Genomic DNA, 60,948 nt, shown 5'->3' with positions numbered 1-60,948 from the left:
CCTCGTCCTCATAACTCCTCTCCCGAGATTGTATCAAACTCGCTCTTGTTTTGTGTCGATCGGAGGTACTGTTGGAACTTTACGATTTAAAAACCGCAAGAACTCATTTTCTCGAATAACATTCGTATTGATCGTATAAAACGGAAATAGTTAGCTGAACACCTAGAATTTCCTATGATATACGAGGAATTTGAATGTTCTTTGGAATCGACGTCGTTTAGAAAGCACTCTTTTTATAAAATCGTAAAAACGCCTAATGCGGAAAACGGCACGAAAGGGCCCAGAATGCGGCAAATATCCCACTTACGATTTTATGCGAAATCAAGCCCAGTCTTTATGACGTTTTATCATTTGTTACCCAAATGTAGATAAATGTCTGGTTCGAAGGATAAATGTAAAGTTTCCGAAGATAAACACAAAGATCGAAGAAAAATGGAATATTTCTGCGAAGCGATAAAATCGACCGAGGGCAGAAAAGGAACAAGCAAACCGCCTTAGAAGGAGTATATAAGAGGGTCGAAGTTGAAGGTGCAAAGGAGGACAAATTCTTTTAGACTTAGAACTCTCTGCACTTAGAAACTTTAGGCATTATTTTCGACATGTTTTGTTTCTATGACTGGCATCCGATTACCATTCAAACTCGCAGAGGTAGTTCGATCTCTTGGTTCATACTTTCAATCAAACTTTATTCGGCTTGGTCCTCGAAAGGGGTACGTAGGCAGCCTTTCATAAGGTTCAGTCCGAAATCAATCAAAACCTTTTTCGTATCTTTTTTGTCTTCTATTATCGAGCTGTGACTCAACTAGGTTTAAGGTTTTAGGTTGCTAGAACTAGGTAATTCGCTGACAGCTCTTGCGGCCGAAGCTTTTATAATCTCTTGTAATGATCGCAACGCTCTTACGCGGATTCGAAATAAGATCTACCTTTTCAATAAATTCGCTTTGTTATCTTTTCATGTTTTCCGCATTTATTTAGTCATTTGTCGTTGGCTCTCGCAGAGAATCCGGGACCTCAGAGAAAGTTAGGGTTTCCTGACTTTCCTCTGATTACGAAAATCGACGGTGTGAATTTCCGGTCCCACACCACCTGAACTCTCTTCAAAGGACCTCAAGGTAGCAGACATGTTCTGCCCCGGAACAAAGGAGTGGAACAAAGAACTTATCCAACAAATTCTGCCACACGAAGCTTCTGATATATTGTGCATCAAACCAAGTACAACCAGAGCATCTGACACATACAGCTGGACCTTAACATCGAACGGGGATTATTCAACGAAGTCAGGATATTACACAACCTTAAACAGCACCTACCCTGCAGAGCCGACAACAACAAACCAAGCCCGCTGTAACTGGATAAAAGATATATGGACCTTACCATTACCACCAAAAATCAGAGTGTTTTTCTGGAAAGCCATTAGAGGTGCGCTGCCTCTGGGATCCAACTTTGAAATGAGAGGAATAACTACAAACACAGGATGTGTTTTCTACGAAATGGGGGAATCAGTGGATCACATGTTTCTATCATGGAAACATGCCCTTTTGCGGAAAATGTATGGACAATGTGACCAATCTCAAATTCTCACACCATCTCTTCAAGTCCGATCTTTACATCAGCACTCGAAGCATCACGCAAACTCACGAACCTTCCTCCTACTGGAGTACATCTTGTATCTATGTTCACTTGGATTGTTTGCACAATTTGGTCAACTAAGAACCAAAGAATTTTTGAGAATATGAATTTTGATGAAATGGCAAAAGGCACAGCAGGAGATCCCACAACCAATAGTGCGACAGACAACACCAAAGCAGCAGTCGACTGCAACTATCCTCATCAACACAGATGCAGCGTGGAAGGAGGATACAAAAAATGCAGGATTAGCATGGATCTTCTACGACAACACCGGGAAGCAGCTTCAACAAGGAAGTACTACAGAGGAGTGGGTGAGTTCACCACTTACTGTAGAGGCGCTAGCTATCAGGGAGGCTCTCTTTCAAGCAAAATCGCAAGGCTACAACATCGAACTCAGATATGACGCCCAGGTTCTAATTCAGGTTATCAATGGACGAGATCATCTCAAGGGACTTTTTGGAATTCTATAGGACATCCACAACTTAACTTGTCATCTCTCCACCTTTCTTTTTCCGTATATCTCTCGCAAGGACAATGTTGCAGCTGATAGCCTCGCTAAGAGGACACTGTCGGATTTCTTTATCGCCATGTAAACAATTCTTGATTTAAATGCATTAATCGTTCAAAAAAAGTGAAAATGCCATAAGAAAAGAAAAAAGAGAAATTGATATAAAGTTTTGTGTTTTCAAGTTCAAAGATATTACAGAGAGGTTGGAGAGTTTTAGAGAGAGAAATATTACATTAGGTTAAATATTGTTGGTTCATGAGAATTCTTGGGAAGTCTTCAAGCATAAAATGCATTAGAAGACTTCCCACCAAGTCTTCCGAGAAATCCTCTGGGAAATCTTCGTAGAAGTCTGCTTGTGAAGTCTTCCGAGAAGTCTTTCGAAGCCCGACTCAAATCTGAAAAATATGCATATCCAAAAACTTTCAAAATGGATTCAAAACAGAGAACACATTCAAAAATAAATTTTTTTATGTTTAAATAATAGATAAAATAGTCACATTAAGTTGAATCTATAACTTTTTAGAATCTAACATATCAAAAATAACTTTTTAGAATCTAACACACACAAAAATTCATATCAAACATTTATAGATTTACCTTTAAAGGAGTGGAAGATGAGAACCATGTAATAAAAACCCTACTTAAAGAAATTAAATTGGTGAGAAAGATGTGAGAACCGAAATTCGCACTGTCGATTTCCGTTGATTTAAGAATGATAAAAAAACTCTAAATTTTCCAGAGGTCTCGGATATCTGCTAAACCACACACCAAGCAATCAGAACACGAAAAATAGACTAAGTATGAAATTGATCAAATGAAAAGAGAGCAAAGAAGATCTTATTCCAAATTTCCGTATAAGCGTTTACAACAGGTAAGGCCTCAGGCGTAAGATCTGTCGGCGAGATCCTAGTTCTAACCACCTAAGACCTGAAAACCTAGTTGAGTCGCAGTTCGATAACAAAAACGGAAAATTGCCTAAATTGCTCTAAGTATAAAAATTGCGTCCCTCTATATCTTCGACCTCGACATCCTTATATACTCCTCTAGAGGCAGTTTGCTCTTTCCCTTTCTGCCTTCGGTCGAGTTTATCACTTCGCGAAAATATTCCATTTTTCTTCGATCTTTGTATTTATCTTCGGAAATTTCACATTTATCCTCTGAACTTGACATTTATACTCTCCTGCGTAAGAAAAGATAAACCGTCATAACGATTGGGCTTTGATTTCGTATAAAATCGTAAGTGGGCTCTTAGCCGCGTTCTAGACTCTTTCGGGCCGTTTTTCGACTTAGGCGTTTTTTTGATTTTATAAAAAAGAGCGCTTTCGAAACAACGTCGATTCCAAAGAACATTCATATTCCTCGTATAGCATAGGCAATTTGAGGTGTTCAGCTAACTGTAGCCTTTTTATACGATCAATCCGAATGTTATACGAGAAAATGAGTTCTTGCGGTTTTTAAATCGTAAAGTTCCAATGGTGACTCCGATCGAGATGAAACAAGAGCTGGTTCGATCCAATCCCGAAGGGGGAAGCTACGAGGATCGGACGAAGGCAGGCTGATTGATCCAACTCACCGAACGGGCGAGTTTGACTGCATGTTTGGTTCAACTCGCCCGTTCGGCGAGTTGGACGGCTTGCTCGATCCAACTCGCCCGTTCGGCAAGTTGGACGGCGTCGTCGGTCGAACTCGCCCATTCTGCGAGTTGGACGGCTTGCTCGATCCAACTCGCCAAACGGGCGAGTTGGTTGGTGCATCCGGTCCAACTCACCCCTTCGGCGAGTTAGACGATGGGTGTTTCGCTGTTTGGGATCCGTTGTCTGAGGCCTTAAGTAACATTTCTCAAAGACTTATCGTGTGAATCCTTTTTGGAATTGTTACGAACTTGATTGTAGGTTTTCCCACTTCTCTATTATTTTGAATTTTATCTTTCTTTTACAAAGAAGACATTTCACGGGAAGTTTTTGACTTTTATTTTGTCATAACCGATTTTGACCCCAACAAATGATATGAGACAAAAATTGAGAAATTGATATAAAGTTTGGTGTTTTCAAATTCAAAGATATTTGAGAGAGTTTGGAGAGTTTTAGAGTGAGAAACATTACAATTTTGTTGTAGCCATTTGAGAGGAAGAAAGAGAATGTGTAAAAAAAAATTATATAAGGAGGCAAAAATTCCAATTTTTAAATAATTTTGGTTCAGAAGATTTCCAAAGTCTTCTAGCATAAATATTCGTTAGAAGACTTTCTAAAAGTCTTTCGAGAAGTATTATGAGAAGTCTGGATGATGATGTCGTCTGAGAAGTTTGCTCGTGAAGTCTTCCGAGAAGTTTGCTCGTAAAGTCTTCTGAAGTCCGACTCGGATCTGAAAAGCATGCATATCCAAAAGAGTTCAAATGGTTTTAAAACAGATACAAACTTCAAAATATTTTTGTCCTTCAATAAAAAAAAATCACATTAGGTTGATCTATAACTTCTTAGAATTTAATATATAAAATACACAACAATACATATCCAAATTGTGTAGATATACCTTTAACACAGTGGAAGATAAGAACCAAGTAACGAGAAACCTGCAAAAACAAGATAAATTAGTGAGAAAGACATGAGACACAAAATGAGAAATTGATATAAAGTTTGGTGTTTTCAAGTTTAAAAAGATTAAAGAAAGGTTGGAGAGTTTTAAAGTGAGAAACATTACATTTTTGTTGCAGCCATATGAGAAGAAAAAAAAATGTGTAAACTTTCTTTATGTAAAGACACAAAAAAAATCAATTATGTTAAATATTTTAGACTCGGAAGACTTTTTGGGAAGTATTCTAGTATAAAATGCATTAGAAGACTTCTAAACACTTAATTTTTTATTCGCCTGTGAAGACTTCGCAGGAAATCTTCTAAACCCTAAAATCAAATAACTAAGTAAATAGCAACAGACACTTCATTAAACATATGATAAACTTATAAAGTGTTTAATATATACAAAACTAAAAAACATATATGTCCAACTGAATTTTTTTTTTAAAACTAATATTCTAAAATATAACCCTAAAATATAAACAATTAATACTACGACATATGTTATCAAACTCTAAACTAAAGACATTCATGACTTAGAATATACACTCACTCATCTATGTTGAAAACAATACATCTTTGGCAAATATATATTTACATCATTTAGAAATATTATAATTGCATGATTCAATTCCCCCCCCCCCCCCCCAAATTGTTTTTAATAAAATTTATAAATTATTTTTAATATAGACTACATGGGGAAGACTTCACAAACCACAGAATACTTCACGAGCTTATATTCGTAAAAATGCATACAAGTTTTTTATTTCATCATAAGGAGCTCGTTGTAATTTTACTAGTGTTTTGGGTTACTTTTACATTTGATTGAATATGGGGTATACTTTTGTATTTCAAATCAAGTTGTAGATCATATTGGGCAATTTCCCCATAACTATAAAATTAAATATTTTATAAATTTTAAAATTAAAATAATTACATATACCAAATTACACATATTCAAGAATCTAACAATATTTCAACTTTTTAAAACAATTTTAAAGTAAGATATTTAAAATAAATAAAAATTGTATTTTAATATATATATATATATATATTTTATTTATTTAAATTAGAATATTAAACATTATTTTATATATATTTTAATTTGATAAAATAGAGTAATAATTTTAGTTGTTATTGGTATTATTTGATTATATGATACATCAAACTATAGGTTATGCTTTACAATAACAGTTTCTTGCGGATCATCTCATAAACATATAAATATTTATTAACTATGAGATGAGTTGAATGACAAATACTTAATTTCTATTGTAATAAAATAAGCGTGAAAAAATATAAAACAAATCATATTATAATTTAAAGCTTTAAAATATAAATCAAATTAATATGATGTGGGTTATATAAATGAATTAAATTTTTATTTATAATAATTTATTTAAATTTAAGTTTAGTTATATATATTTAAAAATGTTTTATAAAATTATATATATATATATATATATAAAATTTAAATGTTTAACAAATTAATAATTTTTTGAATAATAGTTATTATGATTAAAATCTAGTATTAGTTATTTTACTTTTATGTCATAAACAAACAGACTCAACTAAAACTCTCTGAACCTAACTGGTAACTCTTAATTCATGTGAACGACAAAAAGCGGTTGTTTCCGAGCATTGCGTATGCGTGCCAGACTGTCCGTCTTTGTATTCTGCATTCGGTGTACATGTATGAACTTTGAGTAATTAAAGTTTTCTTTGACCATGTGAATATCTTCCGAATTTGTTACAACAGCATATCATTCTTTTGGTTCTGACATCATCAACACCAATTGAGAACAATTTGTTGCATACGTTAAGTGAAACTGACGTAGATTCCTCATCCATTACATTATTCAGATGAGGGCTTCTATTTCCGAATGAAGGTGTGATAGACTGCTCGCGTATTTTTTTCCCCCATTAACCTATCAACACCTTCATAAATGTTATACCAACCTTGTCTTGAGTAAGAGTCTCCCTCTTTCCATAAACCACCTGTAAAACACCATCGTCCCAGTATTTGAGGTAATGTTTTCGGCTCCCTAAAATGAGTGACACATGTGTTATTGTTGCATGTGCTTTATTCTAAAGTGTTGCTTCTGTTTCCACCGGTTGAAGGGTATCTCTAGGGTCGATATCAATATTGCTTAAAACTTACTATTTCGTCATTTCCAGATGTACCATAAAACTCTCGCAATATGATGATTATCCTCTGCATATGTGACCCTCTAGTACAAGTAATCCATATTTGTAAAAAACAATTTCGAAGAAAATAAATATGGATTCGAGGGAATCTTTGCAAGAGCCCATGTTTGGATAGCTGGGAGACACTCAAAAATACATGATTTGTTGATTCCTCTTCCGGTCCACATCGTGTACATTGTGTATCTCCTTGTATTCTTCTTGTCCGCTGATTTTTCTTTATTGATAGACAGCCTAAGACTAATTGCCGTAAAAATGCTTAATCTTAGGTGAGCACCGTATTTTCCAAGAAAAGGCCTTTAAAGGAGTGACATTTGGACCATATATACACAAGCAATAACTGTCATGTGTCTAGGTACACTCTCTCCACTTGATAACCAGATTTGACCGTGTATTTCCTATTTTTGGTGAAGTGCCATCCATCTTGATTGGTCATCTGGACTCTACTCAATGGTATGTTTTCCATCATCTTAGCATCAACTGGATCTTTTACAGCTCGATTTGCCTGTGAATTCCACGTCCTTGATTTTTTATTGATGAGAGCATTCACTGTTAGTTTCGGGAATGAATTATGTTGGTTTCTGTTTGCTGGTCTCAGGCTAGTGGTTAGGAGCCAAGGCTCATTCCAAACTGAAATAGATGATCATGATCCAATCCTTATGATTAGTCATTTTCTAACAAGATATATGGCTTAGACTATACTACGCCATCCATATGATGGTGAGTACAATCTGATCGGTTCCAGGGGTAATGCATTCTTTAAATATCGTCCTTTAAAAACACGTGAGAATAAAGATTGAGGTTTCTCGATTAATCACCAGAATTGTTTTCCGAGCATAACTTATTGAAATTTGTAAGATCTTTGAATCCCAGCCTCTGTCATCCTTATGTTGGCACAATTTTTCTCATGATTACAAATGCATGCCTCTTGTATTTTCCCCTGAGCTCCACCAGAATTGAGCCACAACGCTCATCAATTTCTCTGTTGATGACTTTGGTATTCGAAAACAGGACATTACATGGTTCGTTAATGCAGTAACTAGTGATTTTATAATCACCTCCTTACCTCCCTTATTGAAAAATTTGAAGGTCCATCCATTGATTCTATTTTTTAGTCTTTCCTAAATGAAACCAAATACTTGTGTCTTTGAACCACTCAAACTTTCTGGAATTCCCAAATATGATCACATTCCAAAAATATTTTGGATTCCTAGTATATCATGGAGCTCATGCCGAATAGGTTCCTCAATCTTGTGACAAAATTGAATAGATGATTCTTTTATTTTCTGACCCGACACTGTTTCATACTCTTTCAATATCTCCAAAATAGTTTGGCATTCCTCTTTATTTGTCTTGTAGAAAAAAAAACTATTATCTGCAAAGAGAAGATAGAATATCGACGGGTGATATCTTGCATATTTGCATTGTTTTATCCATTCATCCATGAGCATTTTCATCATATAGATTATGATTTAGCCATGTCTAGGTTGCATTTTGCATTCATTGTTCTTATTAGGTGCTGGAGTGTGCCATGGAGTGATTTGAGATGTTTGGGAGCATTGTGATCCAAAAGGGGGTGAAAGATGAAGATGGATGGAGCCTTTAGAGACACAGCAAATTTAGTTAGCTTTCTAATGGAAGTGGTTTCAAGTCATTTGAAGATGTAATGAAGAAGTTATGACCAATTTACTAGAGGCATATCCACCCTGTTCGAGCATCCTGGAGCGACCTCTTAGAGCGACCTACCGAGGTCGCTCCCAGCCAGAGCGACCAGTCCAGAGCGACTACCTCAAGTTACTCCCAGCCAGAGCGACCAGCTCAAGTCACTCGCGTTTTGACGCGGCGAGACACGAAAAAACGCGTCGGGAGCGACCTCTTGGAGCGACTATGCTAGGTCACTCCGCGTGTTTTGCTTGGACGATTTTTATGTTATTTTAGGGGCCTTTTGGTCATTTGTTTTGATGTTTTACACTTTCTAAACCTAAATTAAGTACTCTTGTAAGCCATTGGAGGCAAGATAATCTCTTTTCTAGAGAAGAACTAGTAAAAAACCTCTTTTGATTCAGATTTCATTGCTTTCATCTTGTGTTCTTGTTGATTTCTTATCTATTTCTCTACATGGTTAATCTAAAATCCAATATGGGTTTAAGAGGAATCATGGAGATTAGTGAGTAATCACCTTTTGAATTCATGGGTTAGGGAGATTAAGGGTGATTAGGTTAGTTCTAGGATGTTTTAGTGTAGATCATTCTTTTTCCTTGCTAGTAGAGTATTCATAATGCATCTTCTGAGTTGACCACTCAAAAGTTGATCAATAGGCATTTCGCACCCAAAAGGTGTTTGATGAAATGCCTGAGATAACTCTCCTAGGCTTTTAGTACACTTTGCCAAAGACATTTGTTGTTAAAGGTGCTAAGATAGCTAATAGACTTGTTAGTAATGATTGCTTTCATATTATTCAACCAAAGACATTTGATGTTTGAGATATGTTAGCAAATGAGCATTCATCTAGATATAGAGCTTGCTTAGAATTGTGTCTAGGCTTAAGGTTGATAGTTTGATTGATCATTTGCCATCCTTAGTTCGATACTTGATCACCCAAGGTCTAATCCCTATGCCCATGAGTTCTCTTTTCCCTTAGTCAAGAAAGTATCATTCTGTTATTGCTTTCTAGTTTTAGTCATAGCTTAAAACCCATCTAAATCATTGGTTGCACTTAGATTAAGTGAGTACTTGCATTCTCAGTGCTTTGATATCCCTCAGAACTGGTTCGACAATCTTTTATACTACAACATTTGTCTTAGGAGCCTTGAAAACTCCTAACATCAAATTGGCGCCGTTGCCAAATTCTGAGTAGATTTAAACATTGAGATTTAGTCACTTGCTTGAGACTAAGTCATTTTTATTTTCTTTTGTTACTGATTCTCTTTCTTCATCTCCCTTTAATATACAGGTGTATGAACTTGAGGAGCAGGGGTCCATCAAACCTAGTTCCAAGAGCTGCAGACATCAGAGCTTTAGAGAGAGAGTGTGCTAGAAAGAGAAGAGAAGAAGAGCAACAGGCTCACTTGCAGAGATTGGATACTGATATGGGAGACATACCTCAAAACCAACAGCGAGCAGCTCGACCCATTGGTACTTACGACCGCCCCAACATTCATGGTCATCGATTGGGAATCCGACCACCCGCTGTGGCAGCCAACAACTTTGAGATCAAATCAGGACTCCTCAACGTGATCGAGAACAACAAGTATCATGGCTTGGCTCTAGAGGATCCATTTGATCACTTGGACAGGTTCGACAACTACTGTGGGTTGTCAAAAACCAATGGTGTGTCCGAAGATGCCTTAAAGCTCAAGCTATTCCCTTTCTCTTTGGGGGATAAGGCACGTCAGTGGGAGAAGTCTCTACCCAGTGATTCCATCACCACTTGGGATGACTGCAAGAAAGCATTCTTGGAGAAGTTCTTCTCTACTTCAAGAACTGCTAAGCTGAGAAACGAGATTTCCAGCTTTCAACAGAAGAACTTGGAAGGTTTCAGTGAAGCCTGGGAGAGATTCAAGGGCTACCAAGCTCAATGCCCACACCATGGTTTCTCTAAGGAGAGCTTGCTGAGCACATTCTACCGTGGTGCTCTTCCTAAGTACAGAGCCAGACTGGATACAGCTAGCAATGGGTTCTTCTTGGGGAGAACTGAGGAGGATGCAGAAGAGCTGGTTGACAACATGGTAAAGAGTGATGCAGTCTACAGTGGAGACCACGACGGAGGCAGTAGAACAGATGATAAGCAGACGAGGAAAGAGATCAAAGCTTTGGAAGACAAGATCGAAACTCATTGCTGAAAAAGCCACCCAAGAGCAGCTGAAGTTTATTGGTAACTCCAAGAAGGAAGATCCACTTGCTGTCAATGAGGTTGAGGGTTTGGAAGGTCAAGAGGAGTTGTGTTTCATTAACAACAATGGTAGCTGGTACAAAAAGGAGCCCAACTTTCAGTACAACAACTACCAACAGAAATCCTATCCAAACAACCAACAGAGTGGTTATCCGCCAAGAAACAACCAACAAGGCAGCTATCAGCCTCAGCAAAACCCCTCGTCTGGTTCCTCTGCTCCTCAAGAGAGCAGCACTGATACCTTACTGAAACAAATCTTGGAGTCTCAGACTAGAAGTGAGAAGCATGTTGGTTATGAGTTGAAGAACCTTCATTCCAAGATTGATGGGAGCTACAATGAGCTCAACAACAAATTCTCACACCTTGCTTCTACAGTCAAGAATTTAGAGAATCAGTTTGCTTCCATGAACACTCACCAGAATCGCCAGCAAGGATCTCTACCTGGAAAATCTGACCAAAACTCCAAGGAGGCCAAAGCTATCACCCTTAGGAGTGGTAAGCAGGTACCTCCTAGAACCCTCACCAAGGATGCTGAGAAACTAGGTGAGGAGGTGGTCATCAACTTAGATGATGATGTGGTAATTGTTGATGAGAAGACCAATGATGAGATTTTGGAGAAGATTATGGAAGCTAAAGGTAAAAGAAAGGTTGGAGAAGAGAAGAAAACAATACAAGATGGTGACATAGAAAATTGAGTTAGCTTTCTAATGGAAGTGGTTTCAAGTCATTTGAAGATGTAATGAAGGAGTTATGACCAATTTACTAGAGGCATATCCACCCTGTTCGAGCATCCTGGAGCGACCTCTTAGAGCGACCTACCGAGGTCGCTCCCAGCCAGAGCGACCAGTCCAGAGCGACTACCTCAAGCCACTCCCAGCCAGAGCGACCAGCCAGAGCGACCAGCTCAAGGCACTCGCGTTTTGACGCGGCGAGACACGAAAAAACGCGTCGGGAGCGACCTCCTGGAGCGACTATGCTAGGTCACTCCGCGTGTTTTGCTTGGACGATTTTTATGTTATTTTAGGGGCCTTTTGGTCATTTGTTTTGATGTTTTACACTTTCTAAACCTAAATTAAGTACTTTTGTAAGCCATTGGAGGCAAGATAATCTCTTTTCTAGAGAAGAACTAGTAAAAAACCTCTTTTGATTCAGATTTCATTGCTTTCATCTTGTGTTCTTGTTGATTTCTTATCTATTTCTCTACATGGTTAATCTAAAATCCAATATGGGTTTAAGAGGAATCATGGAGATTAGTGAGTAATCACCTTTTGAATTCATGGGTTAGGGAGATTAAGGGTGATTAGGTTAGTTCTAGGATGTTTTAGTGTAGATCATTCTTTTTCCTTGCTAGTAGAGTATTCATAATGCATCTTCTGAGTTGGCCACTCAAAAGTTGATCAATAGGCATTTCGCACCCAAAAGGTGTTTGATGAAATGCCTGAGATAACTCTCCTAGGCTTTTAGTATACTTTGCCAAAGACATTTGTTGTTAAATGTGCTAAGATAGCTAATAGACTTGTTAGTAATGATTGCTTTCATATTATTCAACCAAAGACATTAGATGTTTGAGATATGTTAGCAAATGAGCATTCATCTAGACATAGAGCTTGCTTAGAATTGTGTCTAGGCTTAAGGTTGATAGTTTGATTGATCATTTGCCATCCTTAGTTCGATACTTGATCACCCAAGGTCTAATCCCTATGCCCATGAGTTCTCTTTTCCCTTAGTCAAGAAAGTATCATTCTGTTATTGCTTTCTAGTTTTAGTCATAGCTTAAAACCCATCTAAATCATTGGTTGCACTTAGATTAAGTGAGTACTTGCATTCTCAGTGCTTTGATATCCCTCAGAACTGGTTCGACAATCTTTTATACTACAACATTTGTCTTAGGAGCCTTGAAAACTCCTAACATCAAATTGGCGCCGTTGCCAAATTCTGAGTAGATTTAAACATTGAGATTTAGTCACTTGCTTGAGACTAAGTCATTTTTATTTTCTTTTGTTACTGATTCTCTTTCTTCACCTCCGTTTAATATACAGGTGTATGAACTTGAGGAGCAGGGGTCCATCAAACCTAGTTCCAAGAGCTGCAGACATCAAAGCTTTAGAGAGAGAGTGTGCTAGAAAGAGAAGAGAAGAAGAGCAACAGGCTCACTTGCAGAGATTGGATACTGATATGGGAGACATACCTCAAAACCAACAGCGAGCAGCTCGACCCATTGGTACTTACGACCGCCCCAACATTCATGGTCATCGATTGGGAATCCGAGCACCCGCTGTGGCAGCTAACAACTTTGAGATCAAATCAGGACTCCTCAACGTGATCGAGAACAACAAGTATCATGGCTTGGCTCTAGAGGATCCATTTGATCACTTGGACAGGTTCGACAGCTACTGTGGGTTGTCAAAACCAATGGTGTGTCCGAAGATGCCTTAAAGCTCAAGTTATTCCCTTTCTCTTTGGGGGATAAGGCACGTCAGTGGGAGAAGTCTCTACCCAGCGATTCCATCACCACTTGGGATGACTGCAAGAAAGCATTCTTGGAGAAGTTCTTCTCTACTTCAAGAACTGCTAAGCTGAGAAACGAGATTTCCAGCTTTCAACAGAAGAACTTGGAAGGTTTCAGTGAAGCCTGGGAGAGATTCAAGGGCTACCAAGCTCAATGCCCACACCATGGTTTCTCTAAGGAGAGCTTGCTGAGAACATTCTACCGTGGTGCTCTTCCTAAGTACAGAGCCAAACTGGATACAGCTAGCAATGGGTTCTTCTTGGGGAGAACTGAGGAGGATGCAGAAGAGTTGGTTGACAACATGGTAAAGAGTGATGCAGTCTACAGTGGAAACCACGACGGAGGCAGTAGAACAGATGATAAGCAGACGAGGAAAGAGATCAAAGCTTTGGAAGACAAGATCGACCTACTCATTGCTGAAAAAGCCACCCAAGAGCAGCTGAAGTTTATTGGTAACTCCAAAAAGGAAGATCCACTTGCTGTCAATGAGGTTGAGGGTTTGGAAGGTCAAGAGGAGTTGTGTTTCATTAACAACAATTGTAGCTGGTACAAAAAGGAGCCTAACTTTCAGTACAACAACTACCAACAGAAATCCTATCCAAACAACCAACAGAGTGGTTATCCGCCAAGAAACAACCAACAAGGCAGCTATCAGCCTCAGCAAAACCCCTCGTCTGGTTCCTCTGCTCCTCAAGAGAGCAGCACTGAGACCTTATTGAAACAAATCTTGGAGTCTCAGACTAGAAGTGAGAAGCATGTTGGTTATGAGTTGAAGAACCTTCATTCCAAGATTGATGGGAGCTACAATGAGCTCAACAACAAATTCTCACACCTTGCTTCTACAGTCAAGAATTTAGAGAATCAGTTTGCTTCCATGAACACTCACCAGAATCGCCAGCAAGGATCTCTACCTGGAAAATCTGACCAAAACTCCAAGGAGGCCAAAGCTATCACCCTTAGGAGTGGTAAGCAGTTACCTCCTAGAACCCTCACCAAGGATGCTGAGAAACTAGGTGAGGAGGTGGCCATCAACTTAGATGATGATGTGGTAATTGTTGATGAGAAGACCAATGATGAGATTTTGGAGAAGATTATGGAAGCTAAAGGTAAAAGAAAGGTTGGAGAAGAGAAGAAAACAATACAAGATGGTGAAGTTGTTACTCCAGCAAGTGAAAGTTCTTTTTTTCCTCCTCCCTATGAACCCAAGCTTCCATTCCCAGGTAGATTCAAGAGGCAGCTGCTAGAGAAGTACAAGGCTCTGTTTGAGAAGCAAATGAGTGAGGCTCAGGTTGCAATGCCCATCATTGATGCTTTCATGTTGATTCCTCAATACAGCAAGTTCCTGAAAGATGTTGTAGCTGCAAAGAAGAAGGAAATGGAAGGCATGATGATTCTTACCCATGAGTGCAGTGCCATCATCCAGAGGCTTGATGTTCCAGAGAAGTTAGAGGATCCAGGATGCTTCACACTACCTTGTGCTCTTGGACCTATGGTATTTGAGAAATGTCTCTGCGATTTGGGAGCTAGTGTCAGCTTGATGCCTTTGTCTGTTGCAAAGAAGCTTGGATTCACTCAGTACAAGAAGTGTAGACTCTCTTTGGTGTTAGCTGATCGTTCAGTGAAGTACCATGTGGGCATCTTAGAGGACCTCCCTGTGAAGATTGGAAGGTATGAGATACCTACATATTTTGTGGTGCTTGAGATGGTGTGAGGAGGCTCAAGACCCATTGATTCTAGGAAGGCCATTCTTAGCTACAGCAGGAGCTATTGTTAATGTGAAGGAAGACACGATTGATCTCCATTTGGGTAAAGAGAACATCTTCCACTTTGACATCAAGGAGAAAATGAGGAAACCAACTGTGTTCGGGCAAGCCTTCTACATTGAAGAGATGGGCACTCCTGCTGATGAGCACCTTGAAGAGTTACCACCTGAGGACGACGAGGAGAGAGCATCTCCCTCTACTCATTCCCCATAGAAGGTAACCCACCACACTCCCTTGTATATATCATTTCATTTTTGCATATTAGTCTTCTTTTCGGTATCTCTTTCTCTACTTGACAACACAGAGACTGTGTAACTCAAGTTTGGGGGAGGTACCAAGTATTTGATCATGTTTGCTTTGATGTTGTTTCATTGAGTCATGCATTGCATACCTATTTGCATATATATAAAAAAAAATCAATCATTTAGTTTGCATTATTTGCATTTCTAGGAGAGTCTAGAGCATATAGGTTGCATTCACTTGCATTGGGAGCAATGATTTTAAATGCTTTGTAAAGAACACTACGTTGCACCTGAGTAGCTTTTGCACCTCTCAAAAAGACTTGTATGTTTCGAGCCTTGAAAACTCTTCCTGAAACTTGTTGATTGCTGAAACTCAGTCTTTGAAGCCAACTACAACCTTATTTGAACTGAACGAACTTAATGCTTCTTGCTCATAGTCTCTTGTGTACTGAGTCATGGCTATACACACTTGAGTTGTCATATCCTTTATGCCAATCTTATTTTGACAAACTCTAGTGGTAGACCACTCCCAAAACCCTTCCCTCCTTTTAAGCTTTCATTGTTTGATGAGTGAGGCCTTTTTCGGAAAGTCTTACATGTGCATAATGTTGAGAGTATCGGGAACGACAATGCTTGATCTTCATTCTTGCTAGATTGGGCACTCTATTGTCTAGTTATAGGTGGGGGTGAGTGTTGTGATTATGATTTGGGAGCAATGAAAAAGGAAAAGAAATGACTCTTTGTGTTTAAGTGAATTGTCTTATTGGGATAAGTAGATAAACCTCTAGCTCAAGTTATGAAAGTTTTAGCCCCCACCTAAAAAAAAAAAAAAAAAAAAAAAAAGAGAAAAGAAAGAAAAAGGGGGCTAGCAAAGTTGTTAGGAGCTAAGAAATGTTTTGAGGTTGTAGAAAATCCCTTGTAGATTTCAAAGAGAAGGAGTTAATGTTCTTAGGATCTTTTGGTGAGAGATGTGAGTTGGGTTTGACATTTGAGAATGATTGTGTAATTGTATGTTTGGGAAAAGGGTAGAACAATGGAGATTGAGCATTGTATGCATGAGTTGATACCTTTCTTAGATATATTATGTGCAATGTCAAGTCTACTTGTTTCGAGAGTAAACCACCTTAAAGATCATATGTTTTGAACCTCTTGAATCACTTAGATAAAAGCCTTCCCTTACCCAACCAAATGATTTGGACCAACTGACCATTTGCAAGAATTCACCTAATGTTTTGTGCTTAATGAATGTGAGAGTTGGTTGATTTGAATATGTGGATGATTGATGATGAGTGTAAGGGCAAAAAGAGTTGAGATAGGCCTAGAGAAGCTAGATTGTAATAAGAGAGTGTGCTAGTTGTGTTTCTTTTGGCTATGAGCTCCCACCTTCAAACCTCTCTCCCTATGAGTTCTAGAAAGTTCACTTGTGGACAAGTAAAAGAACAAGTTTGGGGGAGTTGATATCTTGCATATTTGCATTGTTTTATCCATTCATCCATGAGCATTTTCATCATATAGATTATGATTTAGCCATGTCTAGGTTGCATTTTGCATTCATTGTCCTTATTAGGTGCTGGAGTGTGCCATGGAGTGATTTGAGATGTTTGGGAGCAATGTGATCCAAAAGGGGGTGAAGGATGAACATGGATGGAGCCTTTCGAGAAATCTTCTGTTGCTAAGATTTTGTGGAGACACAGCAAATTGAGTTAGCTTTCTAATGGAAGTGGTTTCAAGTCATTTGAAGATGTATTGAAGGAGTTATGACCAATTTACTAAAGGCATATCCACCCTGTTCGAGCATCCTGGAGCGACCTCTCAGAGCGACCTACCGAGGTCACTCCCAGCCAGAGCGACCAGCTCAAGTCACTCACGTTTTGACGCGGCGAGACACGAAAAAACGCGTCGGGAGCGACCTCCTGGAGCGACTATGCTAGGTCACTCCGCGTGTTTTGCTTGGACGATTTTTATGTTATTTTAGGGGCCTTTTGGTCATTTGTTTTGATGTTTTACACTTTCTAAACCTAAGTTAAGTACTCTTGTAAGCCATTGGAGGCAAGATAATCTCTTTTCTAGAGAAGAACTAGTAAAAAAACCTCTTTTGATTCAGATTTCATTGCTTTCATCTTGTGTTCTTGTTGATTTCTTATCTATTTATCTACATGGTTAATCTAAAATCCAATATGGGTTTAAGAGGAATCATGGAGATTAGTAAGTAATCACCTTTTGAATTCATGGGTTAGGGAGATTAAGGGTGATTAGGTTAGTTCTAGGATGTTTTAGTGTAGATCATTCTTGTTCCTTGCTAGTAGAGTATTCATAATGCATCTTCTGAGTTGGCCACTCAAAAGTTGATCAATAGGCATTTCCCACCCAAAAGGTGTTTGATGAAATGCCTGAGACAACTCTCCTAGGCTTTTCGTATAGTTTGCCAAAGATATTTGTTGTTAATGGTGCTAAGATAGCTAATAGACTTGTTATTAATGATTGCTTTCATATTATTCAACCAAAGACATTTGATGTTTGAGATATGTTAGCAAATGAGCATTCATCTAGACATAGAGCTTGCTTAGAATTGTGTTTAGGCTTAAGGTTGATAGTTTGATTGATCATTTGCCATCCTTAGTTCGATACTTGATCACCCAAGGTCTAATCCCTATGCCCATGAGTTCTCTTTTCCCTTAGTCAAGAAAGTATCATTCTGTTATTGCTTTCTAGTTTTAGTCATAGCTTAAAACCCATCTAAATCATTGGTTGCACTTAGATTAAGTTAGTACTTGCATTCTCAGTGCTTTGATATCCCTCAGAACTGATTCGACAATCTTTTATACTACAACATTTGTCTTAGGAGCCTTGAAAACTCCTAACATCAAATTGGCGCCGTTGCCAAATTCTGAGTAGATTTAAACATTGAGATTTAGTCACTTGCTTGAGACCTTGCCATTTTCATACTTGTCAATTGTTTCTCTTTTCAGCTTTCTTAATGTTTGTTACTAAAGATTTGGTACACGTAAATAGATAAGGAGAAAGAGGATTCATATGTCTTAGTTTTTTATGTGGAATTATATGTTTTTTGGTATATAAATTATATATAAAAGTTTTCTATTGGGAGATGAATATGAGAGATAAATAATGACATAGATCAAAATCCTGTAAAAATATAGAATTAAACGCTTAGGTACTCCTGCCCGAAAAAAAAGAGCCGAGATACTCCTGCCCGAAACTGACCGGATTTTAAATTAAATATATCTTTATTTTAATTCGAAAATTTAGTAAAAGACGAAGAAAGCAAGAGAAACTTAGATAATTACAACTCTACCAAGGACTATCCGAACCCGGACCCATTACCGACCCAAAAAAATCGGATACCCAGTTCCCGAAAATTTTAATTTCTTTTAATTCCCGAATACGTTTCCCCTCTCTGGCCTTATTGGTTGAAAAGACAGTGAAAAGTAAGAATATTACTTAAGTGAACTAGTAAAAATTAATAAAGTTCACCGTCGAATCCGTCTCTCAGAACTCAATTTTGAATTCTGAAAACCCTGCTCACTCAATTGCGAATGAATATTGCGAATCCTCAATCGAGAATGAAAACCCAAATCATGTTGAATCGAGACGATCCGAAGGCAAAAGAAGACGGCTCGAGTAGTGTAGGAGGAGAGGACATGTCTATGGCTATGATTACATTATCCGAAGAAACCATCGAAAAATCTGTCGCCCCGGGAACCGACCAAAGTCCCCGAGATGAAGAATTAAGAGAAGGAAGCCGGAGAAGAAGGAGAAAAAGAGGAGGAAGGCGGAGAGGAAGGAGAAAAAGTGAAGGAAGCCGGAGACGAAGGAGAGAATAAGGCCAAAGAAGGGGATGAGGAAATGGAGCCCCGAAAAAACGACGAAGAAGCTGATGAAAGGGCGATCCAATTGGTACGACATACTGAGTCGCATGCAGAGTCGGTAAGTATTCAAATTGAAAACACTCCCTCTAGAAAGATGATTAGTGAAAGATTAGTAAGTGTGGAAAACTAAGTGGAATTTGAAGTTAGTGAAACCAAGAAAAACTTCAAGTGAGTGCGGGCTGAACTAAGTCCAACTTTGTGAAACTATATGTTGATGGTTGTAAGATGTAGTACGTGATCCGGTTTTCACTTGAGTGCAGTTTGTTGATGACGAAGAAGAAGGAATGCGACCGCTGAAGTTACACTTTCCTTCAAGCCAGTATCAAAAGTCTATAAAGCTTTCAGGAAAATGTTACATTGACAATGCAATAAGAAATATACAAACGATCCTGAAAGAGAAGGAGGTGAAATGGTTCATAGAGCACCCACAATTCCAACATTTCTTCCATATTAAAAACCGAAAGCAGAAGTGGATGGGAATGTGGGTTCTCGTTTTGCGATCAGCTTGTGTTGCGAAGAAGTATGAGTTATGGTTTGTCGTTAATGGCGTCCCAATCCGATACTCTCTCAGAGAATTAGGACTCATTTCTGGACTATATTGCCATATGTATCCCCCCAACCATGAGAGGTTGGGTGGTACAACATTAATGAACAAGTATTTTGAAGGGAAAAGGGTAACATACGCTAACCTGGAGAAGCAGATGTTGGCAATGAAATCAAAGCCATCTGAGGATCGTAAGAAGATGGCTGCTCTGTACTTCTTAGCCAGCATCCTCGTCGGAGGCAGAAAGAGTGGTGAGGGAGCATCACCTGTGGACAGTTTCTTCCTGACTGTTGTTGATGACCTAGATGCGTGTGAAACGTTCCCTTGGGGGCGGTATGCATTCGAACATAACTTGAAAGATGTCTCTACCTTCTTGGAGAAATGTGACGGGGTTGCGCCGACGAGTTGGGTTTTTACAAGCTTTCCTATCCCTTTGGAGGTATTCTTAAGCTCTCTTCTAATTAGTTGTGTTATTGTTTAATTGATGTTAATGTCCTTTTGTTGTGTGTTCGTAGTTGTTGGCCTTTGAGGCAATTCCAAGCTTGAGGAACCATTTCCGAGAAAATGTGAGTGGTGCACGCAGTGGTTGCCCGCGGATGTGCAAGATGCAGTACAAACGCAAAAGTAGAACCAGGGAATTCAGTCTGAATGTTGTGAACGATAAAATTGGTAATAGTACAAAGGTAATTGATGTTTTATGTGTAGTTGAATTTAGGAGAAGGGACTTATGAGACTTATGAAAACTTAGTGAAACTAAGATAATTAATGTTTTTTGTGTTTTTGCCACATGATATTGAGAGTATCTTGGTAGCAACAGCAGCTGAGAAGGAACTTCTGGAAACCATAGGGATGGACAAGGAAAGTTGTTAGGCCGATGACGACGATGATGCAGCAGTTGATCGTTGGACGAAGATAATACGGAAATGGAAGAAACAAGTTTTCTTTGAAGAACAGTTCGGCATTGATTTTGAGGCTCGTACATCTCGTAATGAAGGTCAGGTTCATGCAGAATCTGGTCAGGCTCATGCAGATTCGGTCGAGGCTACTGGAACTACTCGTGAATATAACGTAATTAGTAGATCGTGAATGAGAGAGTAGGGGAAACTTTAGTAATTTTCACGTTCAACTTAGTCTAACTTCGTGAATATAACGTAATTAGTAGATCGTGAATGAGAGAGTAGGGGAAACTTTAGTAAGTTTCACGTTCAACTTAGTCTAACTTCGTGAATATAACGTATCGGGAATGAGAGAGAGTAGGGAAAACTTTAATAAGTTTCACTTTCAACTTAGCAAACATAATCTAAAGCAAACATAATCGAATCTCAAACATAATCTCAAGCAAACAACAACAACAGATAGTAGACAAATGTCATGGACCGGACGCATCTCATGGAGTGGCAGGATTTGGACGAGTAAGATTGTACTTCAGTTCAGCTATCTCTGCAGCCATCGCATCCACAAGCTTTAAAGTTTTACTTTACCGGTTTTTGCGATTATAAATTTTTTTGACTCGAGGTGATCCGGATTTCAGAACATGTTAATAAGTTACGTCGTCTTCGTAGGACATTAATTAGTTATGTCATCGCAATTGTAGCCTAAATCACCAATCACTCCAAATCAACAATAACATTACGAAAGTTTCACCAAGATTTACAAACATATAACGAAACCACTTTATTCAGGTTTCACCAAGTTTTACATTCATATAACGCATCTTTTCACAAAGTTTTCACTGATTTTCCTCACATTCAACTCCTTGAGTGCCTTGGAATCCTTCTGTTCTTTGACTGCCTTGTGATCCTTGAGTCCCCTGTGTTCCTTCAGTCCCTTGTGTTCCTTGAGTCTCTTGTGCTCCTTGAGGCCCTCGAGTCCCTTGTGTTCCTTCTGTTCCTTCTGTTCCTTGAGTGCCTTGTGATCCTTGAGTCCCTTTAGTCCCTTGTGTCTCATGTGTCCCTTGTGTCCCTTGTGTCCCTTGTGTCCCTTTTGATCCTTCAGTTCCTTGAGCTCCCTGTGAGCAGTTGAAATAGCTAGCCAAACCCCTATTCCGGATATACTTATTATGACGGGACCGTCTTTCTCCTGCCGCAGGAAATCTTTTTTCCTGCTTTCTTCCCTTCTTTTTTTTTTGTACTCTGGAGGTAAGGGACACTTAGCCGCGACTTCTGGTGGAACCTTCCAATGAGTCATATGAGGCACTGGATATACAGTCCATCGATACGCCAAAGGCCACAATTCAATGAAGTAATAAGTCGAAATGAAAGCATACATGTCACTCACCTGTACTGGTCTATCATGCTTCAAACACTTAACGATAGCGCCTATTGCATGTCTACATGGGAATTTATCTATATCAAACTTCCTGCAACTGCACGTATGCTTCTGCAAATCCACGATATAAGTCTTCCCGTCTTCTCCAATAACACTGTATTCAAGCTCAAAACTGTTCAGCGAAGTCACTATAAGTTTTGAACCTTTCGGTACTCTGTCATGCATTTTGTTCTCCACATGAGGAACCAATTTTCGAGACGATGGTCCTTCTGCTGCATCCTTCCTATGTCTGTTGAACCACTCAGCCATTTTGTCAATAACTGTATCAAGCATAGGCAATAAATCCATCCTTCGCGCATTTTCAAACAGCGCATTCAAAGACTCCGCACAATTAGAGGTGTCTATGTTGTACCTTGCACCAGGGAAATGACACTTCGCCCACTTTTTTACATCGACACATTTATCAAGATACACAGCACACGATGGATACCTCTCCCTAAATTCTTTATACTGCTTATCAAACTCAGTCTCTGAATAAAGCGTCGCAACTTTTCCGAATTATAGTGCAACCTCGTCCCTGGACTGGGCGATGCTACCTTTCACATTGTGCGATAGATGCCAGATACAAAACTCATGTTTAGATATCGGATACACTTCAGCAACAGCTTTTATCAGACTTGTATTTCTGTCTGAAACAAACACCAATTCCGTCGAATCCGGTATAACAGTTTTCAGCGTCGTGAAAAACCACTTCCAGCTTTCGTTTTTCTCCCCATCAACGACAGCACAGGCAATTGGATAATGGTGAAGGTTTGGATCCTGAGCCGTGGAAATAACTAAACAACCACCTTCAACAGTCTTCAGGAAAGTTGCATCCACAGTGATGACTTTCCTCATGTATTCAAAACCTTCAATGGAGGCTCTCAACGCAACAAATAGGTATTTGAACCGGTTGTGTTTATCCAGTACCAAACTTGTTCTTGTATCTGGGTTCACCTTCTCTGACATATACAAATAAGAAGGCAATATTTTGTATCATGTCTTGGGATCACCACGCATATCCGCAATAGCTTGCTTTTTTCCTCTCAAACATGTCGTATCCGACACTTCCACACCCAATTTCCTTTGCACCAGACCGAGCAGGACTTTCGCAGTTGGTGTCTCATATAGTCCCAGATAATCCTTATGCACAATAGCTGCAACACATCTTGGTGTAACTTTTCTTTTCACTCCAGTACTTGAAATTGCGCGAGAGCATGAATGCATCTTCATGTATGTTCTAATCGAGAACGCTTCAGAATTAGCTGTAGCTCTCACACCCCATTTACAACCTTCAGCTGCTCCCCGACATTTCACCACATATCGACTCCTGTCCGAGTTGGAGATACTGATTCTGAAACAGTTCTTCTGTGATGCTCTATCAATAATATCTTTCACAGCTTCTTTACTCGGAAATTCTTGAAACAACTGAAGACCCAAACCATCTTCCCACTCTTTAACCACTGCAATTTTTTTTGCAACACGTGGGAGCTCAACATATTCCCAACTAGGACGAACACCCATAGAGTTATCCACGTCGCCCTCATTGTCCACTCTGTTGTCCAAACCAACGCCCCCTTCGCCGTCTTCCCCATTAACAACATTAATGCCCCTTTCGTCGGCTTCTCCATTAATAACGTTAATGCCCCCTTCCACGGTTTTTCCATTAACAACATTCTCCACCCGTTCAGACCCCGGTAGATATATTTCTGCTTCTTCAATGCCAGTTACTAGAGTGAGTTCACCCGGATTACCTTCAACCGGATTACCTTCAACCGGATTACCTTCAACTTCGGGTAATCCACTCGGAAGCTCACTATAGTTCCCACCATATGAGCTTTCTTTCTCAACTACTGATTGTTGCTCCATTACTGGAACTATTTCCATTTCTTCGATGACCTCTACATGCAAAATACTTCTTCTTTCGTCTTTATCCACTGATGTCAGATACACATACACATCTTCATCATCCAAAATATATGATTGCCTCTTAGGTTCTACTACCAGTGGAATGTAACTCATATTCAGCCTCTTTAAACACGGATCTATGCTCTTCTTCTTGCATATCCTCTCCTTCAAAAACGAATAAGTGATCTCATCCAATGTCTTAAAGGATATACCATACAAACGACTATCGCTTGGAATCCATTCATAATCATCTCCATATTTCGCACAATGTCCATCATAGTCGAAGTGTATGTTTGTAGAAGAATAACCCATTATCTGTTGTACCAAATAAAAATTATACAATTAAAGTTAATCCTAGTTATACAGTTTTGCTATTAAAGTAATACTAAATTATACTTTTTACACATTTTTGTCAATAGTTAAGTTTCACCTAATTACACTTTTATCGTTCACTCTATTCATTCCGGATTTCAGCTTTGATAATCCAATTCCATAACAAACACACCATACAAATCCAAACATTCCCGTTATCCTCTAATTGACACCCAAATATTCGAAATCTACTGCTAACAAACCCAACCAAAAGAACAGCATTTCTTCCTTCATTCGAGTCCACTATGATGGGGTTCTAAGATACAGACCAAAATAATGCTTTGCCTGAAGTTTATTTAACATGGGTTGGGGATCAATTTCTCATCCACGCGAGCCGCAATCTCCTTTACAATCGAAGGATCGTTCGTACAAGAGTTCCAGGTTTCTTTGCCTACCCGTCAAATTCGAGAAGAGAGAGAGAATTGGGGAGGAGAGAGAACAATTAAAACTAAAAAACAAAATGAACAAAATCCACCTGGACGAGAGAGAGAGATAAATCGCGCTTTTTCTGATTGGTTAAGTAGAGGAGCGTTTTGATTGGCCAAGTAGAGAGGATTTTGATTGGTCAAGTAGAGAGGGGCACTTTCGACTTTAACCATCAAGGTGAAGAGTATCTTAATGGATAAGAGTATGACAGATCACGTAAGAGTATGTCGGATCACTTTTTGGCTCATTAAGAGTACCGGAACACTTTACTCAAAAATATATGTGAGTGGTGATCTAACAAGGGACCGCGTGGAATTGTATCAAACATGTTGCATCACATCATCTCTCTTTTTCATATTTTCTTTTGTTTTTGCTTCCAAACGTTTCTCTGGTTTCCGTACAACTACCTTGTGAATACTTTTCTTTTTTAAGTTTCGCCCCTTTATTACCACGCGCTTTTCTCGGTGGCGCGTGCAAGCTACACACGTCCTTTAATCATAGCCCTCGAACGTTGCTGCTCTTCACAAAATCTCAGCTAATAAGAATAACTTAGTTTTAAGTTTTACTGAAAAAACAAAATAATGAGATTAATTTGATAAGAATGTCAATAAGGAGGGCATAATGTTTGACTATGTATATGTAGATTTATTTTTATATACACGAAATAGCTAGGAAATTTCATATGTCCTATCCAAACAAATTTGAGAAAGTAATTGAAATTAATGATAACATATATGGATTAAAAAATATCTTTAAGACAATATGATATATGGATAATAGGAAGCTAGTGATTGATAGTAATCCAAGCAGCTTGGCACGGATGTTCTTAAAAATTGAACCAGAAACTAAACCGGATAACTATTTGGGCAACAGTTCAATATGGTTTGACCAGGTCAAATCTGATTCGATTATCTAGTTCAATATTTTTAAAATATAAAATTTTGAAATAAAGTTAGTAAATATGATACATAACTAAAATATAAATAAATATTTAATATAAAATATTATACATATAAACTATTTTTTGGTTCTATAGTTAGTTTGTATGTTTTTGATAGTCTTAATGATTTTTATAAAGTTCAATAACTTTGCGATCCAATCCAACTATTTTTACTGATTTATGGACAAATCAATTATTAGGTCCAACCCGGCTACATGACCGGTTTATAGTTGAATCTGGTCCAACTACCTAGTCGGTCCGATTTTAAAAACATTGCTCGGCCTAGAAAAATTAAACCCAAAAAAGAAAAAATAGAATTGCACAAATCAGAAAAGAGCGCATGTGAATTAATAACTTAGTAGAGATTTATATAATTAATTCATGATATCTTCTAGATTTCAAAATTGTTGAGAGAAATTAAAAAAAGGAAATTGCCAAGAACATTCTTTTCTTAACTTTTTTTTTTTGAACAACTTCTTTTCTTAACTAATGCCTCATTTTTTCTGAGTCTCCCAAGTGTTACGCGTGACGCAAACCTTGAGGTGATTTCCTTTCTCTTTCCACTACTTTCACTTGCTTATGTAGCAAGTCTTTTATGGGCATTTCTGTCTTTGTTCACCCAGTCTCGTTCCTCTATAAGTTCCAAAACAACACAAGTCACATAATAAACAAACAAACTAAAACTCCAATCCTAGAAAAACACACACAAACCCTAGAAGCTATATCAGTGGATTCAATTTAGCATAACAATCAACCATGGTTGCAAGAAGTGAGAATCTTGATCAGACAGTGGAAGACACGGAGGCTACCTGTTTGATGCTGTTATCGAGAGTAGGTGAATGCGGCCGAGAAAGAGGAGAGACTCGCGTTTTCAGATGCAAGACTTGTATGAAAGAGTTCTCATCGTTCCAAGCTTTAGGAGGCCATCGGGCAAGCCACAAGAAGCCAGTTAACAACAGCAGTGACGAACAGTCGTCATCACTTTCTTCAGGATCCGTCACTAAGAAGACCAAAAAGCCGTTGTCGCATACTTGTCCGATATGTGGCTTGGAGTTTCCGATGGGACAAGCTCTTGGGGGTCACATGAGGAAGCATAGGAACGAGAAAGAAAGAGGCGCGTTGGTTACACGCTCTTTTTTGCCGGAGGCGAAGTTTACGACTTTGAAGAAATCGAGCAGTGGGAAAAGAGTGGCGTGTTTTGGTATGGGATTGGATCCGATGGAGAGAGTGATCAACTTGAAGTTGGAGTTGGGAAGAACAATCTATTGATCTACTACTGTAGTTCTTGTTAGTTGTATTTTTGGTTATACAGGTTATAGTAGCATCTTGCATAGAGTCTTATATGACTTTATATTCTTATCTTACCGATCGATGTGAACATATATTTTGATTTTACTATCCAATATTTCTTTTCTTATCGGCTCAATTGTTTATCTTTAAAGTCTTAATTTGTGACAGCTTAAAGCTATCCCATTTGGTTTAGTAACTTATGTTTGGTTCAGTTCTTTGGTTTAGGTCTTTGGTTTACTAAACACTATATGTAATATCTTTCTCACTTACGGGAAATCAATCAAACATTAAAACAATCTTCTTAAACCCTAACTCTCTCTACCATCATGTTTATCATCATCCACCATTGAATCTCTGTTCTTCGGGCTGATCCTTCTTCCTTCATGGTCGTCCTCTAGACTTTGATTTACCGGTTCTCGAGCTTGCGGTGAGCTTCTGGATCGGATCTATCGGTTACACTTATACTTACTGTCTCATAATTAAAGACGTTGAGATGTTGAAGGTTTAAGCTATTAGTTAAATTATAGTGTGGTGCAACAAAATATGAGAAGTAATTGAGTAATTTAACAAAGAATCTAGAGTTTAAACTGTTTGGTGGAATCAAAACCATTAAACCATTAAAAAAGTTTTGTTAACGACGTATAATAAAACTGATGTTTACTTGACTAAAGAAGCCAACAAAATTTAAGTAAATGTGAATTTTCTCACCAACATACAATCCTGTGTTTGTCAATGGAGGCTAGCGATCAATCAAAGAATCTACAATTCAAATTATTTGGTGAAATATAAATAACCAAATAAGATGCTGATGTTACTTCAACAATCAAGTGTCATATATTAATAAAATATATAATATTGTGGATAATGCCAGGGCCGGCCCTAGACTAAGCCCAATGAAACATTCGCCTTAGACCCCCAAAATTTTTGAAAATTTTTATATGTAAATAAGTTCTCAATTTATAAAAAAAAATATTTTAAGTTTCCAAATTTTTAAAATTTTTACTAAATGGTCTTGGGCCTCCAAACTCTCAGGATCGGCCCTAAATAACGCTACATGCTTATGTATTGGGAGATGAATGTGAGCCATAACAATATTGTGGATACAAAACTTGTGAAGAGAAATGTGTGTCAGTGCGTGCTAAGAAAGAACCGCGTGGAATTGCAAATCAAATAATGTCGCATCACAGATCACTTTCTTTTTCTTATTTTCTTCTGTTTAGCTTCTAAACGTTTCTCTCTTGCTAGTTTCCTTACAAACACCATTTTCACACTTCTTATTTTTTTCCAATTATGTCCATCATCCAATCTCGATCTTGGTTAATCTCGAATCATAACCTTATCAGTTTCAGTACGATCTCCTAACAGAATCTCTTCCAAACCAAGATTAGTCTTCAAATTCTATAGAATTGCATCGAAAAGAATAATCCACGATCTTAACGTTCTTAAAATGGTAACAAAACTCATCTTTCTGCTAATATAGTTCGTTCTTCAAGAGTCATATCAAATTATTAATTTGCAGAATCCAAAGTCTTCTGAAGGCGAGTGTTTTTAAATTGAACACATGTTTTTCACCATGCCACAAAAACCTTGCGATTCCGTCATTGTTCTTCTTCTTAACCTAATTCATCGCTTCCTTCCCTTTCCATCTATTCTCCTGAATCTGTTTTTGTTGATACTTACAGAGAAAGGATGCTTTCTCCTCCTCTCTGTTGGGATTGTATTAAGTCCATGTTCAACTCTTTATTATCCGATTAGTACGATATTGTTTACTTTGGACCTAATTGGCAAGCCCGCATGGATTTACTTTTGGTTTCCATCCCAAAAGACCTCGTACTATTAGAGTTGGACATCTCTTTATATATTAGACACTCTTTGTCTAATTCTCCAATGTGGGACTTAGTTTGTTATCTCACATTCTCCCCCTCAAACTAAGGATCACATTCATCTCGTGTCCCACAACTGACTTCCAGAATCTTCTGACATGATTTCTGCTACACACCTCTTATTCCTAACTCATAGTATACCATTCATCTCTCGAAGGTATTTCGGTCTTCTTTTAGATTTCTCGTCAACAGCTCTGATACCAATTATTGGGATTGTATTAAGCTCATGTCCAACTCTTTATTATCTGATTAGTACGATATTGTCCACTTTGGACCTAATTGGCAAGCCCGCATGGATTTACTTTTGGTTTCCATCCCAAAAGGCCTCGTACTATTAGAGGTGGACATCTCTTTACATATTAGACACTCTTTGTCTAATTCTCCAATGTGGGACTTAGTTTGTTATCTCACATTCTCAGTAAGAAAAGAGGAGGACAGAGTGAAGCAAAATAGAGATTTTAAGCTACAATGGTTCCTAAGCTCACACCAATGACGTTCAAATAGTCTTTTCTTCTCAGTCTCTTGCTTTTTCCTCTCATTATCTCTTGTGTTCATCGTCTGGCTTATCAGAGGCGGATCTACATGCACATGAGGGGGGGGTCAGCTGACCCCACTAAAATATTAAAAACTAAACTTGTTACACTATTTACGTAAAGAACAAATGGTCTAGTTGTGTTAGTTCTCTAGCATTGACCCCGCCACTCTATATATACAACTCGATTTGAGTTCTGTTGATCCTTACAAATAATAATACAACATATATGGTCCAATAGGTACGAATTTAGGTAAATAAGAAAACGAATAAGATTTGAACTTATAGTGGATAGATAAGTTAAAGCAATGTTTCTTTTTCGATAACTTGGTACCAATAACTTGTTCTTACACTACAAAATTTGAACATTCCTTTTTCTTAACAAACAATTTATTTCCTTTTTCCGAGTCTTCATTTGTGTTTTACGCAAACCGGTAAATTTCTTTTTTCCTTGTATCGCATATTCCCAATACCACCTTTCACTTGCTTAGGCGACAAGTAACTATGGGTATTTTCGTCAATAAACATATCACTCATCTACCCTCGCCCTATAAATAACAAACCATCACAACTCACTTTAGCACACACCAACTAAAACTCCAACAGTAGAGAACACACAAAAACCCTAGAAGTTTTACGATAATTGTCATTCATGGTTGCAAGAAGTGAGAGTTTTGACCGGACGGTGGAAGATACGACAACCAATTGTCTGATGCTGTTGTCGAGAGTTGGGGAATGCGGCGGAGGAGACGTAGAGGGTCGCGTTTTCAGATGCAAGACTTGCATGAAAGAGTTCTCATCGTTCCACGCTCTGGGAGTTCATCGCGTAAGCCACAAGAAGCCAGTTAGCAATAGCAGCGGCGAAGAACAGTTGGGAATCTTCATCAAGAAGAAGACCAAGAAGACGGGGTGGCATCATCGTTGTTCGATATGTGGCCTGGAGTTTGAGATGGGACAGGCTCTTGGGGGTCACATGAGGAAGCACTGGAACAAGGAAGACTCTGGCGGGGCGTTGATTACACACTCTTTTTTCCCGGAGGCGGCGATGACTAGGACTTTGAAGGAAACGAGTAAAGAGAAGGGAGTTGCGTGTTTGGAACCGGGATCAGATTCGATAGAGGGTATCAATTTGAAGTTAGAATTGGGAAGAACGATGTACTGATTTTTCTTTTATCTTTTCATATTATTTTTATAGACTAGCCAACATATACTCTTTTACCTGACCCATCAACGTGAATATATTCTGATTTTACTATCCAAGATTTCTTTTCTTGTAAGCTATCATTTTTTTTTGGTTTCACATGAGATGGTTTGAGATGTGAATGTTGCAGTAGGTTTTGGAGTACAAATATATAAGTTTAGTTGTCATGGTTACTGTGGTGAAACTAAAGTTGAGAAGTTTCATGATCACTGGCTCAAAGAACCTTAACACCAAAAGACAATCGTATCAGATGTTTGTATTTGAAAAAATTCAATGGAAACTACTGCATAATCAAAATAATGTACATTATTAAAACTGTTTGGTAGAATCAAAAGCTCTAATGGTCGTTGTATTGTTGAAAGATAGGTAAACAACTCTTAGAAGTCAATATACTGAATTAAAGAGCAAAAGAAATATAACTATTCAGTCATCGTCGAGAATATAAGCAACATAAAAAGAAGAATACAAGTTTCGATTAAAACCTTCGTACAAATAGGAAAAAGGCATTTTAGAACCAATCAGAAATGTTGGAATAAAACAAGCAGAGCACCCAGCAGGGACATCTTCGTTTTTTTAAAACTTCAATTTTACAACTTTTTTTAACTTCCACAGCATGCAGACTTCTGTGAGGCCTGCCCGGCTCCAGCGGCCTGGCCTGTTTGGCTTATCTTGATCGTCGCAGGCTGCAATTGAACAAAGACAAAAACATGAAACAATATGCGTATTCGGACGTTCGTTTAACACAAGGCAGGGCAGACAGAGATGTAAACAAAACCTCTGCCTTGGAGTCAGTGTCAGAAAGCCTCTGCTTAATGTCCCTCCCTATCGAGAAGAAAACTTCTTCCACGTTTAAGTTTGTCTTAGCACTCTGCAACACAAATATGTAAGCAACGTGACCCCATCTAGTTTACAGGAGCCGTGCTGTCAGACTTACTGTTTCGAAGAACTTAATTCCGTACTCATCAGCAAGAGCCTGGCCCTTTGCTGTAGGTACAGCCTGAGATCGAACCAAGAAACCATTATTGTTATAATTAGGATCAACCACTGGGATAATGGGCGTGTGATCGATCATACCCTCTTGCTTTCATCCATGTCAGCCTTGTTGCCAACCAAGATCTTGTTAACATTATCAGAAGCATGTTGTTCGATATTACGAATCCAGTTTCTAATGTCTGCAAACAAGGCCAGGAATCTAGTGTATAAAAGAAATGATCATCGCCCAAGTGTGGGGGAGGGGGGGAACTCACTGTTGAAGGAAGACTCGTCTGTGACATCATACACTAGCAAAATGCCCATTGCCCCACGGTAATAAGCTGTTAGAAAAGTAAATGAACAGATCATATATAACAAAAGCCATAATCAATCTATATAACTGCAGAGAAGTTGAAAGCAGACAGAATAAAATCAACAGACCAGTGGTGATAGTGCGGAAGCGTTCTTGACCAGCAGTGTCCCAAATCTGGAGCTTGATACGTTTGCCATCAAGCTCAATGGTTCTGATCTTAAAGTCAATGCTACATCAAAAAGGCAAAAAGATGAAGATTAAGGATATATATAGGTGGAACTAAGTTGTCAAAACACAAACCCAATGGTGGTAATGAAGCTAGTGGTGAAGGAGCCATCAGAGAAACGTAGAAGTAGGCAGCTTTTACCCACACCTACAAAACAAAAGAAGCGTGAGATCTCCAATCAATAGAAAAATGAAATTGATTCAGAGATGACATACATACCACTATCTCCAATCAAAAGAAGCTTAATGAGATAATCATAATCGGCTCTGGCCCTAGCAGGTGGAGCAGCCATAGATTCTAAAGGAGACGGAAAAAGGAAATCAGAGATCAAATCATTTGTATCATTCTTTCATCCTAAACGAAAACAAAATCAAGTACCTAAGGAAGAGAAGAAACCGATGTAGTCGAAGAGCAGAGACAGCGACGGTTATCCGGACGTCTAAAATGCGCCACTCCCAATTTAGCTTCCTCTTCCTCTTCCTCGTGCTTCTTCTTCGTCTACTTCGCGTGCACAGGATTCTTCTTCCTGTTGGAGAGGACCTCGAAGCCTCATGGGCCTTTATTTGTCTGTTTAGACTAAAGGGCAATCGTCTTTAATGTCATTTTTTTAGTTTTTGTCGTAAAAAATATTTTTTTTTTAAATATCAAAATAATCTTTTTAATTTTAAAATTTTAAAAATCTAGGTCCAGAGAAATATGAAACCATCCTTTAACTAGTGGACTATGAGAAAACATTGGTAAATCTTAACCAAAACTAATATATATTAGTAAAAGTATATCAAAACTACTTTCCGAGTAATCACTGTTTAATCTCTGTAGATCGCTAGGCCCATGCTCACCACCCGACTTGCGCCTAGCGTATTTTCGAACATAGGCTACAACACTTCTATTGTTTGCTTAATATATTTAAATTATAACTAGATTTTTATCCATATATTATAAGTGAAGAATTATCTTTGTTTACAAATTTTATATAATACAAATTAAAGTTGCATCAATAAGTTACGTATTTTAAAACATTACTAGAGATTGACCCGCACGTCTGTGCGGGTGCTAATTTTTATTTTTTATAAATTGATATTCCCTCTATTTCAAAATACAAGAAGTTTTAGGATGAGACACTATTAAGAAACTTGTTTTTTTTAATCTAAAAACTATCATTAAAATATAAATTGAAATTATTTAACCAATCACAAAACAAACTACAAAATATGATCGATTACACAATTTTTGATAAAGTTAAAAAGTACATTGAAATATATATAAAAACACCATCTATTTTGAAACATCAAAACCTCACTAAAACATCATCTATTTTGACACGGATGAAGTATTAATTTTGTTTTTCATGATTAGTATTATATATTTTATATGTGTCATAATATAATTAATTGTATAAATATTGAATATTTTTAGGTTTCTATACATTATACTCGAATCCAAATCAAATAGGGTAATATGGTTACTTTTGGTTATGTGGTTATTTTTAGGTTACACTAGAGGTATCACCGCGCTACGCGCGGTTTGTTTGTCTATAAAACTTGCATTTATATTTTTCATATTAAACTTAAAATTTTTAATTATATAACTTATTTGTTTTGATATAATATTTAACAAATTAAAAGGATTATTTTTAAAAATATAAGTTTTTTCTTTGAAATATTGTTAATTTATATTTTAATATATATTTTAGATTTTAACATAGTTAAAAATTCTATTAATCTTTTAGTAATCATGTTAAATTTTATTAAAAGTTCAAATACTCTATATTTAATAAATTTTTAATATTTTCTATTATTTTATGTTTCATATATTTCTTTATAAATAATCTGATTTAATTTTTAAACTATTATTTGAAGAATAGGTAAATGACCTTCATTTCATATATATATATATACATATATTCATAAATGTGTAATCATTTTGAATACTTAAATCTGTAAAGTTTGATAACCAATAAAAATTATTCAATAATCTTTAATTTGAAACTATAGTTTTTCAATATTAAAATTTGTTTGGTATTTACTATTTTTTAAATGATAATTTATTAAAAAAATATGAAATCTGGAGATTTCAATGAGAATGATTCCATGTTTAGATACTACGTAAATGTACTTTGGATAGATTATGCGTATTTCAAATATGCAGATGTTATTAGTCATTGTTGTTGTGTAAAAAATAATATATATATATATATATATATATATATATATATATATATATAACATTGCAATATTGTTTGTATGTTTGAGTAGAAACATACTTCCATTACTATTTTACACTCTTAAATTAATTATTAATTATTAAACAGTTTAAAATGAAGTTAAAATAGCGGAAATCAGAATATAAATTTTTCGAGATTTGAAAAACTTTCTCATATTGCATCGATTGGTGATGTTCTAACCTAAATTGATCTTTACAGAAAATTATTTCATAATGCATTGAATGGTGACTAAATTGAACTTTACACAAAATTATTTGGTATAACATTATAAATAAATGATGGAAAATTAATCTAACGGTATATATATGATAGACTGGAAATAACAACTAAAAGAATTACTGTAAATTTCTCAAATTACTCTTTTAAGATTTAATAACTCACAAAGAGGAACATGACTAAAACATGTTTCATTAAAGAAGTAAAAGACTATTCTACCTTTATTTTATAGATTTAAATATAATAATTATTTAAATAAAAATACAATAATAATTTTTATTTTTGAATTCGAAATTTTTTTTTTTCATATTTTTCAATATTTTAACTTGAAATCCCAAATTATTACTGAAACTAAAAACATTTATGTTAAAATTGTGTAGTTTGTTTTAAAGAAAATTCATGTACACACCCCACTAATTTAAACCATAATTCTATATTAGTTAACCATAGAAGTATAAATGTCTATTTATCTTTTAATGAAATCTCTTTTTGTCATTTTGACCTTTGAATGCTATATTTATAACAAAAAAAATTCTAGGTCATCCTAAAAAACTTCTCAGAAAAGTATTTGTAATGAGCTAATCAAAAGATACAAACATATTTTAATTTTTACTTTAATAGTATATGCTGATTTGTTTCAGTGGTACACACTAAAAGCCACAAAGTTTCATTAATTATTTACTTTATTTAGTATATACAAATCTTGTATGTTCTGACAAATGTTTTGACATAACTTTATTTTAATTTATTTTGATATCAATTTTACAAAACATTTAGAGTAGACATCAAAGTAACTCTTAAGATAATTTTTAATTTTATTTTTACTGAATTTAAGTTTTTATTTATAAATATGATTTCTTTATTTTTTAACAAATTAAACACAATGTATTCAATTAGTTAGTTAAACGTTTTATGATGTTTATCTGAAAATATCATATGAAGTACACTCTAAGAGAATGCTAAAATTGGCTTAAATCGTAGAGTTTTTCTTGCGCTACACCCAACTGCTGACTTATATATTTTAATTTGTTACAAATGTGTTATGTATGTTTTTTATTATCTGTTCCTCTTTTCTACAACATTAACTTAATAAATTAAGTGTTTTTGCATGTAAATGTTAATTACTTTATCATTATTGAGATTTGAGAGTATAATATATATATATATATATATTAAAGTGTATTATATTGGCTATAAAAGAAGAATATATAGTGCAACAAACATAGTTAAGGAGATGAAGATATCTTTAGATTCGATATTTTTTAATGATGTTGATTGATTTTTAATGTCCATTTAGTTATCTGGGTTGTCTAGTATTTGTTTGGGCAGTTAATTTTTCTTAGTCATCTTGTTTTGTTATTTTATAGTATGTTCTATTTTAAGTAAAATTAATGAAAACTTGAAATTTTGGTTTTCTTTTAGCCAGCGAAGTGGAGATCGAATGAATGAAGAGCATCGTATACGTCGGCTATGGATAAATAAATTATTGGTTTTTTCTTGATTCTTCGTTTTTCTCTGTTGATTGGTCATTTTCTTAGGGGGGTTGTAGGGTTTCAAGAGAAAATCAACTGAGAAAGCGTGTTGGTGATGCTTGATTCCACTCTCAACCCTCTCCTATTTATAGGGTATGAGGTGTTTTCGGTTTTAAAACGCATGAAGCTTTGATTGTAAAGGAGGGAGACAGAGAGTTTTTTGGAGGTAATGAGTTAGATGTAAACTGAAGATTCATTGTATAGGTTACAGAAACGTTGAACGGAAGGTAAGGAAGAGATGGACATGAAGATATAGGGGAGGTCGAAAGTTCTGAGAATGAGTTTTGGTGTTTTTTTACGGCGAAGAGAGATATGTTGAATCGTCAAATATGGAGACGACTCCAAACCTCATCAACTTGAACATTAAACGCAGAATTTTGATTTGTTTGGGCTACAATGGGCTTGCAGATAAATTGATTTTTTATTGGACTTGTAGCATTACCTAACCAAACCAAATTAAAAACACGTTAACAATTAATGGAGATTCGGCCGAACTTGTATGCACTTAATAATCAATCCCAAACGTAATAATCAAACCCAACTCGTAGGTGGGAGGGCCCAAACCTATCCAATTTCGTGTGCTGACGTGGAGAATAGAACCCACCCCATTGGAGGATTTTCTGGTCCTATGTGGACAGGCTCATAGAGCTTGCTATCTGCCTTTTAGTAGTGTTATGATTTATTTTGAATTCAAAATACTCAAACTGAATCGGTTAATATTGTAACTTTTGGTACAAATATCCGAACCGGCCTCAAAACTGAATTCATCTTGACTTGTGAAGAACCGATTCGAAACCCACATGGAAATTTATAATACCCGAATGAAGCCTAGTTTCAAAACTCAAAAAACCAGATACCTAAAAGAAATAACTCGTAGCTGAATAGGTACCTGCACATCTATATCTAACTGATTGTATAAACAAATAGAGTAATTTCATTTACATATGTCAAATTATTATAGTTAATATGTAAATAAATGCTGTCAAAATATTTTAGTAAATATAATTAATGAAGTAGATAAAAATGTGAGATTATGAATGTAAAAGATAAAATAAATAATTGAAAACAAATAAGTTTTGTTTTGTACTTTTGTAATAAATATGTCAATTTATTTAGTAAAAATAATAAATAAAGTGGTTAAAATTGATTAAAAATAGAATGAAAATTAGTAAAAAATATTTTAAATAGGCAAATATTATTTTGTACTGCTATCCATGTTTCAGAATAATTCTCATTTATACTGCTACCCATGTTTCAAAATAATTTACATTTGTACTTCAATTTTAATAATATAGATAAATATATACATATGAATATATTGATTGGGGTACAAAAATAAATTGTTATGGTTTATATTAAAAGAAAGTTGTATGTTATATTTAGGGCTGGGCAAAAAATCGAATCCGAAGAACCGAACTGAATCCGATCCGAAAAAGTAGTAGTGAACCTGGACCGAAATTGATTAAATATCCAAACGGGTTCAAAATTTTGGCATCCAGAGAGCCGAAACCGAACCTGATCCGAACTGAAGTATTTTGGATATCTGAATGTATCCGAAATAGATTTATATACCTAAATATATTAATTATTTTTAGTTTTAATGTATATTAAAAAACATCTAAAATATATAAGATATTTTTAAGTTGTCTAAAATACTTGGAAATATATACAAATAGTCAAAAGTAAATGTATAAAATAGATAAAATATACTCAAAACACCAAAAATACTTGAAATGTCTATTGATTCTCTATCAAAATATTCAAACCAAACCAATTTATATGTTAAGTTTAGGTATTTTGACATATGATATTCAAATTTATATGTAATATATTATTTTATTTATAGAGTTCGAGAAATTTAAAGTATATAATAAATTTTTAATTTTTAAAAATCATTTAAATGGATTATCCGAACCCGAACTGTAACCGCAAAGATCCGAACCGAACCCAAACCAAAATTTAGAAATATCTGAATGGGACTAAAAAGACAAAAGACCATGTGAGGTTTAATGCGTGGTACTATGGTTGCGCAAATTAGGCAAATAAGTTAATACATATTCATTATTAGTTTCCATATATTCATCAAAAATATTGACCAATAATAAAATTTCGTATTTATTATTGAGACAAAAAATATTGTATTGGTTTTTACACATATTCATCATATAGGAGGTTCTATAATTTTCACATGATATGCATATGTTATATAAAAAGGGGATTGTAAATGTAATTTTTTTTTAAAAAAATGTACTACATAATTCAGCTTACGAGAAAAGAAAGTTGTGTGTCCTGGAATATATATAGATTATATGTATTGTCTTCTGTCTCACCATGCATTTTTAATATACCTAACATGATAGCACTCCTTTTTTGGGTGTGAGTCCATTTTTTTTTTAATTTCAATGTTAACTAACATAATATCTATACTGTGTCATTTCTTTGGTTAATTTTTTTTTTGAAAGAAAAAACATTTATTGGTTCATACATTGATATTTGTATGGTTTTTCATATTAATTTTTATTTCATGGTGAATGTTTTTGAATAAGATATCTCGAACAATATAAACATGCTATAACAGTTTTCCGTTTAAACCATAATTTCGGTCATTTGCGAAACTTGATGAGGGGATCTAACTTGGTCAAGAGGTAAACTAAAAGCTTTCCTTATATGTGTATGTATATGAATACATACATTTTAAAGGTTAGCTTTTGAATGAGGAGGAACATATTGGCTTTAATTGGTAGCAATACCTTTATCACAGAATATACACATAAAAGTATCCTTTTCCTTTCTAAATGAACTCTATTACACTTAAACTGGTAACATATTTTATTTTCCCAACTTACAGGCAAACTAATCATTTATGTTTATGTATAGAAAGCTGTATTACTCAAAAAATCTATCTAATTTAGATTATATATTTTAAACGAATTTACCTATAAAAATATATTTGTTAAACGAATTGGTCTATTATGTTTTATTTTATATAGTTTAAACGAATTAGCCTTTAAAAGCTGTTTGGCCTTCTAGGTAATCATCTCACCCCCATTTTTTTTTTCAACAAAAGAAACTAAACTAAACCGGTTCCGGATGCGAGAGCCATCTTGGTGGAACTGAATCAACATAAACCATAGCAGAAGGCAGGTCTCTAGCACCTCGTGCTAGTTTTTCTGGCATTGTGTTTTGTGCCCTTGGAATGTGTTGAATGAGGAAGTTGGGGAAGTAATCCTTACATCGTAGAAACTCTTCCATGTGAGTAGTGAATGCCGGCCATTCTGTTGGTGTAGACACCATCTTCACCAATTGTGAGCAGTCGGTTGCAAACACCACCTCTGAGATATCATATCTCAGATATGTAGGGTCTTCATGCACTCCATCGCCCATATCAAAGCTTCACATTCTGCATGTAAAGGTGATAGACTCCTGCGAATAGACATTGCACCCATCATAGTATCAGTAGATCCTTTTAGGAAGTTAGATTATGAATTCATTTTTTAGGAATTAAATAATAATTTTACTTTTATTGATTTTATTAAATTTGTCATATAAAAAGGAAGCTTGATTATGTTTTCAAATTTAAGGTAAGCTTTAATAATGTTTTGGAGCGTAAATTATGTGAAATTAAATGGGTAGTATTATCTCTAATTACGGCGATTTGATTTTATGTCATTAACCCGAGTCTTGCGTTTTGTTCTTAATATAAATACGTTGTGTACAACGCATCGAAACATCACACCCTTCTTCTCGAACTTCTATACCAAAAAATTCTCCCGAGCAAACACATGGCTAGCTTTAACTCCATTTCCGATTTGAAGTCTTTGAAGACTATATATTTAATTAGATCTAATATTTGTGGGTATAACTTTAAAATTCCTTATATCAGTAGATTAAAAGTAATAATCTCTTTTGGTCACTCATTCCATACATGGCGCGGATTATCATCTAGTCAAGGAGTATACTGAACATTTGACAGTGACGAACATTTATGTATATCATTGAGACCGACTGTATGAGAGTAATGTAGAACATTGATTTTCTGAAGTAATTATAGCCGAATTTTTAGTTCAAAATCTAATTAGGAAAATTCATTAATTAAATAGAAAAAGACAAAGAATATTTAAATGTAGTTTTATTAATAATTTTAGTGGCATTCCATTGTAAATAAATTAAAAGTTTAAGAAGTATCTTTTATTTGTACTTCTACTTTAATAGTTTAGACTAGATTTTGATCTGCGATTCAAAGAGCGAAATTAACTTTCTTACAAATTTTATTTAAGCAAAAATATAATTACTTTTATAATCTATGTATTTTAAATTTTATATAATTTTATTAGATCTGTGTACATATTTTATTTTAAAAGTTCAGTATTGATTTTTTAAAAATATATACAATTACTATTATAATTATTTAACAAATAATTTTAATCACTTTCATTATACTTGTTTAGGTGTTAAGAAAATTTTGTTTAACATCTCCCTTGCATATGGTTCTTGTTTGGGTAAATTAGTGCATGTACTTTATGGGTAATACGGAAACGTAAAGTAAGTGAATAACAAGTAGAAAAAGAGACAAAAGTAATGTTTTGTTGATCTTAGAGCCAGAACTACAAATTTAATGTATAAACTCTAGTTCTAGTCAATTAGCTCTAATACTTGTGTATGGAATAGTTGAACTCTTGTTCTAGGGTTTGGTCCCCCTTATATATGAAAATATTTTAAGAACAAGATAGATTTGTGAATTTAGACTTTACTGAAACACAAAAGAGATAGTTCAAATGAGCTTTAATATGATGCAAAATAGAAATAAAGAAAGAAGCTTTAGATTGCCTTCAAGATCAAAATGATTCTAAATTGATATTCATAAAAGGAAAGGGAAGCTGCAAAGTTAACTCATTACAAAACATAACACAACCTTTATATATCAAAACTATCTTTCTGAGAACTCTAGTATATATGAGTTTTGGGCCTGGCTTCATAGACTTGGGATTGTGCTCTAAAACTCTCTTGCAAATTTGGCGTCGGTAAATGCAAGATGCCAAGTTTGCACCTCAAATGCAGATGGCTTGGTGGAATAAGTAGTGGAAGCATGATCACATGGAGCTATAGGTGTAATCTTCAGTTCACCATATATAAGGAATCTATGGTCTATACTTGGAGAATATCGCATGGCTTCACTCAGAAGTTTCTCTTGAACTTGGAGAGCTTAGTCGATCTCACTCAAAGGTACATCGTGACATTCTTTCTTACAAAGAGTCTGGATTCTTGTGTGGCCCGTGTAACTCATCAAATTTGTCTGATAACAAAAGGGACCTTCCCACAACAACTTGGATTCTACCCACTATATATCTTTCATCCAATAACCAATTAGAATATGCACTTCTTTTTGGCATTCTGTCAAACTGTGGGTGTGTACTCATCATGTTCTTTGAACCCAACAGAAACTTACATCTAGAATGGCCGTAAGCTAACCCAAACTAGAATAACTCACCACATCTTCTTATTTCCATACTAATGAACCAGACCATCACTGTTCTTAACAAACTATGGCAACAAGCTTTAGTCCACGGTCTAACTAAAAGAAAGATACCTTGGATAAGAGATAGAAAAGCTTGATTTTCTGTCCACAATCCAAAATTCGTAACTTTCTTCTAGCTTTGTTCTCGTGAGTGCTTCTCAGTTTCTCAGTCTACTGTCTCAGTCTGAATCAGTGTCTTCTCTTCTTCTGCCGAGGAGATAAAAAATGATGAATCCTCAGGAACAAGATAACAAAGATTTAGGCTTTACTGCAACCTTGTTGACGTGACCAAGCTTCTTCATGTTCTTCTTAAGATGGGCAACTCAGCTCTTGTACCTTTTCACAGATCCAAACTCTTATGTCTAGTAGAAGCTGAAAATACATAGCTTTCCTTCTTGTCTGGGTCTATTTGAAGAGAGCGTGAAGCTGGTGAGTTTAATGGAGTATAGTCTTTTGTTTGCTTGTAAGAACGTGAAGCTGATTAGAAAAACCCATGAACAGCTCTGATACCATGAAGATATTTTAAGAATAAGATAGATTTGTGTGTTTAGAATTTATTGAAACACAAAAGAGATAATTCAAATGAGCTTTATTATGATGCAAAATAGAAATAAAGGAAGAATCTTTAGATTGCATTTAAGATCAGAATGATTCTAAATTGATATTCATAAAAGGAAAGGAAGCTGCTCTTTACGATAGCAAAGTTAACTCTTCACAAAACATAACACAACCGTTATATATCAAAACTATCTCATAAGCCCAAATTAATCTTCAAATTACTCTCTCAAATAAGAGGTTCGATGTAGTATTTGAAGATTAATCATAGAGTTTTGTTATCTCACACAATAGACTTAGCTTCAGACTATGCTAGGTCAAATAATATATGAAGCAATAAATAATAAACAGTAAATCATGAGTTTATTTGTGGTGGAAGGATGGTTGCTAGACTTAAGGTTTCATTCAGGTTATAAAAACTCAATCTGTAGATGCTAAGGGTTTGATCCTAGAACTCGATAGCTAATGCAAAAGACGACCAGCTCTCGCTGTGAGTCTAATGTCTCGCTGTGAGTCTAATGTATTGACTAAGTCCAGTGTTTCAGTTCTCGCATGTCAACATGGATCGAGTTTCGATCGATGCTATGGTATAAGCGTCGCTCGACGTTGCCTTAGGCAAGTCTCAAACCAATAGACCTTAGCTTAGCAACCAAACCATCCAACCCACTGCTTAGCTGATTCCGCCTTACATACCCTCTACTGACCTCATTTCTGCATATAAATGTGTAGGCTGAATCTTGGGAGTATCAATTACAGGACACATGGACTATTACTCAAGCAAGTATCTGAACACACAAGTAGTCTTCTATAGTTCTTTTCCTCCTCTCTTCTCACTTCTCTCAGTCAATGTCTCCCTTATTTAAAAAGTATTATTTTATTTTTTTTAATTGACCGAGATATTTGGACATGCTTTCATACCAGATCATGTTCACTTCTTTTTGACTTTTATATCTTTCTCAAATTTTTATGAATCAAGCTTTAATGGTTGTAACCACCACGTCATGTTCTAATTCTTTTAACACTGAAGGGAAGAGAGAGGGGAACTAGTAACACACATAGTTTACCTTCCAGAATTGCAAGAAGAATCTGATCCAATGTATTCCAAGCCCCTAAACAAGCAAGTTGAGTTTATTAAGGTCGGAAGTCAACTTTGGTTCCTTCAGACTTTCTCAACTAGCATGGTTGTTATTGGCAGGTGATCCACTTTGGCGTTTCCATTCAGTACACCCTTGAGTCAATAACCTCAAAGAATGGTGCTAAAGAGTGGTTAGATAATAAGTAAAATTAAAAAAGTTCATCATCCCCTTCTTGGCTCAATAAAACTCAATAAAACTCTTAAAATAAAACTTAATACAAAACACAATATCAATAGAAACTCCCCCAGACTTAAACAACATTGTCCCCAATGTTATACAGTATAAGATTTGTGGGAAAATAATTCATAAGTACTAAATTTAACAAGGAGAAACGGTATACATGCTCGCTGATGGTGAGCGTCGATCGACACAGTTAAGTGGCGATGGATCGATACTCGTGATGCTCTGTTGACCGACAATGGCCTGTTGTCGTCGATCGCTACTGGTATATCAAGTCTTCTTCCTTAGATCTTCTCTTCTTCTATTTTTTCGCGATGAAAAGTTATGCCGCTACAGTGCCGATCGACGGCTCTGCTACAGTGTCATTCGACACTGTTCATCTTTTTTTTTACCTAGCAGTGGGTTGCTCCCACTCATCGCTTATTTTCAATCATTAGCTTGACTTCTGGAGATCTTATTCAGTGTGGATGAGAATGAGAACTTGCTCCAAACCAAGTCTCAGTGTCTATTCTTTGAAGCTTCATCGCTCATTTTTCGTGAAAGTCTCCACATACTCTTCTCATTTGTCTATCATCTCAACAATAAGGAGTGCTCGAAGCTTTGCCAATGGCTTTGAGAACAATCTCTCAAATAATAGGTTTGATGTAATACTTGAGGATTGTATCCAAAGAGACTTGATATCTCACACAATAGATTTAGCTTCAGACTATGTTAGGTCAAATAATATAATAAATAATATGCAGTAAATCAAGAGTTTATTTGTGATGGAAGGACGGTTGATAGACTTAGGGTTTCATTCAGGTTATAAGAACTCAATCTATAGATGCTAAGGGTTTGATCTTAGAACTCGATATCTAATGCAAAAAACGACCAGCTCTCACTCTCAGTCTAATGTATTGACTAAGTCCAGTGTTTTAGCTCTCGCATGTTAACATGGATCGAGCATCAATCGATGCTATGGTATAATCGTCGATCGACGCTGCCTTAGACAAGCGTTATCGCCCTAATCGATATGTTCACTAGATAACTAGACAAGCTCTCGCATATATCTAACAATCTAGCTCAACATAATTATTATCAGGAGCCTACTCTCGTAGTTGTCAACACCTAGAATCATGATCCTAGTTAATTACTGTAGATGGCAAGCAGTAAGGACAATCATGTGAAGGATACAATAAATCACCTAGCAATTCTATAATTCACAAGTTCATTTAAACCCTAGAAAACCTAAATCTAACAGATCAATCTACTCAGACATAATAGTTGTCACAGAAATCATAAGCTGAATAGATATAAAATATAAACCAAATAAAGAAACCAAAAGAGTTCCAAGAGGACTCTGAAGGAGTTCATCTCTTCTCTCCTAACTTTGAATAAAAGAAAGCGTAGCCGTCAACAATGGCTTAGAAAACACATAAATAGGGTTTTAGATCGTCCATGGGTATTCTGGTAATTTTTGGTGGATTCTAGGATTAAGGCGGTCTTGAAATATATTCGGACCCTTTTTTGGGATCACCATCGATTGATATTAAGGGTCAATCATCGATCGACATTCCTTCATCTCCTCGACAGCTTCCTCTCGCGAAGCAGATGTACCACTCTTTAGTAAAATGGGCATAACTTCTGCTACATGATTCTGATTGATCTCGGACCGATGGATTGGAAAGTTAACTCAAATTTCTATCTTGTGTCAAAATATGGGTTCAATCGCAGCGCGGGAAGGTTTCTATCCATATCTAAACATCTGACGCGTCTGTGTAGTTATTCACCTTAAAAGGCCCCAAAATCATCAAAGTTCTCCAAAACGTACATGAACCTGAAAACACTCTAAAACATATTCCAAACCCATATAATATACTCTAAAACACCTATATACCATGGCTAAAAGTGGATAAATCTATGGTATCACTATCTTGCTGGGAACCCTAATATATATGGGTTTTGGGCCTGGCTTCATAGACTTGAGCTTGTGCTCTAATAATATACGGCTGTTCGTAGTCGAAAATTAGGTTAGAGACTTCCATATTCGGAACTGGAAGAATCCCTTTACTATAAGTTTTCTATTCTACCCGGAGGCAGGGATAGAGCCGGGTTTGAGCTTGGATTTATCTACGCATGAATTTGAAGGCATGCATCCCGCTCGGAAGCATGAGTAATATCTTCCGGAATTATTTATCTCCAATAGTTTGTCCTTATCTTTTGATTTTGTGGGCGAACAGAAGATAACATGTGCCCTTTGGTCGACAAGAGTCATTCTATCTCAGCAGGCTTATTGTAAGTAGGACATCGCTTCTTTTAGTGTTGGGTTTGTGGGTCAACCCGCCCCAATCCCCCCTGCCCCGCCGTGGGTTGAATTATTTTTTTGATTTAAAAATTTGACCCGCATAACCCGAAACAAAAACTTTTATACACGCACTCGCCATGCCAAAACCCGCATGTAATCCGCCAAATCTGCGGGTAATATTAATTATATTAAAAATAATTATTTTAATATATAATAATTAATTTATAAAAAATAATATTAAAATAATATATTTATGATTGAAATTATATAAATATTTATGATATTTTATATATTTTAAAGAATTTGTTTAATTTTTTTTTAATTTGCGGGTTGGCGGATATTTGCGACTCAAATTCGGCTGACTCGCACCCGTCCTGCTTAAAATAATCTTAACCCGCATCCGCAATTTGAACGGGGTGGGGCATGCGGGCAATGATTAAAACTCCCATCTCTAGCTTCTTTAGTGATTTTTCGGGTTGTTTTGGCTTGGACCATGTATAAACCCAGGTGTAGAGATCTAGTCGTAGATAGTCTAAGGATCTAATTGCTGTTCAATGGTTGCTTCAATGCTCGGAGCCTGGAGAGACCGATTAATATTAAAGGATTTGTGATCCTATCCTCGCATTTCAGTGGATAACGAGATTTGTTTCTTGGCGTAGGGCATTGATGGTATGTAGCCTCCTAGTAGTCTGATTCGAATGGCATGGGACATACGTTTGCTACTTTTTAACCTGTTATAGATTATCTCTTTCAGCTTTCATGATGTTGGTGATCAAAGCCTCCATGCACATAATAAAAAGGTATAAGGGAGAGTAGGTCCCCCTGATGTAGTCCTTTGAGGATTTATATGACCTCTAGCCATTTAATAAGACTTTGTATTGCACTCTGTAATGCATTCTATCATCTACTGAGCATCAAACCCCATTTTTGTAAGTAAAGCTTGTACAAAAGGTCATTCCATTCTATCATAAGCTTTGCTCATGTCCGTTCTGATCGCCATTATTTGTTCTCTCATGATTTGTTGTCCTTAATCCACGAAACATTTCTTGCGCTATCAAAATATTATCTGAGATCAGATGTCTTGAGACAAAAGCCTACTAAGTTTCAGATATTAGATGCGGTAGACAGTTTCTCAGCCACTGGCATTAAACCTTTGAAATAATCTTGTATCCTAGATTATAGAGACTTATTGGTCTTAGTTCTGTCATCTTTGCTTGTATTTTCGTTTTGGGAATCAAGCAGATGTTCATAAGAATTAACCTTGTGTTCAATTTCCATGTCCATAATAATGTGTTCACTAACTCAATAACATCCGCCTTAATTATATTCCAAGCAATCTGAAAAAAACGGTGTCATTCCATCTGGTCTTGATGCTTTTTCTGGATGCATCATAAATAAGGCTTGTCAAACTTTCTCTTATGTAACTAGTGCTATTAATCAGCCATCCATCTGACTAGTTATGGTACTCGGAATTTATTGTAAAAATATTTAAAATCCAAAGGACAAGTAGATTTAAATATTTCATCCAAATAGTCCACTTTCACTTTTTCATAACCCATCTCATCTGTTATCCATTTCCCATATTTGTTGTGGAACCTGATAATCGGATTGCGAGATTGCCTTTGTTTTGTGAAGGCATGGTAAAACTTTGTATTTGAATCCCTTGCAGAATACCACATGTTTCTGCTCTTTTGTTGCCAATAGTCCTTCTCATCTTTGTATGTCTCTTGTAATTTTCTGGAAACATCCAATATTTCTTCCTGATTCATGTTATCATTATTTTGGACCTCTTCCAGTTATTTTTGCAATTCATTTATCCTTTCTTTCTCATAAGGAGGATTATTTTTCCTCCATATGGCTATTTCATGTCTACAGTTACACATTTTGATATTACGGCACTTTTACGCATCTCAACTATCGTGTATAATCATCAAAGTCCACATGTATAAATTTGAATTTGATATCGCATTATGAACAAACATATAATATTATTATATAAAAATATTAATCAAAAAGGTTTTCGCGCTTTCAAAGCGCGGATCAAAAAAAGTAAATTATTAAAATTTATTTTCTTTGTTTTTTCATTTCACATCAAAGTTATAAAAAGATAATTTTAACAAGTTGAAGTTAAGACATATAATAAAAACATACAATAAGATTAAAGTTTATAAATACTGAAATACCTAATAAAAAAATGAAATTAACTTTTAAATTTAAAAATAATAATTTAAATAAAATTGTATTACATATCGATCACCAATCGGTTCAAACGTTAATTATGTGTTTTACCAATTTTTACAGGTTTTATGAAGTATTTATATAATGAGTATTTCTTAAAATTTAAACAAGATTACATATCGAATCATCAGATTTACCGGTTGGACCGCAGATATGGGTCGGGTTTAAAAGTGTTGATTTAAATACAAAATTTTTTAAATATACAAAGTTTTACAGATTAACAAAACACTTATAGCGTTGTTAATAAAATTTTCATCACAGAATATACTGCGCTTAAAAGCGCGAATCAAAATCTAATAATATAATAAAGCACCATATTATAATTTAATGCGCGACATATATGTTAGAGGTAAATATGTGTGTTAGTATAATAAATAATTAGCATGTTATACAATCATTAAACATATAGAATCATTGCCACACACTTCATTTTAGCCCAAATTTTGTTGGTAACAAAACTCACTAGTCACTGCAAAAATTAGTTTAGAACAAAAATCGTTTTAGAGATGTCTTTGCTAGCAATTTCATCGCATTATATAATTACTAAAAAATAGAAGAAAAGACTAGCTTTATTGAAATGTAGGATAAAATATTCCTCAGGAAATCACACAAATAGACACATATTACAAGAAATGAAGAAACACTTAGGAAAACCAATCGAATAGGTCAAAGAAGAAGAAAAGACGAAATGAAAAGAACATGAGCACTCTCGTTTGAAGCTTTGGGAGAGCAGGAGATTAAAAAGGTTTCTTGAAAACATTTTTAAGAAAACAAGAATCGTTCAATTCAAATTTTCAAAAAACACTTGTTTGCAGATCTTCTAGTTCAGGGTCCACGACGTTCTCTCCGTTTTCAGCTTCACCAGGAAATATTGGTGTTTCGAGCTCCGGAGGAGTCTGCAGATATCGAAACAAACTCAGAAACATATTGGTTTTCTTCTTTCGCGAGTCAAAGAGAAACTATTTCTTCTAACCCAAGTAAAGATCAGAAAGCTGTGAAGTTACCGTGCATCGAATCAAAGCCCAATTAATGCCTTTGAAGAAAGAGTGGTTCTTGACTTCGTTTGCTCCTTCAAGACAGCCTAGTCTCTTCTTCGGATCTCTCTGTAACAGCCTAAATATCAGCTGTTTCACTTGAAGACTTGCCTGTAAACCCATGATAGCCAAAATTAGATGTATATCTGATTAACATGAGATTAATTGATATATAAATAGTGAATGATCAATTACAGGAATACTAGCTGGGAACTTCAGATCTTTCTGAAGAACATTGGCGAAAGTCTTCTGTCTGGTTTTTCCTCTAAAAGGAGTGTATCCGTATAACATTTCGTACATAAGGATACCAAGAGCCCACCAGTCTACTGCACTTGTATGGCCCGCCCCAGTTATAATTTCCTATCAATATAATACACTAATTCCCGGTTAATACAGAGACGGAAAATACCTTAGCCAGTATTATTAAGCTTGTATATACACACTAACCGGAGCAATATACTCTTCAGTGCCAACAAATGAGTTTGATGCACGCATTGGTTCAGCCATGAAGACTGGACTTTGTTGACTCTTTTGTTGCTTCTTCTTCTTCTTTTCATCTATACTCGGAATCAACAGCTAAGAGATACATCGACAACGATTAATTAGGACATTAGCAAACTTTCCAGCAAGAATCTTACAAGGGAAGAATGTTAGAGCAAACCTGAGGTCTACAAGATGTCAAGCAAGACAGATCGAAATCTGTTAGGGAAATATCTCCATTTCCCTGGATTAATACGTTTTCTGGCTTTAAATCCCGATAAATAATTCCTGAAATCAAAGTAAATTACATATGTCAATAATACTTGCATTCCAAGTTTCTATGAAATTGAAAGTGGATGTTGAATGACTTGCCTTGGCAGTGAAGATACTCTAGTGCAACGACCACTTGAGCAGCATAGAATCTACAAAAAAAAATTATGTTCTCTATTATTTCATAATTAAACTGGAAAAGGATGTAGATTTTGTCTATGTAGGAAAACTTGTACTTTACGGCATCTTCCTTGAGAACCTTCCTAGGTTGTCGATCAAGGAGCATGAAGAGTTCTCCTCCTGGATAGTAATCCGTTATAAGACATATATGCGTCTTTGTCTGCAGATTAAACATCAGTGACCTCATGAGACTTATGAACACGCATATAAAAATATGCAAACAGATTTTTCGACCTGAAATGAAGCGTAGAGTGCTGGGAGAAAAGGATGGTCAAGTAAATCTAGGATCTCCCTCTCAGCTCTAGCTCTATGCACCTGCCAAAATTTTCATCAATTGCTACCTTTATGGCAGAAGCATGAAAAACAAGATTGTTGCGCAAGGTACTGTAGTTACTTTGTTACGGTTAAGCATGACGGTCTTGTCCATTGCTTTCATTGCAAACAACTGGTCTGTTCCATTGAGTTCCACTAAATGGACACTGATGAAACAACAAAGGTACGTTTGTAAGTTCGATGACAAAAATGTTTTTTTTTTTATGTAAAGGGTTTCATTAATTAATAGATTCAAAAAGAGTTTCAAACCTTCCTGTGTCACCGGAACCCAAAGGTTTTACCGGTCTGAAATGCTTCAGACCAATTTGTTCTCCACTCTCCAGTACCTTTTGGATAGCTTTCCATGAAGGTGAATCTTTCCTGTGAGGCTTTGAATGAACAATCTTTGAGTGGTTTGCCCATAAATCCTCTGGCGTCTTCAATAAGACAACAAAACAATCAATCAGAAATATCCTTTAAACCCTGATCTAAAACTATCAGACGAAGATACTCAATCAATCACTTACCATGTTGGCATCAGGAAGTTCTCGTACAGCCTCATCGATATTTACAGCTGTTTTCTTCACCTGAAGAGCTCAGATTCCAGGAAAAAAAAGGGTTAAGCTCTCATGCTTTGACCTTACGATTACAATTGAAAATAGAGATTTAAAGGGAGTAGGGGGACCAGCTCTTCGCCCTCTTTCACTGCAACTTCTTCAATGACATTGCGAACTGGCTCAACGTGCTTGCTCCCGTCTAGTTGCACTCCGATAAAGTATTGTACTTCTCCCTGTCCATAACATATCAAACAATACGTATTTTTAGTTTAAAATTCATAGACTAAAACTCTGACATGTAAAATGTAATGTTGAAATAAACTTGAAGGTGACGCTGAGCAGCGACAAGGGTAAAATGCCATATGCCACTTTTTTTTATAACTTTTACTAAATTGTTTTGCAATGTCTATTACAGACATTTTTTTTTTGTAAAATTAAAGTTTCATTAAAAAATTTGCTCAAAAATACTACTTACAATTTTATGCTAACTTGTAACAATATAATATATCAAAAATTATCTTTGATATATTATTTACTAATATTTTCAATCACAAAAGTTATTTTACAGTTTTAAAATAAATAGTAATATATAACAAAATTTCTAAAGATATTAATAATTAATTCAGTTCAAAAAGAATATGCTTTTATCATAATGTTTATAACATATAAAAATAACATATTCCGAAGAAGTAAGATAATAAAATAAAAATCTTTGTAAATGTAGACATAGTTGTAGTTAATCAGTTTTACAATCAAATTGTGATTGTAGAAAAAAACTTAAAATATTAGTTGTAATTCTGATTTTAAATAAAAACTTAACAAACAGTTTTCCAGAGATCATACACAATTAAAGTTTTATAAATTCTATAAATGTGCTTTATAGATAAATTTTGAATAAAATGATATATGCTCTAAGCCAATGTTTTAAAATTTCTTTAACAAGCACGGCTCTGTGGTGACGTATTAGGCAAGATACGCATGTATGTAAATCATTGTACCTTCTGATCACGCATAGGTTGCAGGTGGAAAATGTTCCAGAACTTCTTCCCTGAAACAAAGAAAGCAATGCATAATTTTCAAGACTCTTTACATTGATTCACAGATTGATCTTAGGGTAATCGAAAAGTTGAGTACCGCTCTTGGTGTAGTTAATGAGCTGAACCGTCACTTCGGTTTGGTTATCAATAGCCGCTCGAATCTTCTTTACCGTTGTTGGATCAGTCTCTGAACCTTGCAGAAACCTTAAAAAAAATATCTATAATAAATACATGCTCTTTTCTCGATTGTTTTTAAAGAAAATTAGTTCATGTTAATGTAGTACCTGCAGTTTCTGCCAAGAATTTCTTCACGGCTATATTCCGTGAGCTCCAAGAAACTATCAGACGCAAAAATCTGGAAACAGAGGACCAAGCAAATGAAACTCTTTCAGAACATGAAGTGAAAGAGAGAGTGCTTTTTTTTTGCTCTCTTTATCTAATGCTCTTACAATGGGGTTGTCGGGGAGCCTAGGATCGGTGATGACGAAGTTCTTCTCGATACGTTCGAGTGTGGTTGCGAGATCCATACCCTTTCTCATCTCCTTTTGTCTCACTTTATCATCAACACTCTCTGGTCTCTCGTCTCTGTCACTAATCTCGTCATCTTCTTCACCATACTCTATGAATCCATCTTCAAGAGACTCGTCTTGAGACTGACCCTTCTTCTTCATCCTAATAGCAGAGTTCGATTAACTTTTAATATAAAGAAACGTAGGGACTAAATTGATCATTATAAAAGTTATGGGTCAAAAGTGATATGGTGAGAATTACCCCATGAAAGAAAGACGAGAGGATTTTGCCGGTTTCTTCTCGGGATTTTCGCTGATTCGCTGCATCGAGTTTCTTCTGCCGCCCCCGGAGTTTCTCCGTCCTGATGGAACGACGTTCTCAGACATTCGCCGGCCAGGTTTTGCAGGAAGCTCATCGCTCTCCGACTTTCTCTTGAAGGGATGGCTATGGGTTGATTCGCTTAAGGCTCGAGGTCTCTTCACAGCCTCCACCAGCTCTGTTACTGAGTTAGTCGCCATATCTTTTTGGCGGGCTGTCACAAAACAAATTTTAGATTTATTTTACATTCTGTTGTTAAAACAAAAAAGATTTATTTTACTAAAAATATTTCAAAAAGATTTAAAATAAATCAAATTTTAAACCAAAAATATAAAGGATCTCAAAATATAATCCTTTTTTCGTTGACCAATTCGTTCAAAGTACGTAGCATTTGCCCCACTTAACGCTTTTTATTACGGCGGCATAGTGCAGAAAGGTCGAGTTCTAGAGTGAAATCGGCTAAAATTTTTTGAAGGATTTATGAATTTGGTGGAGAAAACTACTATATTTATAGAGTAATCATATTTTTAATGATCTATAAACAATTGATTAATTCTATGTTTGAAATGGTCTAATCAATAAAAACTAGGGATTTTGTGTTTGACTGACACAAAAATGATGTATTTGTGAATTAGAAGTTTTTTTATCAAATGAATTAGGAGTTTTCTTTGATTTGAAAGTTGGAGATAGAAACATTAACAAATGAAAATAAAAGAGTAGATACCATCATATCGAATCAGAGATTCAGGAAGCCCATTGGGTCTCAAAGTCTTTTCTTTGGCTCCTTCAGTGTGTTTGCTCACCTCCACTTGCATTCTGGTCCAAATAGAAACAAACAGAAAATACTTTTGTATCTTATTTTTCCTTCAAATATAAAATACCATAGATTTTGATCCATGCTTAAAAGCGCAATTTTTTTATTATTATTGCTAAATTTTGACATAAATTAGTATTTTGTGATTATTGTATATTATTATGTTACAAAATTATATTATATCGAAAAAGAAATTTTGTTTAAGACTACATAATTTATGAATTAATTTATTTGAGATTATGTATGTACATTTTATATAATTCTCTCTCTTAAACCTAATTTTTACTCGAATCCAAAAATAATACCAAAATCTGGTCGAGGGATATGTACATATTGGATATTCTTGGACCTGTAGATCTCGGTTCAGACGGATCCAACCCAAAATCTGGTCGGATACCCAAATTACATAATATGTATGTGTATATTAGACATATTTAGGTATTTTGGATATGTTTTTGGTATTACGAAAATTCTTTTTGGGTAAGTTTTCAGTTATACTTTCAGGTTTTAGGTAGAATTTCAAATTTTTAAAAATATATTTCGGGTATTCAGATAAAAGTTTACGTAGTGTAGGTTCTTTTGTTATATTTCAAAAAGCATTTCAGATCTTTCTCGAGTATTTAAATATTTTTTTGGGTTTTCGGTTATTTTTCAAGTTTCAAATCATTTTCAGATTTTCAGGTACTTCAAATCTTTTTCAGATCTTAATATCTGAACCGACCTAGACATGCTATGTACTCAAATATTACATGTATTTTACATGTGGTTGAATTATGATTATGAACCGACCTCAACATGAAAATAATCGACCTAAACCCGAATTAAAAAAAAATCAAATATCTATTTAGGTCCAAATGTTTATGATCCAAAAAACCCGGATAAAAAGGAGCCGACCCGAATATCTGAATATCCAGATCTACTCTCTCATTATATTTTGTGTGTATTTCATAAGAGTTCATTTGTTAAATTGATATAGTTTAAGATTTACTTGGTATATTTTTTTTAGCTTATTTTGTAGAACATATTTGTAGGTTTTTAATAGTTTTAAAATTTCTCAATAATTTTTTATAATAATTTTTCTAAAAATTAAGTTAGCATAATTTTTTAATATAATTTTATTTTAACATAAGATTTGCAAAACTATTTTTTATTAACTTTGAATTTTAAATATTTGAAACTATATAATGTAAAATAACATAGTACAATATGTTTTTTTTGTCAACCATAGTACAATATGTTTAAATTTTAATGATACAGTATATACTAACTCATTTAATAATTAATATATAAATATTGTAGATCCTGAGCATAAAATACAGTGTATAATATTATTGATTACAACCACTACGATGAAATATATAATTAATTTATAGAAAAAGTGTATCATACAAAATAAAGAGTAACAATAATTAAAAAATTAGAATAAGATTTTGAACCATGTTATTAACTGGATGATTGTATTATTATACGTCCATCATGGAATATATATATATATATATATATATATATATATATATATTAAATATGTAGTTCATTTTAATCAAGAAGTATAGACAATAAACAGTACAATAGCATATATGAACATGCTGCATACATGTTACATAGGAATGCACAAGAGTTGCCAAGTTACCATAATTTAATTCCCTCTGACTTCGTTAAGAAACTAAGGATATTAATTAATATTATCGCGCATATTGTTAGAGGAAGGAATAAAAATCGGGTAAATATATGGTATTGAGTTTTTTTTTTTTTTTGACAAACATGGTATTGAGTAACATATTGTTATAAATATATAAGATAAGACTAATCTCTTACATATTAAAAGGGAAGCATTACAACATTTTTTTGTAGCCACATGTCATCATCACAATCATTTTTAGGATTCTTAAAAAAATATGTTGGTCCATATAAATATATAATAAGTTTTTTATTAAACTAACCATAAATTAATATAAATTTTCTTCATAGTTTCCTTAAATAAAAATCACGAAATTATCTAATGTGGCTAAAGTATATATGACAATTAATGATTTTGAATAATAAAGATTTGATAAAAATTAGTCTATTCTCTCTCATTTTTTTAAATCTTAACTTATTAAAATAAATTAAACAACCACATTAACTATGTAATAAAAATTTAGATTTTTTCGTATATGTTATATTTAAAATTTTTAAAAACGAATATAAATGACTAAAGTTGTTAAAAATCTCACATTGAAATTTTTGTGATCCATGGTTTAAAATTTATGTTATAACAAGATACAAATGATTACGAAATTACATAAGTAGGAAATCTCATTTAATAAATATTATATATGTATACTAATATTTTTTAAAAAATAAAATACATAATTATTTTAATTTCGAATTTGCTTTGAATTTTTTTGATAAACATTTTGAACAATTATTGACAACTTAATATTTAGATTTTAAACTTTGCATTGAATATTTTTAAAATTATAAATTACTAAAACTATTAAACATCCCACAAATTTTTTTATTGTTATCATTGATTTAAAAAATTTGTTATAAAGAAATACAAATGATCAAAAATATTTTTAATAGATAATATTAAAAATATACTATATATCTATGTTAATATCATTTAAACTTAATTTTATACTATATAAAATAGAAAAAACTGTTTATTGATAAAATTAACCTGAAAGTATTGTTTAAGGATTAATAAAATCTATTTAAGTATTTATACCAATTTAATTATATAAGTAATAGTTACTAAATTTTTAATTAGTCAATATCTATTTATTATTTCATAATATGTAAAAAATATATAATACTTAAAAATAATTTATATATAATATTCATTCCGCGCAAGGCGCGGATCTTGACCTAGTAAAAGTTAAGTCCAATGAATTGTTACAGCAACCTTTTATAGGTATATTTTTAAAGAATTCTTCATTTCTAATAGTATAGATATTATTCTGTTGATCCCTTGTCAAACAAACAAAATTTATCCTAAAACATTACTATTCTATCTGTTATTAATTTCGTTGGAAAGTATTCTGTCTTGTACATATCAATTCACGAGAGAACATTATATAAAAACTAACGACCAAAAAAAATAAAAAAAACTAAAAGGGAAAAAATTGGCCGTCGGATCGAAGAGATCAGATAAGCCAATGACAACTGTTAGACTTATTGCGGAGAAAGCAACGCAATTACAGGTCCACAGACTCAACTCAAGTCCCATCAAAAGGATGGAATTTAGAAAAACGAATAAATAAAGGACTTAAACGAGTAAAAACAAAAAGTATATTAAAGGACTAACCCAATAAATTTGAGGACTTTGCCACTCTCGTCTTTAATGGGCGCAATCGTGAGAAGATTCCAAAATGAGGTCCCATCTTTCTTGTAATTCAATAAACGCCCACAATAATTATTTCCTGCAGCTAATGACTCTCTTATCTTCGCTAACTCATCAGCATCTGTCCCTGATCCTTGTAAAAATCGGCTACAATAAAAAAAAACCCAAAAAGTACGATCTTCATAATTTTATTTTATTTTCTTAAATTAAAAAAATAAATTATTAACCTTGAGAAATATGCACCACAAAAAAACATATAAGTTTCATGATATTTTCTAAAAGTAACACAAAATTACGTTTATACAAGGTGTTGATGAAATCATTTTAAGATATTGTTCTACTTTTAGCAAACATCCATAAACCTAAAATATGTTATATATATTTTTGTTAGAATCTTTATGGTAATTTTAAAACAAAAAGATAAAATATTTAAGAATTGTATCAATTATAGATATTTTTACCAGTTTCTGCCGACGACCTCTTTCGAAGTGTAACCGGTCATGTTGAAGAAACCGGCACTAGCATACATAATCGGGTAATCAGGTTTGGTAGCATCTGAAACAACAAACGTTTGTTGAAACGTCGACAAGGCATCTTTCAGATCTTCCGATACCCTCGGGATCCCACCTCTCCCGCCGGCGACGTCTCCATCTGACATTTCACCGGAGCTCCGGCAAGAATTGCTCGAGTTTCGCTGCGAAGTCTTTTTCCCGTTCGGATCATTCTCTGCCCCACCTGAGTTCCTCACGCTTACTCCCTGTGGCTTTCCCGTCTTAGTATCAGTCTTCAAAACAAGTCCCCACTCCGCCGCTCTCTGCTCCGCTGCCACTGCCGCAACCTGTGGTTTCTCGGTGGTTATCGTCTTCTTGGAGATTTTCTCCGGTGATGGATCCTTCAGAGCCATCCATGAGGTTGTGACGGCGATTTCTTCAGACCGAACCGGAATAGAGGGAGCTGGTTCAGACAGAGGCTGGAGTTGGGGTTGGGGGCTGTCACGTGGATTGCTCCAGTTTTGCCACGTTGGTGGTTCTGGACGGAAGACGGGGTTATCAGGTCTGGTCGGGAAAGTTGATGGGTTGAATACTTCGAGAGAGCCACGAGTGTCTCTAGGGAGAGTCCGAGAAGACGGTTTGATCGATGGTTTCTCTGTTGGTTCCATCTCTTAGCTCTCCGCCAAGGAAACAAAACTGTGTCCAAAATTAAGTTGTATGTATATAAATAGTTAGATTTTTTTTTTGAACCACGTAAATAAATAGTTAGATTCATAGACATAGACACCGCACGTATGTATATAAAATCGGCAAATAAAAATGTTGATGTATATCTACATATATATTTATTAAACTTTTTAGTAGCTCTTTTTGTCAGAAATATTAAAATATTTTATCTGTTTGCTAAAAATAGACACGCTACTATGTTCTTTTCGTAGTAGATCCTTTGTTTGATTTCCAAAGAAATGATGGTCATAAGTGTGTTGATAATAATGATGGTTAAGAACCAAAGTGATAGATTTTGAAAATGAATTCTCTTTAATTTAGTCTCGTAGTCAAGCTAATCGTTTTTCTTAAAATTAAAACATTTACTTTTAGTGATAAATAGGCTTTTAATATACTTATTAACAGAGCCGGTCCTTGTTTTGCTAAAGCTACAAGCCAAAAATAATAATATGGCTGGTTATGGCATGATTAACCCCGGTTTCTTAACCAGAGTTATTTACTCATGATTTGACACATTTTTTTAAAGCTAATAGACGGTTCTTATATCTCTTATTTAAGAGACGGTTCTTAGCTTTTCATAGTTAAAATCTAAGAAAAACTAAGAACCGTCTTTTAGCCAAAACTAAGAATCCCAGTTAAGAGACCGATGTTAATTATAGTCTTAGGTTTGAACCCTTCACCTCTAATAGAAAATAAAGGCATTTGATCACCGGACTAAAGTAACTTTTATAGAATTTTGTGGCTGATATTATACTTAATAAAATGAAGGCCGAAAGTCTATACTTTATTAGCTTCTAGCAAGGGTCGACACTGCTTATTAACTAAATTGCGATAAATATGTAAATTAAAAGATATTTCATAGACTTACCCCACAGGTAAAACGTATAATATTATACCTAATTTTCCAAGATGCTAACCGTTAAAATTTATCAATCACTCATGATGTTTAAATCTATAAAACTGTTACCTTGGATAACAAGAATCTCGTCTCTTTGGTGTCTTCTTTTGGGAAAGAATAGACTACACATATCTAACATGATAATGAATACACACACATATATATATGCATGCAGGTATATGTTGATATCAAATTTTTTTTGGAAGAGTTATATATGGTTTGTGGACCACAAAAAACTGATATATGAACTGGAAATATGGCAATGTTGAGAGTGACAATTCCTTCTGAAGCGGGGGCTAAAATTGAGAAAACGATACAAAGTTTGTAAAGTTCCAAGACTTTTTGAGTTTTCAGTACCACGCAACACATGCATTTTCTAGGGATGTTCTAGTCATTTCGTTATGAAAATGGACAGTGTCATTACAAAAAACATAAGCTGAGCTAATTTCTCGGCTTGTCTGGTGACCTGAGTTCCATAGCTATTCGATCAATCATTTCTTATTTTTGCTTCTAACTAAATTCTGTTGACAAATTCATTATTTAAATATTAAATATAAGTGAAATTATCAAAATTCAACACTTTACAATATTATTGATTTTAGTATAAGTGAAATTATCAAAATTCAGCATTTTGTACAACTACGACGGTGTAATTTTTTTCCTATCTGGTTAAATAATTTTTTTGCTTATATTTTCATTTTAATATGGTTTTTTATTGCTATAAATTTTATAAAATTATAGCATGTCGCACTATCTTTTTCACAGTCACTATCGACGCCTTGTTTGTATGATAAAAATGATTTTTATTTAAAGATGAAAAGAGTAAATTTTTGATTGGTAACTGTAATATTTACATAAGTATTAATATTTTAAACTTGACTTTTAGGGTTAGATAACTATAAAAGTTCAGTAAAATACACAATTGCGATGTGATTTTTTTTTTTTGAAACTTAATTGCCATATGAATTTCACAGAAAAAAACTGACATTCAAACAAAAAAGTGACATCCTTAAATCGGTTTTTATTCTGTGTAAGCATGCATTACAAAATAAACTAGTCTACAACCAAACTGACAACATATAATGAGATATTCTTCGGTGATTATATTTCTACCCATTTTAACCAAACGCACAAAGTGTGACAAGAACCCTAAAGGTCAACATACAGATCGAACCAGATGTACAAAACAAATAAAACATCAAGAAATATTCATTTGAAAGTTTTAAATGTTCTCTAAGAATGTTTAACTTTTTTTTTTCTTTTTCTAGAAAACTATGTAGGAAGGCAAGTGCAACAGCAGGATAGCAAAGGAGAAACTACCTGGCAAGTTAACTTGTGTAGGAAGAAACAGATTATCTTCCGAATTTCTTTCACTATCTCTCGTCGTGACACACCAGAACAGCTGAAAATAGAGTTCGGAATGAAAACTTAACTTTGCCGAGGGTTTTTAAAACAAGGGAAAGTTTTGATCAGAAGAGATTCAAGAAAGATAAAAAAATATTTAGGGTTTATGATTGAATTAGTCTTTTTCTAGCTCCATCACTTGATTATTTGATATTCCCATGCCTATAATGTTTCTGATTCCACATGGCTTTATTTTTCATTTTTAACCTTTAAAGGTTGTATATATAAACAAAACTATTATCTCAAACTCGTTAGTCTTGATAATTAGATAAACATGAGGATCCTTAATAATAAATTTATATGGTGCTCAGTCATAAATGACACGAATGGTTGTGACTTAACATTAGAATATTTTGAATAAATTTCAGTATAACCTTAAGACAAACCCTACTACTATATTAGAGAAGCACAGAAAAACTTGCTTGTTGTAACTTGAAAAGCAGAAATAAATAAATAAAATTCCCAAGGACACATGACACAACTCACAAGTGTGTGCGAGTGATGGTTTGTTCCTTTAAAAGTTTCTGATTTGTGTCAGTGACTATAGGTGTGAGTGAGTTGTCATTTGGAAACGCCAAACTATACCGGGCAAA

The 60,948-nt window shown here is 35.1% G+C and overlaps 6 protein-coding genes, 2 long non-coding RNA genes and 2 other non-coding genes across 10 annotated transcripts in view; 3 read left to right on the top strand and 7 right to left on the bottom strand.

Annotated features, from left to right (window-relative positions):
• Positions 1 to 10,400: 10,400 nt before the first annotated feature.
• On the bottom strand, positions 10,401 to 10,507 carry LOC117126383. The gene has a single exon (XR_004448951.1). It is a non-coding gene; the product is annotated as a small nucleolar RNA R71 (small nucleolar RNA).
• A 2,870-nt stretch (positions 10,508 to 13,377) lies between these two features.
• Positions 13,378 to 13,484, bottom strand: LOC117126382. Its single transcript, XR_004448950.1, has one exon. It is a non-coding gene; the product is annotated as a small nucleolar RNA R71 (small nucleolar RNA).
• Positions 13,485 to 20,194: 6,710 nt separating this feature from the next.
• On the bottom strand, positions 20,195 to 24,334 carry LOC117126257. The gene is made up of 2 exons (XM_033274078.1): positions 23,841 to 24,334; positions 20,195 to 23,810 (listed from the first exon to the last, which is right to left on the bottom strand). Exons 1-2 carry the CDS (start codon positions 24,274 to 24,276, stop codon positions 23,053 to 23,055), a joined length of 1,194 nt encoding a protein of 397 aa, XP_033129969.1. The 5' UTR covers positions 24,277 to 24,334; the 3' UTR covers positions 20,195 to 23,052.
• LOC103873709 lies at positions 21,451 to 23,025 on the bottom strand. Its single transcript, XM_009152100.2, has 2 exons — positions 22,614 to 23,025; positions 21,451 to 22,547 (listed from the first exon to the last, which is right to left on the bottom strand). The coding sequence occupies exons 1-2, from the start codon at positions 23,023 to 23,025 to the stop codon at positions 21,451 to 21,453; spliced, it is 1,509 nt and encodes a 502-aa protein (XP_009150348.1).
• A 1,809-nt stretch (positions 24,335 to 26,143) lies between the features above and the next one.
• On the top strand, positions 26,144 to 27,127 carry LOC103873602 (zinc finger protein ZAT8-like). Its single transcript, XM_009152003.3, has one exon. It carries the CDS (start codon positions 26,459 to 26,461, stop codon positions 26,969 to 26,971), a length of 513 nt encoding a protein of 170 aa, XP_009150251.1. The 5' UTR covers positions 26,144 to 26,458; the 3' UTR covers positions 26,972 to 27,127.
• Positions 27,128 to 27,572: 445 nt separating this feature from the next.
• On the top strand, positions 27,573 to 30,751 carry LOC103873603 (zinc finger protein ZAT8-like). The gene has a single exon (XM_009152004.3). The coding sequence runs from the start codon at positions 30,060 to 30,062 to the stop codon at positions 30,567 to 30,569; it is 510 nt and encodes a 169-aa protein (XP_009150252.1). The 5' UTR covers positions 27,573 to 30,059; the 3' UTR covers positions 30,570 to 30,751.
• A 232-nt stretch (positions 30,752 to 30,983) lies between these two features.
• On the bottom strand, positions 30,984 to 32,719 carry LOC103873604 (ras-related protein RABE1c). The gene is made up of 9 exons (XM_009152005.3): positions 32,498 to 32,719; positions 32,339 to 32,416; positions 32,194 to 32,266; positions 32,022 to 32,122; positions 31,856 to 31,921; positions 31,683 to 31,780; positions 31,543 to 31,605; positions 31,384 to 31,476; positions 30,984 to 31,291 (listed from the first exon to the last, which is right to left on the bottom strand). Exons 2-9 carry the CDS (start codon positions 32,409 to 32,411, stop codon positions 31,208 to 31,210), a joined length of 651 nt encoding a protein of 216 aa, XP_009150253.1. The 5' UTR covers positions 32,412 to 32,416; positions 32,498 to 32,719; the 3' UTR covers positions 30,984 to 31,207.
• Positions 32,720 to 48,594: 15,875 nt separating this feature from the next.
• On the bottom strand, positions 48,595 to 58,098 carry LOC103873605 (phototropin-1). Its single transcript, XM_009152008.3, has 20 exons — positions 57,298 to 58,098; positions 56,801 to 56,983; positions 53,422 to 53,513; positions 52,641 to 52,911; positions 52,319 to 52,541; positions 52,154 to 52,224; positions 51,967 to 52,073; positions 51,831 to 51,880; positions 50,961 to 51,065; positions 50,803 to 50,862; positions 50,546 to 50,712; positions 50,358 to 50,442; positions 50,198 to 50,278; positions 50,020 to 50,123; positions 49,886 to 49,935; positions 49,695 to 49,801; positions 49,481 to 49,609; positions 49,229 to 49,393; positions 49,004 to 49,144; positions 48,595 to 48,895 (listed from the first exon to the last, which is right to left on the bottom strand). Exons 1-20 carry the CDS (start codon positions 57,993 to 57,995, stop codon positions 48,794 to 48,796), a joined length of 2,991 nt encoding a protein of 996 aa, XP_009150256.1. The 5' UTR covers positions 57,996 to 58,098; the 3' UTR covers positions 48,595 to 48,793.
• Positions 53,618 to 56,794, bottom strand: LOC117126269. Its single transcript, XR_004448807.1, has 2 exons — positions 56,362 to 56,794; positions 53,618 to 55,314 (listed from the first exon to the last, which is right to left on the bottom strand). It is a non-coding gene; the product is annotated as an uncharacterized LOC117126269 (long non-coding RNA).
• A 251-nt stretch (positions 58,099 to 58,349) lies between the features above and the next one.
• The window catches only part of LOC117126271, an 11,280-nt gene continuing 8,681 nt past the window's right edge, over positions 58,350 to 60,948 (top strand). Inside the window, exon 1 of the long non-coding RNA XR_004448811.1 lies at positions 58,350 to 60,948. This exon is cut by the window's right edge and continues 1,713 nt beyond it. This is a non-coding gene — a long non-coding RNA (uncharacterized LOC117126271).

This window comes from Brassica rapa, chromosome A06 (genome assembly GCF_000309985.2).
Source record: "Brassica rapa cultivar Chiifu-401-42 chromosome A06, CAAS_Brap_v3.01, whole genome shotgun sequence".
Taxonomy (NCBI): Eukaryota; Viridiplantae; Streptophyta; class Magnoliopsida; order Brassicales; family Brassicaceae; genus Brassica; species Brassica rapa.
Note: the sequence above shows the minus strand (reverse complement) of the source record. Positions and strands in the feature narration are given on the sequence as shown.

Bases quoted from the DNA above. Each gene is read 5' to 3' on its own strand.
- LOC103873709 (XM_009152100.2), bottom strand. From the start codon at position 23,025: ATGTCAGAGAAGGTGAACCCAGATACAAGAACAAGTTTGGTACTGGAT. The intron at 22,548-22,613 runs GTAGCATCGCCC...CGCTTTATTCAG, and splicing joins TCTATCGCACAATGTGAAAG to AGACTGAGTTTGATAAGCAG.
- LOC117126257 (XM_033274078.1), bottom strand. From the start codon at position 24,276: ATGGGTTATTCTTCTACAAACATACACTTCGACTATGATGGACATTGT. The intron at 23,811-23,840 runs GTAATCCGGTTG...ATCCGGTTGAAG, and splicing joins TGGATTACCCGAAGTTGAAG to GTAATCCGGGTGAACTCACT.
- LOC103873602 (XM_009152003.3), top strand. From the start codon at position 26,459: ATGGTTGCAAGAAGTGAGAATCTTGATCAGACAGTGGAAGACACGGAG.
- LOC103873603 (XM_009152004.3), top strand. From the start codon at position 30,060: ATGGTTGCAAGAAGTGAGAGTTTTGACCGGACGGTGGAAGATACGACA.
- LOC103873604 (XM_009152005.3), bottom strand. From the start codon at position 32,411: ATGGCTGCTCCACCTGCTAGGGCCAGAGCCGATTATGATTATCTCATT. The intron at 32,267-32,338 runs GTATGTATGTCA...TTTGTTTTGTAG, and splicing joins TCTTTTGATTGGAGATAGTG to GTGTGGGTAAAAGCTGCCTA. The intron at 31,781-31,855 runs GTGAGTTCCCCC...CCTTGTTTGCAG, and splicing joins AGACGAGTCTTCCTTCAACA to ACATTAGAAACTGGATTCGT.
- LOC103873605 (XM_009152008.3), bottom strand. From the start codon at position 57,995: ATGGAACCAACAGAGAAACCATCGATCAAACCGTCTTCTCGGACTCTC. The intron at 50,124-50,197 runs GTCGAAAAATCT...TTTAATCTGCAG, and splicing joins CACTCTACGCTTCATTTCAG to ACAAAGACGCATATATGTCT. The intron at 49,145-49,228 runs GTAATTGATCAT...ATGGGTTTACAG, and splicing joins AGTTCCCAGCTAGTATTCCT to GCAAGTCTTCAAGTGAAACA.